This window comes from Callorhinus ursinus, unplaced genomic scaffold (genome assembly GCF_003265705.2).
Source record: "Callorhinus ursinus isolate GAN/ISIS: 27379988/994484 unplaced genomic scaffold, GSC_fseal_2.0 scaffold11, whole genome shotgun sequence".
Classification (NCBI taxonomy): Eukaryota; Metazoa; Chordata; class Mammalia; order Carnivora; family Otariidae; genus Callorhinus; species Callorhinus ursinus.
The window spans coordinates 40,570,023-40,631,845 of NW_027397073.1; the positions used below are offsets into that span (position 1 = coordinate 40,570,023).

The window sequence follows — 61,823 nt, forward strand, 5'->3', positions numbered from 1 at the left end:
TTCACACTCTGAACCGAAAACAAAAATAATCTTTTTTAAAAGATGAGGTTTTCTCCAATAACATTAATCCTAGCCCTGTCCTAACTGCCCAGTTTGCTGCCTTTTCCTGGATTTTCAAATTGTGAAGATGGGAGCAACTTCCTTGGGGACTTGATTATATCCTTTTATTCATTTAGACATTTATTGGAATTTATTAAAATAAAAGGAGTGTACTTTCACTACAAGATTGGATAATGAAAATAAAAAGTTCTTAAACAACAAGTAGACATCCGTATAAATTGGATAGGCTAAAGTTTAAATTGCTAAGGGGAGCGGGTGAGATGTCCTTAGAGATTTGATTTGATTTGATTTGATTTGATTTGATTTATTTCATTTCATTTCATTTATTATCAGATTATGCTGGAAATTCTTCCACTTTATTTCCTCCCTTCCTGCCAATTCTCTGTCCAAAAATGCAGACATGAAATGACAAGAGGAAGAGAGTCACCTCTGCAGTCCTCAGAACATCTAGAAATGCCCCAAATTTGCTACTTTTTTCCTAAATGTCCGTAGTATCCACAGATTGGACAACCGGTGTTTTCTTGTTAGGATTTCATTGATTCCTGTTTTAGAGTAGTATTCTGTCAGCTTCCTATTAAGGTAAGGCCAGTGATTCTCACTCTTGGTAGCACATTAAAATCACCCGGAAGTTTTGTGGTGTTTTGTTTGTTTGTTTTGTTTCATTTTAAGAATGTGCCTGAGCTCCAATCCCAGAGGTTCTGATTTAATTGGTCTGAGGTGGTGCCCAGACATCAGTGTATATATATATATATATATATAACTCTCCAACTGATTGAAGTGTGTAGCCGAAGTTGGAAATCCCTCATCTGGGCTGTGTTTCTTATCCTGGCTACTCATCCAAATTACCTGGGGCACTTGTTAAAAATACAGATTCCTAGGCCACTCCCTCAAGAACCTGATTCTGTAAGTCTGAAGTGGACCAAGGGAATCTGCACCTTAATAAGCACCCTAACTGCTTCTGATTACTAGCCAAGTTTGAGAAACACTGGAGATGTCCAATAAAAATGCAAAACAAGCTAGACTGGTCTGTTTTTTGCTTTATGACAAAATTTCCTCAAACTCATCTTAACTACAGCCTCTCATTGAAAAAAAATTCCTTTCAAAATATTTTACTTCTTTCTGTGTGTGTATGTGTTTGTGTATGTGTATTTGGTTTAGCTATCCATCAACGCTTTTCAGAGCATTCAAGAACCAACTTGCAATATTTATTTTATACATACACATTCACACATGCACGCAACATATAAAAACAACAAACTAAATAGTGGTAAAATACTTGTGTATATATAATCACTCTGAACACCAAAAACACTTTTCTAAGTGATATTTTTCTTTGGGGAGCATTTCTTTCTCTACAATCAGAGCCTTCTTTCCTTCCCAGTTCTGAATCATCATGTTCTATGCAAACAAACTGGAGATTCTTAATTGACATTCGTAGAGTCTGACAACACTGGGTCTAGGACGCATATAATCAAGCACATTTTCCTTCAATTTTCAAATCTTCCACACCAGAACACCTTATGCTCATCCTCATTTTAGAGATAATACCACTAATTGGGGGTGGGAAGGGAGTCCCATTCTGCTGACCAGTCTTTCCAAGTGGCTCTGCCCAGTAAGACTGTCTACAAAGCTGCTTTGTTAGACAGGTATCTTTCAACCAGGGATCAGATTGCAACTCCCAAGTCCAAGTGGGTGGAGTAGGGATGGAAGAACTCCTGTATTTTCATAGTTCAAATATTATATACAACATTTTAATTTACAGTATCTGCTATGTACATTTGTATTTCTCAAATCAGCATGGGGTTCTAGAAATACATATTTCACCTAGAAAGATCACTTTGCAACTTGTGTTCAGTAAATATCAAGTTGTTGCTACAGACACAGGAGGATTTCCACATTTAACAAACAAAGAAAACAAACACAAATGAATAAAACAGCATCATCAACAATAAGAAGAAAAAATACATTTTGAGACAATAATAAATGAGGTTTTCTTTCTTTCTTCCTTCTTTCCTTCCTTTCTCTTCTTCATTGTATTCTTTCCTTTTCACTTATGGATATTTTTAACTTAGATCTTCAAACCCTCTGCAGTTAGATTTTTTTAATCAGGCTTAATACTTTTATTTTGCTTTAATTCCTCTTTGAGAAAATGAAATGTATTGATATATTGTCTTTTCTTTTTCCTTTTCTTTTTTTAAATTTACAATTGGAAATAGAATGAGATTGTCCAGGTCTAAAAACAAAACAAAACATACAAATAGACAATCAATGCTTTACTTGTTGGTTGTTTAACAATGAACTCTCCAGAAAAAAAAAAAAATTAAATTAAAAAGAAAACCCCTCTGATTTAAAACACGTGATGATTGCCGTGTGTATATATAGCCACCATCGGCTGATTTCAAGCTACCAACATATGCCTCTTAGAGTGGATGTTAGAAGGGATATACACTGTTGGCTCTAGAGAACCTGGACACACAGCTTTAGCACAACCCTGGCAGGAACTTTACTGGCATTTGTTCACTTGATATCCATTATAACCTGATGAATTAAAAGAAGAAACACGTAATTTAAAATCAGAACAATTGGGTCTGAGTCTTGGTCTGGCTACTTTTTGGCCATGTGAACTTGGGTAAGTAACTTCATTCTCTCTGATCCAGAGTTGCTAGAAATAATGTATTTAAATCTTGCTTTTTAATTATCTGCTTTAGAGGATTTTCTACTTCTTAGCATGTTTCAAATTTATTATAAGTCATGTTGCTAGTATGCACCCTTGATAGGATGTAATGAAAATGGCACTTTACCCCAATCTAATCATGAGAAAAACATCAGACAAATCCAAACAGGGCATGCAATACCAGCTCTCCTTAAAACTGTCAAGGTCATCAAAAACAAGGACAGTCTGAGAGACTGTTACAGTCAAGAGGGACTTAAAACATAATGATCAGATGTAATGTGTTATCCTTGATGGGATACTGGAACAGAAAATACACATTAGCTTAAAACCAAGGAAATCTGAATGAGGTATAAACTTTAGTTTATAATAATGTATCAGTCATGGGGCGCCTGGGTGGTTCAGTCTGTTGAGCGTTCAACTCTTGGTTTCAGCTCGGGTTGTGAGATCGAGCCTGGCTTTGGGCTCTGCACTCAGTGGAAACCTGCTTGAAGATTCTCTCCCTCTGCCCATCTGCCAACTTGCACACTCTCCCCCTCTAAAAGAAATAAATCTGAAAAAAATAATAATGTATCAGTCTTTGTTCATTGATAATAACAAATGTACCATACTAATGATATTAATAACTAATGATATTGATAATTATTGATATCGTATTAATAACAGGAAAATAAGTGCAAAGTATATGGGAACTCTCTGTACTCTCTTTGCAATTTTACTGCAAATCTGAAACTGTTCTAAAGTATAAAAACAAGAACAGAAAAACCAAGTGTAAAATTTCCCCTCTGTGATCATTGAAAACAAATATTATATACTATCACCACTGTCCTCTTCTGTTGGATGAAAATGTCCCATTTCCTTAACCATTCTTTACATGAGACCACTTGAAATTTTGTCTCTGTCTAGAAATTTCTGACCATTTCCTGAATAAGCATGGTTTTTTCATGCTTTTTTGGTTTTGATTATATAATTTTCTGGAGATTGTCTTTCCTCTGGACCCTTCTTTCTGGATAACGCCTGTTCTTTTAAGAGCCACTAAAAAGTGACTCCTCCCTTGCAACACACCAAATCGAGTAATCTTCCCTTCCTTATCTGCCATGCTGAATGACTTTCTTCTCTGTACTCATGATATTTGTTCATAGCTGTATTTCATCATGCTCTGTTGTAACATTTTTCTGTTTCTCTTATTCCACTGGGAGTAGAGGCCATGCCTGTCTGCTGAAAACCTAGGAAAGCACCAAGGAGGATAGGAGGGGCCTGATGAGTATCGGTTCATAAAGTTGGAAAGGTGGTCCTACTTGGATTAGTTTTTCCTTCTTTTTAAGATTTTATTTATTTATTTATTTGACAGAGAGAGAGAGAGAGAGAGAGAGAGGGAGCACAAGTAGGCAGAACAGCAGGCAGAGGGAGAGGGAGAAGCAGGCTCCCTGCAGAGCAGAGAGCCCAACACAGGACTCGATCCCAGGACCCTGGGATCATGACCTGAGCCAAAGGCAGATGCTTAACCGACTGAGGCGCCCAGGTGCCCCTAGCTTTCCCTTCTAATCCATTTTTTTTAAAGATTTTATTTATTTATTTAATTGACAGAGAGAGAGAGAGAGAGAGACAATGTGAGGGGGAACACAAGTAGGGGGAGTGGGAGAGGGAGAAGCAGGCTTCCTGCTGAGCAGGGAGCCCGATGTGGGACTCGATCCCAGGACCCTGGGATCATGACCTGAGCTGAAGGCAGACGCTTAACCAACTGAGCCACCCAGGCGCCCCTTTTCTAATCCATTTTGATCAGTTCTCCTGCTCTTCTCTCTTTTCAGGTGTTCTCCATCCTCCTTCTACTTACCGAATCCCTATCTACCTTTCATGTCTCCATTTATGGGATATACTCATCTCCCTCTGAACCTCAGTTTCATTTATAGTTAGCAAAACACCATTAATTTGCCTCTCCTCACTTTAATGTACTTTTAGTTTGTCTGAACTCAGGACCCTTGTCTTATGCTATGCTTGTATTCCTGAAAGGTCACCTTACTAGGCTAATTTAGCTAACTAGTATGTGCTGATGGTTTGGTTTTCTGATTATCCTATTTTTCACTGAATGCCCTTCTTCTAAATGCTGGGAACACTTCAATTCTGTACCAGTACTTAGCATGTGATTATATATTTGTTGTTCCATTTTCTCTTTGACAAATATACATTTTGTCTGCTTAGCGACATTGTAGGCATTTTTAGGGCATAATTGTTCTTCCCTATTAGCCACATAACAGATACTTAATAAATAGTGGACTTATTCTAGACTCATACTGACAACCTGCTAAATATTGAGTCCAAATCCAAACTCTATGAATGGAATCTGGGAGTTCCTAAACTCTACATTTTCTAGACTAACTTTTCCTGAATTATTCCATGGCAGGGGAATCATCTGTTACCAATTGATTGCAGAAGCATTTATAATGCAATAATAATTTGAGCCCAGTGGGCTAATTGAGGCTAATTCTTAGAGGGAGTGTGCTTTAAAGGGTGTAGTTTCTTTTGTTTAATATTACTCACTCTTAATCCATTTACACTAAGGAAACCACAGTTAACAGAAATCTAAAATATAGAAGTGTATTTTTAATGTAGGTTAATCTAAAAATATTCATGGACTACTACTGTCTCTTTCTCCATCTGTAACTATTTATATATTCTACACTAAATCTGTAAGGTAAAAGTTCTTATATACTTTATTAATGAAAATAGAAATGTAGTTGTCCAAGCAAAGATTTCTTTCCATTCTATAATTTGTCTATTTGTTTTATGATACAACTAATAATATTAAGGATTTTCCCAATATATGCCATTTCTTTTTTTTTTATATGCCATTTCTTTTAACTGAAATTCACTAAGAGGTTTACAGAATTTAAAATCTGAATGATATGCTATCATAAAACACCTAACATCCAATTCTAGAAATTATAATTGTGAAAAAAAAAACCCTTATCTTTTAGCCTGATTTTTCTATTTTTCACTAATTTACTGCTCAAATCAGTAAGCCAGGTATATGGACAGACGCTTAACTTATAGGCAATAGACCTAGATCTGACTGTGTCCAAGATCAATGGTGTAACCTTGGGCACATTCTTTTTCTCTTAGTTTTCTCAGCTGGAAATGAAGGATTAAGTGAACTAATGCATACAAAGGGTTCTAAGGGTTCTATAAACTTATATGATATTTTAATACGTTAAAGAAGATACTTAGCTTAAATTATAAAATTTGAAGATAAAGAGTAAAATCTGGATAATAACCTTAGGAGCTCCATTCTTCATAGTCTTTAGCATCAGGGACCTAGAAAATCAATTGAACAGAGTCTTCTGTCCTTTTTGGTGAAGGCAGTTTTACTTTCTATCAGACTTTCTTTTTTTTTTAAGATTTTATTAATTTATTTGACAGAGAGAGAGACAGCGAGAGAGGGAACACAAGCAGGGGAAGTGGGAGAGGGAGAAGCAGGCTGCCCACTGAGCAGGGAGCCCCATGCGGGGCTCGATCCTGGGATCCCCGGATCATGACCTGAGCCAAAGGCAGACAGACGCTTAAAGACTGAGCCACCCAGGCGCCCCATCTATCAGACTTTCACAGGTAGGTCAGGACACATAAGGTGCACAGCTCAAAGGAATTTTTCCAGGTTGATTTATAATATTTTAATCAGCTCTGAAATGAACAACTGTTTTATTATGCTTTCTTTTGTTTTAGCCATGCAGAGTGTTTTGATCATGTTGCAAATCTTGAGCGCTCTCTCCTTTGTGTCATTGTTAATTGTCCTATTGATATGGAATACTGTTCTGTCTTTCCTTTTTTATTGATAAATTCCTACACCTCCTTCAAGACTCATTTCAAATGCCATGTTTCTGGAAAGATCTCCCTGCCCCTTCTGCTCTAGGTTGGTTAATTATGACTCCTTTGTGCCCCATCAGATAGTGAGCTTATTGTAGCCATGTCACTTTGCACTTTTCTTTGAGCAAATCCTGATCTAGTGTGTGGTACATAATAGCCACTCAATACAGCCAGTTGAATCAATCATTCTCTCCTCTTCTATCTTTTCTCATGTCTTATCTTTTTTTCTTTACTCTTGGTCTTTCCAACTCTAATTCATTTTTAATAGTTTTGTCAACATATTATTTTAAAATTTATATTTTCTATAATTTTTTTTTACTATTACTGTCTTTAAATTTGTGCCATGGAATTTAAAAATCCTAGATGTTGTGGTTTTGTTTTGATACATTGAGATGTATGCAATTATTTCATTTAAAAAAGACTAGAATTATAGAATGCTTTACATTCCATTTTTAGGTAGTACAACTCAACCATTCCATCACACTATATTCATTTTCTAGTATCTATTTTCTAGTATAATATGTAAATAGGGCATTTGTCAGGCTATTCATGGGCCAATGTAAGTTGCAGCCTGCTTCTCCTCTGTGACCTGGTTCCTCCTAGGATTCTCTTCCTAGACTTAGGTTCTCTCTCTCTCTTTCTCTCTCCATATATAATATATGATGTATGATATAATATATGAATTTAAAGATTTAAATTATAAATATATATAAAATCTTACAACATCAGAAAAAATTAAAACCATTCACAACATGACTATTCCTCTCAATCCCAGGCAGAAGAAGAAAAAGGAAAGAAAAAAAGAAAATCATCAGAAGTTATTCACTGATTCCACTTCCTGGACTGGCCCAATCTCCTGTTTTCAGTTGCTCATGATATGAATCTCTTTACCCCCCTCTCATTAAGATCAATATCCACCATCCTCACCAGACTAGAATAACCCACAGGACATAGTGGTGCATCAACACATTCTCTAGAAGTCAAATTATTTGGTGTAAAATAACACCACCAGGGCTTCAGCAAAACATACCATAATTGTGCTTTCCTTTCAGAATAGTGGTAAAATAGCAAGACAGCCTAACAGACTCAGCTAAGTTGAGGTAACACCGAGCATTTTCACTGTACCTGGGCCCTCCAACCTGTTTTAGAGAAACACAACGCACGCATGCATGCACATATTCAAAGTAAAGGCAGAAATTCTCAGAAACATTCTAGTTGAAATTCACATAAGGAAACTTTTCCCGAAAGACAGCATGATTTACAAAATGTTTCTCTATCCACACAAGAGAATGTGTTTTGTTCGATCACGCAGAGTACTTTCTGTTTCCCATTCTCATCTTTCTAATTATCTTCTGGAGTAAGAAATAGCAGGGTTTCGTAGCAACCCATGTAAAGACCAGCAGTCTAATTCCTCACCTTCACCTTAGACCCATGAAGTAGCAGAGGACCATTGAGATGACAGTCTGTTCAATTAACCTTAGGTAAGAACCAATTCTTAGGGGCTTTTCATGAAACAGGATACAGAATCTGCTCAATAGGTATTTTTTTTTTGTTATATCCAAAACAAGCTGCAGGAATCTTGGGGAATGTTTTTTTTTTAAGATTTTATTTATTTATTTGACAGAGACACAGTGAGAGAGGGAACACAAGCAGGGGGAGTGGGAGAGGGAGAAGCAGGCTCCCCGCTGAGCAGGGAGCCCGATGTGGGGCTCGATCCCAGGACCTTAGGATCATGACCTGAGCGGAAGGCAGATGCTTAACGGCTGAGCCATCCAGGAGCCCCCCGGGAATGGGTTTTATTTTCAGTTTAATAACAAATAAATTAGAAATGGTTCCTTTGAGTTGGTATCACATTTCCTATAGAAATGACAACACTGGGTGCCTGGGTGGCTAAGTTGGTTAAGCGACTACCTTCAGCTCAGGTCATGATCCTGGAGTCCCAGGATCGAGTCCCACATCGGGCTCCCTGCTCAGCAGGGAGTCTGCTTCTCCCTCTGACCTTTCTCTCTCTCTCAGTCTCTCTCTCAAATAAATAAATAAAATTAAAAAAAAAAGAAATGACAACACTTACATTGCAATCTAGCCAACAAATCAACTTATAAAGCTCTAGGTGAGTTTTGTGATTGTTACTTTAGAAAATAACAATAGTTTCTCAGGGAATATTAGTGTTTGAAAGGACTTATAAGGCAAAAATACTTTTGTACTGTCATCAAATTCAATCACAAATAAATAAAAGGCTAGAAACTAAAAATGTAACAATCTTCTTACTTCAAAGCAGCAGCTCCATTGAAGAGAGTTTCAATCATTAACTTGTTTGGTTTACTTCAAATGTGCCAATTTCCTTATAATTGCCGATTTATGCCAACATATTCAAAGAGCGTGTGTATCATGAAAAAAATGCAATGGCTTAGCAGTTGTGAAAAGGGCTGGACATCATGATCAGACAAATAATTCAGATTAAAATGATAATGTCTTATCAAAATAGGATTTTTTTAAAAAAGATTTTATTTATTTATTTCACAGAGAGATAGCGAGAGCAGGAACACAAGCAGGGGGAGTAGGAGAGGGAGAAGCAGGCTTCCCGCCCAGCAGGGAGCCCGATGTGGGACTCGATCCCAGGACCCCCGGATCATGACCTGAGCCGAAGGCAGACACTTAACAGCTGAGCCTCCCAGGCGCCCCATCAAAATAGGATTTTTAACGAAATGTTATTATTCCATCCTAGCTAGGATCCTTACTGTTTGTGTTCATTGTCAGTGAGAATGTACATCAGTACTCCGTTTTTGGGATATAAGTTGGTTTTATATATCAAGAGCCATTAAATCTCATATCTTTTGACCTAGAACATCTATGTGTAGGACTCTATCTCAAGAAATGATCCTAAATCCAGAAAATGCTTTAGCTTTCAGGATGGCTTTTATAATAATAAAAAATTTGGAAAAACTTAAGTACTCAATCTTAGGGAGTGGTTTAAATCAACTGTAATGTCTTTATTTGAAGGAATTTAATATAGTTATTGATATATCTATATAGGACTTGCCATGATCTGGGACAAATGTTTGTTTTATAAAAATTTTTAAAGGGAAAATGTATGCTACAAAATTAAATTTGTAGCACAGTATAACTGTTTAAAATTCTATAAACAGAAACTAGACTAGAGGGGTGCCTGGGTGGCTCAGTTGGTTAAACTGCTGCCTTCAGCTCAGGTCATTGATCCCAGGGTCCTGGGATCGAGCCCCACATCGGTCTCCCTGCTCATGCAGGAAGCCTGCTTCTCCCTCTGTCTGCTGCTCCCCCTGCTTGTGCTCTCTCCCTCTCTCTCTCTCTTGCTATCTCTCTCTGTGTGTCAAATAAATAAATAAAAATCTTTAAAAGAAAAGATATCCACGATTATAAAAAAAAAAGAAACTAGACTAGAAGATGTACACTGGAAGATTACATTTAGATCATGGGTGAAGTTTTCCTCCCTAATTTTCTATCTTAACAAAGTTTAGGTAGTGAGCATCTATTCTTACCCATAAAAATCAACATTTAATAACATTATTTTTAATATGTAAGATAAATAATTGACAGTAAGATTCCATGTATCATAGAAAAAAACAACACGCTTTCCAAACATTTAACTTTGGAGGCCAGCAAAGAAAATAAAAATTGGAGGAAATTTCAAGAAGTGAATAAAATCTAAAATATTCATTACGTCCATTTCACTATGATTTTAATCCGAACTATATCATATGAAGTACTTTAACTAATTTTCAAAAATGTATAATAGATTTTTAGGTCCATGAGGGCAAAGGTCATGTTTTCTCAGCTTTCTGTCATCAGCACCGTGGGTAGTGCTTAGAGTATAGAAGCTGTTAATAAATGATTTGGTGCATAAATAATATTATTGAAATGACAAATAAAGAAACAGACAGTTTGGAGGATATTTGCCTGCCGAGTGACTATGCCTCCTTTTTCTGTCAATAGCCTACAGTTGTTTTGGGCAATGACCTCTCTGCCACTTTTTGCCCATGTGATCTGGCCTGCCCCTTGACTTTAAACTTATGGACAAAATTTGGCCAGTGGAGTTGTGTTTTGCCCAAACTATTGGAAGCAAGATACGTTCTTTCAACTAAGGATTACCAAACTGGTAGAATATAATCTTAGTGCTTCTGCTGCCCATCTTTGCCTCAACACTGAGGAAACTGAATGACAATGAAACCAACACAAAGGAAGATCTGGAGAGAACCAACAGCTTGTTAAGATCATTTGATCACTTGGCCCGGGCTATGCCTGAATCCAAGATATCCCTGGACTTTCCAATTACATGACCTAACAAATCCCTTTATCCCCAACTATTTTGTTTTGTTCTGTTTTGTTTCTCTTAAACCAGTTTGAATGAGGTGTGAGTGCCGAATAGAGTTCTAAATCACACAGAGACATTATGCTGATCTTCCTTTTCATAGGTTGGCCAACAGTTTTGATAATGCGAAGCAGTCGTTTTTAAGGTAAAATTAATCCATACTCTATGCAAGCAACCTCAAGAAAACATTGCTAATAATTATCAGTACTTATGAATTACTTTTAATTTTCAATAACCTTTTACCCAGATAAAAGATTATGAGTCCAGTGGAATTGAAGGGGCTTTCCACTGTGGTACATTGAACTCATGGGACCCAATGTGTCTTTTATAGCTAAGACTTTTTTTTCTTTGTTCATACACTTCTACCTTCCCACATTAAGATCACACACCCTCATTTACCCCTATAGTTTCTGTTATCTTTGGTCGTGTATATTTAACACAAAGTGCCTTGTTATGGGTTCATCAATGTATACAGACTCCTAAAATAAATTGGGTCACCTGACAGAATAACTCTATCAGTGTGTGGCTATTTTGAGGTCTTGAATTTATTCATCAATAACACTTTCAACAAGTCGGTTGTGCATAAACATTTCTTATGAAATTTGTTACTGTATTTCCATAAGACACATTCTTGGAAATTCACAAGAAGGCATTATTTTCTCAACATGTCTTAAACTAAAAACTAAAGAACTATAAAGGCCATGTGGGTCTTTAGATTTAAATCTTTCTCTGTATGACCATAAATCTGTGGTGAAAAACAGGTTATGTAATACTGACATATTTAAATATTTTTTTCCTTCTACAGGACTCTGCATTTAGAATGTAATCCTTGTCTCTTAATTTCTCTCTGAATTGCTAAGATATTTAACATTTGCTATAGTGTCTTCTTTTACCCTATATTTTGAACTAGAAAGAAAACTACATTTGTACTTTCCTCCAGAAACTTGTACCTTTTTAAAATTTTAATAAGATGCCTGTCTTCCTTTTTTTTTTTTGGTATATGGGGCTTATCTTCTACCAGAGGTAAGAGTCCTGATATGGACCCTTAAATATGTGTTCAATGAATACATCTGTTTGTGTATCTTTAGATAGCTTTTACATAAGAGACCTTGGATTTACAATAACTTTGTGTTTGTTTTACTTAAGTGCAGTCTCTTTAACTTTTTATTGCACACTTAGGCAATTATATGGTATAAAACATTAGCACTTGCTATGAGCCAGACACTGTTCAAAGTGTTTTCTATGTATTATCACATTTATCCTCATAATAATCTATAAATTAGCAGCTATTATTATCCCCATTTTATAGATGAAGAGTCTGAGGTGCAGAAGAGTTAAGTAACTTGCCTAATGTCATATTGCTAGTAAGGAGTAAAGCCAGGAGTTGAAGCCCCAGGTCATCTAGCTACAGAGTCTAAACTCTTAATCTGAAGAATCTAAGCTTCTAACCACTGTACTATACCATCAATCATTCAGTTATGCTGGTAATTTAGACATAGATTAAAACAAAATGCAACTAACATACACATAAAAATGAAAATAAAATAGAGCTTTTTCTGAATAATCTATAGTACTATAAACATATTTAGATACCTATATTTAAATATACACCTAGATAATCAGGCAGAAACATACACAGACAGAATTACACTTGGATCTGCACATATACATCAGGTAATTATTCCTATTTCTATATTTCCATTCTTTTCTTTTCTCCCAAAGTATCAAATATGAAGATATCCAATTAAAGTGACTTTATTTTCTGAGCAGTCAAATTCCAATGCAGACACAGAATATATTTATCAGTAGTATACCTTTGTATACCTTTGGCAATAAAATACTACAGGATATATTTAGTTCTTGTTCCCTGGTCTTTTATTTTCCAAATCTTCCCAGCCTCTATGTGCAAAGAAGCAGTTATATTTACTATTTTCATATTTACATGCAGGAAAGGAATTGCTCCCACTGTCAAATAACCAAAAGAAAATCTTTCATCCTTCCTTTCTCAGCAGCATGGGCATTGGGCTGTGCCTTTACTTTTCAGTTAAACACAAGGTAGAAATGTCAGTAGCAAGAGCAGGAAGAGTAATTTCATGTATAAAAATTCGTCATGTCAATGGTTTAACAACCATTTTACTTGACAATAGAATGACTCTCACAAAAGAGGCCAGGTGCTCACAGTATTCCAGAGTGATGGGCCGCTATTAAGAGGTGTTAGGTTATAACTGCTTCTGAATACATTTTACTAGTCCCAACCTGGCTTATTCAGCAAGGCTGAGTTCTTACAGGCCTGATCACTTTCTTTCTTTCTTTTTTTCAAGGATTTTATTTATTTATTTGTCAGAGAGAGAGCACACACACAAGCAGGGGGAGCATCAGGCAGAAGCAGAGAGAGAAGCAGGCTCCCCGCTGAGCAGGGAGCTCAATGTGGGACTCGATCCCTGGACCCTGGAATCATGACCTGAGCTGAAGGAAGAGGCTTAACTGACTGAGCCACCCAGGCGTCCCACACCTGATTACTTTCTGCTCCTTTTCAACATATGGGTCTATATTTATCATTGAAATAGCATGAGAGTGAAAAAGTAGCATTTTAGTGGCAGTCAGGCCTGGTTCCGATGTTGACTTCTCCATCGTCTGTGGATCAGTTGGCAAAGGATGATCACCTACTTTCTCATGGTTTCATCATCTACAAGGAGCCCTCGCTGGGCTGTTTGGGAGGATTCACTGAAACGCCTGCCATGGTTCCTGATTTTTAGCAGTGGCTCAGGAAATACGAACTTTAGTTCCTTCTCTATAGGCCAAATGAAACATTGCCATTTGAAAATATTTACCCTCCTTTCCTAACATCCATCACTGTGATGGGTGCCATCGATACTGAACTCACTGAGTCGCGACAGGAGAAATGATGCTTTAGTCCTCCTTGCAAGGGTCATTAGTGTTTAAAAAAACTAAACTGGATGGAATATGGTACTTTTAGGCTAGGATAGCCTGCATGCGATGCACCAGTAATTAGGATGAATGGAGTGATTTGAAAGAGAGTTGGTCTCAGATCCTAGCTGCTCTCAAATAATGATACTCAAGGAAAAAAACATATTGCCTCACAAGTAACAAAAAAGAAAGCCATTCAAAAATTACATCCCAGCTGTTTCTTTATTCTCTTTTATGAGGTCCGTATACACTGTGCTAAATTCTTTGTGACACCTAGAAGACCAAACCATAGTGGCCAGCCGATGACAGGGAGTAGGCAGAGCGAGGTCCCCGCTGTAACCGGAGCGCCAGGTCTCCCTGGGAGCTGCAGAGCCGTGGGTAGGCAGACAACACCTAAACCCTTAGATGGGGAGATAACTTCCCATGGCTGTGACTGCACATGCATATGGCCCCTGATTTGCCAAAACGACAGCTGAGGTGGCATCACTTCCTTGTAGGGAGTGTGTGCACCATTTCTGTTTGTACCCAGGGGCAAGACAGGTTAATAAGGCCAAGAAGGAGGGGAGGACGTAGGAGTGGGTAATAACTGGAGAGCATCAACCTGGGGGGGAAAAGAAGGAGGGGCGAGGATGGAGGGTGTTCCCTCTTGCTTCTGCCTATGTGTCAAGTGGCAGGAGAAATTTTGAAAGCTGTGAGGAGGAGCTAGTGACTGGGTTTTGGGGTGTTTCGTACCCCACCCTCCCCACTTGTAGGAAAACCTCTGCACATTCAGAGGTAATTGAATTGGAAGGAGGAGGACTGACCTGGAAATAGGAGGAAAGCAATTCTCCTGCTCTTCCTTCTGTCTTTTATCGCTTGCCTCCTGACTCTCCTCCAAACCCAGCTCAGCTGCGCCAAGGTGGCCGCAGCATACCCCACGCACGTGCCAGCCATTGGGGAATCTGCTAAAGCCACCCTGTGCATCCCAAGCTGCCCTATTATCCAGCCACCATCCCTGACCATTGGGACCACTTCTGATGGCTGTGGCCTCGGCTGCCCCAGGGAGCATCTTCTGTAAGCAGCTCCTTTTCTGTCTCCTGGTGAGTAACAACCAAAGGATTAGGGAACTCAAGCATGTCACTACGTGCTTCCTCCCTCCAGTTTAGGCTTGAAAGGCAGTAGGGGTGGCAGTGGAAGGCAGAGAAGATGGACTGGGAGAACAAAAACAGAGCTGAGGAAAAGTCAAGGAAGGGTTGAGAGACCTGTGACCTGGGATGGCAGGTGTTTTGTTTATTCTTCACGCGCCCACTGCCAGGACATTAATGTTTTTCAAGGGAATCCCCTGTTCAGTCTTGCTCTGGTGTTTTCCTAAGGAGTAGTGGAATGACTTCATTCCTCGGGCATTTGGCCCAAAGGTTCTGAGGTTTGCTTTTGCTAGGAGTCATTAAATAAGCTGTCGATATTTTACAGTTTAGTTCCACTGAGCTGCAAGAAGAGGAAAAGGAGCCTGGGTGAAGTTGCAAATTATCCAGGACTTTCATTTTACCCACCAGGAGCTAAGAGACAAGCAGAACTCCTAGTTTGAGCAAAGGGTTTAACTTGAGAAAAACAATAAAGAAAAATGTGACCGTCACTGAAAAAATTCCATTAAGTTGACTTCCACTTAGGTTTTTCAGAGTTTTGTACATGTGTACTCAGGTGCTATTTTTCTTTGGTAGGAATGAGGGAGAGGGCATTTGTCCAATATCTCCACCTGGCATTTTCTGAGCTGGGAATTTCCTTTTTTTTCTCTCCATTTTGGCAAAATCCTTTAGCTTCAAGTTATATTTTTAGAATTTAAAGATTTAACTGTATGGGGGTAAACAATTTCTCCATATAAATATATGATGCAGGGTTGATGGTCAAATTCTCATTCTGTAACTTCCTGGGGTAGGGGGGACAACAACAACTTCAGAGACCACCTTAAATTAGTATTAGGTAAAATGCAGTGAAAGATTTCTGAGGGATTCGTCCAGATTTCTTTTGCTTCTGGTCTCTGCTGTGTCCAGTATCCTTTGGTTCATCCCTTGCCCATCCACCCTTAACCCCCATAATAGCTAAAAGGTTGTCTGACCCCAGCTCCCTCTAAGTCATTAAGCTGCGAATTTAACTTGAAGACTGGAACAGTACTTCTGCAGACCTCCATTGGCTATGCCTACAGAGGCAGAAGCAAAGAAGTGGGGGTCCTAGGGCGGGAAGGAAACAAGATTGGTGTGGAAGTGGGAATGTGGCTACATCCTATGAGAATCATGTGTGTGTATATATAGGTTAGATATATGTATATACACACGCATATATATACATACAGATGTGTGCATACATATATATATTTTGTCAATTAAAAAATACTCTTTCCATGTCATATATTTAGATCATTACTAATAGGATTCTTTATGTTCAGAAAGTTCTTGGGCTATAATTTAGTTTATTCCTTGGCATTAAGAATGAGTATATTAAAAAAGTCAAATAAGAACGTCTTATGTTTTAAAAAAGTGGTTATTTAAACCAAATACAATTCCAACAAATTCATTCTGCAACTATCTGTTAAACACCTACTATGTGCTGAGCACAGAGTTTCTGACAGAGAACAAGAGAGGTGTGGTTTTTCCCCTTCAGTAGCTCACAAGGTAATGGAACTGAGGCCTGGAAACAGAAAGAACATTGCATGGCCATATGATTAGCCTTATGCTACATTCCGGGAAGGGGAATGTGGGGGTGTTGTGAAAACATATAACAGGGAGGCTAAAAAATAAAATAAAATAAATACAATTAATTAATTAAAGTGAATACAAATTGACTTTTTAAATTCCAGTTTTTTTGTATTATCTGCATAACAGTTTTTGTAAAATTACAAACTATTTAAATAGGCTGATATAATACGGCAAGTGGAATTGAATTGAGTTGGAAATGAACTACACACTCTGGGTATGGACGATAATGCCCTCCTCTTTCTTTCTCCCAAATAATATGTCCCATAACTCTAAAATACATCCTCAGAAAAATTAATCATAAAATTGACTTGTTTCTGGGAAATCTAGCTCTGCTCTATCTTATATTTAAATAATCAAAAGGCAGTCATTTTGATAAACAGAAGAGGAAGCAAATAAATACAAAAGGCCAAGAAAAAGAAGCAAACTATGTTTTGAAACTGTCGATACTTTTAAGCTAATAACTTTTTTCCCCCAGACAGTTTATCTTCTTTCCTTTAACTACTTAGCTTTCTAAAACAATAGCTGTGTCTTGAATTTAGTTACCAATCTTTACCCAGTTGAAGGCTACTCCCTATGTTTTGATTTATATTTCTTTTTAGACCAGTTTTTTGATTCGAGATCATTCAGACTTTCAAGTTTACGCCAAACCAGTCCCAGGAGTGACCTGAGATGAGTGAAGATTTGTGGGTGTTGTTCTTTGCGAGGTTAAAAAAAAATCCTCATGGTTTCTAGCCTTAATCAACTATAACTTCAAATTGTGTGGGGTTATTGGAAATGATGATTTGTGTACAAATATGTGATCATTAAATTCCAAAGTTAAGTACTTTCTTCATGCTAAGAAATCAGGGTGACATTTATGGATTGGCCTTAGAGATGACAGTCTTTATATAAAATCAATTGTTTGTAACCCATTTTTTTTTTAATGGTACAATAGGATTTGGGTTCTAAGAACTACTGTTCATTTTAATTTTCATTAATACTAAATGACTGTGGTGCCCCTAAAGCCACTTCCTTTGCTTTTCCCTTTTAAAATGAATATGGGGGGGGTGCCTGGGTGGTGTAATCTGTTGAGAATTGCACTCTTGGTTTCGGCCAGGGTCCTGATCTCAGGCTCATGGAATTGGGCATCAGGCTCAGAGTCTGCTTGAGACTGTCTCTCTCTCTCCTTCTGTCCTTCCGCACCCCCCACCTTCTCTCTCTCTAGAATAAAATAAATAAATCTTTAAAATAAAATGAATATGAAAAATATTGAAGGACCAGAAGATAAATTTGTTTCTGAAATTGACATTATTTTTATCAATAAGACAAAATTGTAATGTGAAAGTTTGTGATCAAATATAATTCCTGATTTCTTCTTCTTCTTTTTTTTTTTTGAGGTTTTAATATTATCTTGCGATGCTTGTCAGAACATTTCTCTTCAAGTTCCTTCTCATCTTCAGGCCGAAACACTTGTAGGCAAAGGTGAGAAACGGCATTAAGAATTTCATAGTTTTAACTGCTACATTTAGCTTCAGGCTGCTCTTGTAAAGTTTGGGATAAAGCCATGTAATAGCTACTTGGCATTAAAATTCAACATAAAATGAAAGATGGACTACTTGTTTTTTGGTAGTGGTTAGAAACAATTAAAGTACCAAGTTAGTTGTATACTCTTCTTGCCAGAAAAATTAGCAAACATCAAAGGGCTAAATTAGCTTAGTTCAGACTAATGAAGGCATGAAAACCAGAGGCATATTTTTATCCATATCAACTAATCTGCTGCCAAAATTCCAAAGCCAATGCTCTTTAATTGATTAGATATAAAACAGATGTGTTAAAATTTAAATGTCCCTAAATAATATTCGTGGTTGAGGTTGACTATAATGAACAAGTACCCCCCCAAGAATTTATGTGATCTGTTACAGAGAATAGCTTGTGGGGAAAGTCAAATAAAATTTCAACAAGTCTTACTATCACAGCCATCCCTCAAGCATAGGCTGGTCGCTCTGAGTCCAAAGGTCACATTCCTTTTATCAGGTTTTTCTTTGGCCTTAAGTTTAGACCTTGAATACAGAAGTGGTATCCTTTCCAAGACAGACATCATTTTGCCCAGTGCTTTGAAGTTTTAAATTAATCCATTGCCTTATATCTTCTAAAAACACTTAAGAGATAATACAACCTATACTCTATAGACACATAGCAAATGTGCTAAATATGTTAAATATGAATCTGTAAGTGAAATATTTTGATAACAACCCCATTATATATATTAAGTATTACTCAGGTATAGGCCAATTTTCTTACTTTTTGCAAGATAGTTTTAGTTATCAAAGATTGTTGCTGACATGTTTCCAAATCTACTGATACCATACAGTTATATACTACATATAAAATGATAAATTTGTATGTATATGTACAAACCCATAAGTAAGAGTTAAAGTGGAAACAATAAATCCAGGGACACTAAGAAAATATTTTATATCTCTTCACAAATTGATTTATGATGAAAATAATGGAAACTATGACTCCATTTATTTAATTATTTAATTTCCATGGCCCCTCAATTTTATAATAGCAGGTACTCAACAAGCTCCAAGCATAACCTCCCTCTTTTTGCTTCTCACGGACTTACTGTCAGTTGTCATTCCTGTAAAACCTGTTCTATTCCTGTTTTATTTTACAAATTACTGCGAATGTCTTCCCTGCAGTGAATCTGAAGGAATGCTTCCCTTCGGCCCGCCTAATCCTGTCAAGCGATCCCGACTTCAGGATTCTAGAGGATGGTTCCATTTACACAACACATGACCTCATTTTGTCTTCTGAAAGGAAGAGCTTTTCCATTTTTCCTTCAGACAGCCAGAGCCAAGAACAGAAAAAGATAGAAATCGTACTGGACGTGGGAGGAAAGAAGGTATACAGTCTGCTTATGAGAGTCCATCATTTCATGTGTTTCCTTCCCCCCTAAAATCATTGTTCCTGAACACTCAACTTGTTTATTTATTCCACTTCTAATTAACCTATGCAAAGACTAGACTGTTTCAAGAAATGGTAGAGCTATCTACAAAATGGTGTAAAAATGAACAGCTCTGCAGCCTATCAGATTTCAGATAGTGGTTGGAGGTGAGGCAATTAGCACAACCAACCTGAAGAACAGGCAGGGGTGAGTCTAAAAACTCAGTGAAAACTGGTTCAGGTTGGAGGTGTGGCACTCCACCCTGAGTGGCTTTCTCCCAAGTGACTGTGGGTTTCAGTCGCTTTAAAGAGATTGTCTACAGCTTACTCCCATCTTAATAGAAAATGCCACGAGGTCCCTCTCTTCAGAGAATGAAGTATAGCCAGCCCACAGGACTGGTTGGAATGTTCTGGCTCTAGGCTCATTTTCTTGCAATGAGTGCTAGTGATCAAGGAGTGGGAAGGGAGAGGTTACTGAAATTCACAGAAATCTCACTGTAAGCAAATTCTGCACCATGAAATACGTCTTGTGGAATAATTTATTAATAAGTAATTTAATTTATGAGAGACTTCCCCAGCTAAATTCCTTCTGATTATAAGAATTCTTCACCAAATTTAGAATATGCTTGCATTTTAATATGCATTACACATATTACAAATTTAGGAGAAGGCTTATAAAACATTATTTCATACTGTAGAGTTCCCACATCACATAAAATAAAATATACTTGAACGAATGCTGACCTCTGTCTTTGCATTGTTATACAAATGCTTTGCACTGTAGCACGTGTTTTAACAAATATTGGTTATGCCACGCCTAGTGAAATAAAAATCAGTTTTTAGATATTTGTTAACAGATTATCTCAGTTTAGGGGGTTTATACTTCTCAAGATGGCATCTTTCAGCAACGCCCTACAAAATTCTGGTTGATTAACTGGTTAAATCGAATGAAACTTGTTCTTACGTGTGCATGTATGTATCTTAATAAAAAACAGAAATGGTTTGGGTATTACCTGTGGTATCATTAGGTACAGCATTTCCTTATTTTTTTCATGTTGATGTACATGTGAAAATCACAGTTCCTGGCGAGAGGCAGGGCTGTATTTCTTCATCTCTCACCACATGCAGGCTCCCAAGAAGAGGCACACCAGAGACACAGTTCTCAAACGCAGCAAGAGACGATGGGCCCCTATTCCCTGTTCACTAATGGAGAACTCACTAGGTCCGTTTCCACAACATGTTCAGCAGGTACATTTTACCTCATTTGACTTTATATAGTAGAGGTTTTGCTTGTTTACTTTTAAAACTTTCCATTTGAATGGAATCAGGCCTTTAACTTGTTGTACTAATAAGGATCATCCATTCACCAGGACTAGAAAAAAAAAAAAAATCAGTGTATTTGGTCACTTGCCTCCAGAAATCATATTCAACATTTAGAAACAAGTTTAAGATTTTGAGTTTCTGATGCTCTTAAATCTATATCTAGATTTTCCTGAATACTCTACCAGACTTCAGCATTCTTGGACAGAGGACATGCCTACAGATTTTGCATAATTCAATTGTCCCCTTAATTAACACTTATCCTCACAAAAAAGACCAGTATTTTTGTTTACCAAAAAGGTGATGTCACTGCCGGCTAGCTGAAGCGCAAAAATACGCCAGCTTTGAAATTAATGAATTAATTGTGGGTGGAAGGTTGCATTATTTTTACTTTTTTTAATCAGAAAAGTTTCCATTCCAAATCACTCAAAACCACTGAAATTGTTATTATGCTTTATATAGGAATAAGCATTAAGTGACTAGGAATTGTGAAGGTATGTTCAACTCCAAGATTTTCCAGAAATATGCAGAGAATTCAGAAGAATTTGGGATCAAATAGATGATCCAGTTTGTGGCTTTGCACACTGTAGAATGTGAATAAGAATGTGAAAAATATGGGGAATGATGGGAAGATAAGCAGGGGCCAGAAAGAATGGGTGAATAGGAAGGAGAGCAAGTGAAAAAAATTAAAGCATCACGACAAATTAGGTTGAAGGTATTTATCATAGTATATTTGTTCTTTTACTAAACTGTCACTTAATGTTATAGGTCCAGTCTGATGCTGCACAGAACTACACCATCTTTTATTCCATAAGTGGACCAGGAGTGGACAAAGAACCCTTCAATTTGTTCTTCATAGATAAGGACACAGGGGATATCTTTTGTACACGAAGCATAGACCGTGAGCAATATGAACAGTTTCCAGTAAGATCATTGGATTATTCAGAATTATCTTTTTTTAGTTATGGTTTTTATATTTTCAATGCTGCTTATTTACATATTAGAAGCATTATTTGATTTAACATTTTAAATATTGTTAATGTATAATGTAAACTTCAAATTTCTATTAGTGCAGTTAATGAAGAAAGATAACGGGTAGCATAAGGGAAGAAAAGGGGAGAAAAGCTATGTAAAATACAATGACAAATTTTAAAGGCCAGGCTTTGATCTGTAGAACCCTGGGACAATAGCAGTGAATTTTGTTGAGTTTGTAGTTCCCGATAATAACAGGTTTCAACTATTCTCAACCTGACTGTACATTACAAATCACACGAGAACTTTTTAAAAAATACTGATGCTTGGGTCACTTCCCAGAAATTCTGATTTAATTGTTCTGGGATAGGGCCCCAGCAATCGAAAATTTGAAGTAACCCAACATAATTCTAAACATATCTTAAGATTGAGGTTCACTGCTTTCTCCTCTTGAATAATAGAGTGCTTCTTTTCTTTTCTTCTCTCTGCCTGTCCTCCAGCCATGAGAACCTTGGATATCATTTTATTTCTTTAGTATTCCAGAATAAGTTTATCAGTTCCTCTTACTCTATCTAATTTGACCCAAAGAAAAATTCTAGCTCTTCCGAAAATTAAATCCTTTCTTTTTTCTGTTTCAAACTTCACATAACTCCTTAGTGTTCTGAGGTCTAACCTGACATACAGGAGAAATTCACAGTGAGTTTCGGGGACACAGTGAGTTAAATTGTTTAAGCGCTTGGATTCTTGAATTAAAAATCTCTTCATTAAAGGAGTCCATAAAAGGAAAAATTATCTCATACTTGGGCAGTCCAGAAAGTAACATCTTAGCAGATATCCGAAAGATAAGCAGGAACTAGTAGCCACACAAAGGCAGCCATGAAAGAAGTGAATGATCACAGCGGGGGGGGGGGGGGGGGGGGGGGGGGGGGGGGTGAAGACCCTGTCCTAAGGGTGTCAAAGCACTGGATAAGGTGATAAAATTTTTAGAACAGCATAATGTCCCACTTTAGAGATTTCATAATTAAATTAAATGGTTGGTTTAGAATGACACATTTTCTTTATAATTTTATGCTCCCACCCAAATTCTCTAAACAAACATACCTTATGCATAATAATACTAAATTATTACTTTAAGAAACAGCTTACATAGACTCTAATAAGAGAAGTATGCTAAGCATTATTGCAAACATTTTGATCTATCAAGAAACCAAATAAAAAGTTGGTACATATATATATGTATATATATATATATACACACACACATACCTATATATATATATATATAGGTATGTGTGTGTAAATATGTAAATTCTCTGCTCCCCCTTTTTAAAAAGATTTTATTTATTTATTTGTTAGAGAGAGAGAGCACAAGCAGAGGGGGCAGCAGGTAGAGGGAGAAGCAGGCTCCCACTGAGCAAGGAGCCCCAATGCAGGTGTCTATCCATGGACCCTGGGAGCATGACTTGAGCTGAAGGTGGATGCTCAATCCACTGAACTACCCAGGCGTCCCTCTGCCTCTTTTAAAGATCCAGTATAAGAAGAAAAGATCTAGCACTAGTAGTCACTCCTGAGAAGAAATAATAAGCTACCTACTCTGTATGCTGCAATGTACATTTCATTTCTTATTTTGCTGATAACATCCTGTTTTTGAGTTTTTGATGTTTCAGCTGCTTCTCACTGGATCATTGTCAGAGAAAAGGAGGAGAGAATAGTTTTATTCCAAAAAAAAAGGGCACATGGGTGTTGCAATCGATTAAGTGACCAACTCTTGGTTTTGGCTCAGTTGTGATCTCAGGGTGGTGATCTCAGGGTCGTGAGACCGTGCCCACCTGGGGCTCTGTGCTCAGCATGGAGTTGGCTTAAGACTCTCTCTCCCTCTCCTCTGGCCTTCACCTTCATGCTCTCTCTCTAAAATAAATAATAAATAAATCTTAAAAAAAAAAATAAGTTACATGGAGTGACAGGCTGGATTATGTTGGTAGAGCATGTGACTCTTGATCTCAGGATTGTGAGTTCAAGCCCGAAGTTGGATGAAGAGATTACTTTTTTTAAAAAGTGACTTTGCTATTTTTAAACATCTTTTGAAGGACAAAAGGAATAAAATAGTTTGGAATTTATGCTTATTGTTGGGCTTCTGGATAATTTTTATTTCAGAATTACCCATGTTTCTCTAGTTCCCATTAACATAGTTAAGATTGAATTGATATTAAGAAACACCACATGCAAATTAGTAAGATTCATAAAGGGAAGTATAACAACCAGATGTAAACATGATGAAACATGGAATCACTTGAGGCAATATAGAATGGAAGCCTTCTCTGTCAACATAGAGGTGCAAACTAAAATAATACATCTTTGCTTTTCTATCAAATCAATTTCACTTACTAGCTTTATATTGGAAAGCTTATTTCTCTGGAAATTAGTAGATCTTCATCATCTGCCACTTTTTCTTAGCCTTAGACGAGTCACAACCTTCAGGAATCTGTTTCCTTCTCTGTCTTACGGGCTACTAATAGTCTTATCTACCTCAGAGCTGTTACAAACATTAAATACTCAAATTAAATATTGGTAAAATCAGTATGTAAACCGTACAGCTCTTTAAAAATGTCCTAGTGGTGGGTCACACAATACACATGCTCTAGGATTTTGTCCTCAAAACAGGATTTTGACGGGATTTCCCAATTTTTTGCATTTATCTAACCTATACAAATGTTATGTATTACTCAATTATTGTTACTTGAAATAATTGGATTTCATTGATTACTGGCACAGGTTGCCATGGGTCTAATTCAATATACATCCTCATTGTGCTCCTGTTCTCTCTCTTGCCCCATGTTAGATTGTTTAATCTTGGCTTGTATTTTTCTGGATGAGTCATACCATTCTTACAGTTTGAGGAGTTTGTCTTAAACCATTAAGTTCATCTAATCTTTCAGGGATGTGTATAAGTCCATTTTATCCAAGCTTTTCAAAGAATAGTTGTATAAGAAGAGGATTTTCTTCAATAATTCCCGGTTATTCTATGAAAGAAAGCAGTTGCATACCTATTTCTCTTTGAGTGTTGAGGAGAATCTGTATCTTTTGTAAATACATAGGGAAAAATTGGTTTCAAGCTAATCCCTTTCCCATCCAACCAGAGCCTTATTATCTTGCAACATGTTTCTTCTTCAGCTGCACAGGTCCACCCATTGTCTTTATATGTACGTTGCTAATCATATTGTGTACCCACTCCACTTTGGTGCCACTGCTTCCCCCACTTCTGCCCAATCTACACGAGACATCTTTCTTTACAAGGTCAAACTCAAGTTCCCACTCCTGTTGGCAACTGTTTGCATCTTCCCAAAGATATAAAAAAAATAAATAAATTTAGCAAATTGCAGTGGGAAAGGGCTAAAAGAGATGAGATTGTTCAAGCTACAGAAGAATTCAAGGGAGAAACAATATATCAAAAATGCACATGAAATTTAAATAATTCTCTTCTAACTCAGCTAAAAATATGACCAATTTTAAAGTATAATATTCTAGGGCGCCTGGGTGGCTCAGTTGGTTAAGCGACTGCCTCCGGCTCAGGTCATGATCCTGGAGTCCCGGGATCGAGTCCCACATCGGGCTCCCTGCTCAGCAGGGAGTCTGCTTCTCCCTCTGACCCTCTTCCCTCTCGTGCTCTCTATTTCTCATTCTCTCTCTCTCAAATAAATAAATAAAATTTAAAAAAAATAAAAAATAAAGTATAATATTCTATATACTTCTTATAGCAATATTCAAGTATATGATTATTGGTTTCAGTATAAAATAATGTGAACTCTACTGTAAAAGCAGTACTATTATTGAGTTTACTTTAATGACTAAATAAGAAAATATTTATAATTAGTTTCTCTATTACAGGAACATAAATGGATTCTCCTAGGGAGCTAGGCTATGCTTTAAACTTTAGCTATATTCCTAGTTTAGATCATCCTCTCTACAATAATGATTTCAGTTTTGATTTATTTTGGAGATACTTAGCTCATTATTAGTAAAAAAAATAATAAAACCAGGTACCTGAAATAGTACCTGAAATAAAATCACCACATCTGAATCCGTGGAATGTGAGATAATGATATTTACTTGTTGTTAAACATCAGGAAACACTATTATTTCAAACTCTAAATGATTGTATGGTGAGAACCAGATGATCTTAATTTCTGATGAAGAGAAACACTAGCAAGAAATTGTGTAAATTATAGCAGGATGGGTTTAGGTTAGATAGGGAGATAATTTAATGCCAATGTGATGAAGTAGAAGAATTCATTACGAGTGATTCTATGGAGGATGTTTATGATAATTTTTTACAAAGGGCCGATTTAAAGGGTAGTTTGTCATTCTAAAAAGGAAAGATGGATGAAATTGAATGTGAAAAGCTACTTATTGAAGAATTACCTCCTTGTGCCCTGTGTTAGGTGCTTCGGCATACAAATATCAGTATGTCTCAGGCTCCATCCCTGAGGACAATTGTCAACTTATAGAGACATAAAACAATTCCATTTTCTGTCGCTAAAAATCTCAAAATAGCAGCAGTTTAAAGAAAGAAAAATTCATACAAAATCTGAGGGGAAAGGAAAAGATTGATAGGAAGGCTGATAGGTGTGACATCCTGATAGGCCGGTGGTGATGAAAACCACCATGCTGCTGATGGGGACGGTGAACCAGAATACCCCTGTATTTCCCCTCGGAGTTCAGAATTTATTGAGAAATAAGAGCTAGTGATCAGACTGATGGAAATCAAAGTATGAGTTTTATTACTGAAAAAGTCTACCTGGGGATTGTTTGGGGAAAAGTAAATAAGGAAACAGAAAGAACATGGTCATTTCAATACCTTCCATCCCAGAGAGTGGAGTGGAAGTTTCTTCCCCTCCAGATGAACTGTGAAGATGAAATGTTGCCTTTTAACACAATAGTGGGGATTTTGTGGTTACTCTGGTAGATGATACATAGATCACTAAAGAATCTGATTAAGTAATATCATGATCAAAATTGTGTTATGTGGAAATGAATCTGAGTCTTGAGTGCTGCAGAAATTGGAGAAGGTCAATTAAGACAATTGCAGGAAAATTGGTGGGATAACATGTAGGATACATTTGGGGTCTCTTGAGAATGATGGCATTAAGAATAAAAAAGAGATAATGAGTGGCAGAGACACAGAAATGCCAGAATCTCTAGAACTTGGCAACTGACAAATAAGGCTAGAAAGACAGGGAGGAGGTAGATACCTGGAATTTTAACCCTGGTTCATTTTGGAAGATGGTTACAGTAGGAAAATCAGGAAGAATTAATATCGGTGAAGAACTAAATTAATACAGAATTCACCTTGGGCTTGTTTAGTTGGTGCTGTCAGTAAAAGAAAATCTGTTTAACTCAACAACTATTTATTGAACACTTATTATGCATAAGCCACATAAGAAGAGGGCAGAAATAAATTGATGTTCTTTGAAAGGAAAGGACATTAAATTCTGGCCTTTGAAACCAAGATATATCATTTTGAGATGGGATTTGGAACGTGTATATGATTTTATTGGCACTTTTATTACACAAGAAATATGTTTATGATAGAAAAACGAGAACATGCAGGTAAATAGAGTAAAGAATTTATAACTGAATCACTGAAGATAGTTGATATCTGTTTATACATATATGCAAATCCATAAATAAATGGAATCCTATTTTTTATAAACTTTAATAAAATACTTGTTATTAGCATAACTGGGGGAAATTTACATACATTCTAACAAGCAGAAGGCACGCAGTTAATTCTTGGAGAACAGAGTAGCCTCATTTAGCTGGGGTGCATGGTCCTTGGTGGGCGAATCACGTGGATGCTACAGGAGGATTGAAGGCATATGGCAGCATCCACTGTGCTGGTGTGTTTTCCATCACCCAGGTTCTTAGTTACATATTCATTTGTGGATGACTTTTTAAACATTATGTCTTTCCCCAACCGCTAGGCTTAATTTTGTGCCTAATTGGTCATTTACGAACAAGCTGACAGTGCTTGTCTACCTTTCAGCTATATGCCTACGCCACGACAGCAGACGGTTATGCCCCAGAGTACCCACTCCCCTTGCTGTTCAGAGTTGAAGATGATAACGATAATGCTCCGTATTTTGAAAACAAAGTGACTGTCTTTAGTGTGCCTGAAAATTGTCGAACTGGTAAGTCCACATCGCAGGAGAACACTAGATTTTTGCTTTGATTCAATTCCTCAGTAATGTTTTAAACACAATTATGCAAAAACACTTAACAATGCTTGAATGTCAAGGCTATTCGATATAAAACTTTGTAATCTTCGAAGAGCATATACTCTTCAAAGGCAAACCTTTCTGTGCTCATCTGTGCTGCGCACAGGCACCAGGCAACTAATACATGAAGTTACCAACTTCGTTAGATTAGTCCATGATGCATATGAGTGTGTCACAGAAACGCTATTCGTATTTTCTATTTTGCCCATGTACATAGGTGTCACAGATGCATTTATAAAGCAATAAATAATCTGAGTCTTTAAAAAGTTTCAATACATTTTCAAGGACCCAGAAGTATATCATCTCGTGGAAATGTTTATCTGACTTTTAACAGTATATACATCCATTTCCTTGGCAAATTGGTTTGATGTTATAGGCAGCCAAGATTGCGACCTAGGCACATCAGTGGGCATAAGACTGTCCAGTTTCTTTTAAAAATAAAAACGTTACAAGAAATGCCTCCTCCATTCTCTTGTCATTAGGTTTGTATGCATGTTTAACACTGTTCTTTCATAGTTAGGGGTTTGCTAAAGCAACATTTCTCATACTTGGATCCCTGGGCTGTAAAGCTTGTCCAATGATACTCGGACTGCTATACAATGTCTGTCTTACATATACTAATGAGTACTTGCATGTATTAACAATTCAGCACATTTATTACAATATCAAGGTATAAAATCTTTGTTATCCTATTCAAAGCTGTGCTATTCGTCTCACTAACATTATCAAGTTTGCCTATAAAAGAACCAAGACCTTGCAGACAAGGTCCCATCCAAAAATGGTCTGTGAACTGGGGTGGTGGGTTGGGGAGAAGGATTTGAGAACCACTCTTACCAAGGGTAGTGTGCATCTTCCCGGACATGTGGCATATAAATCCTGTTATTCAAAATACCCACATCATTGAAATTTCCAAGTGAGGGGAGCTTGGAGTTTGGGAGAGCATTTAAGACACTGCACTTGTTTGTAAAATCAATATACTTGTCATTTTGGGGAGAATAGGCCTTGTTTGTTTGTAATTCAATTATATGGCTCTTTTAAGTTGTTGACAATATGGGATTTATCTGAACAGGAACTTCGGTGGGACAAGTGACTGCCGTAGACCTCGATGAACCTGACACTCTCCATACTCGTCTGAAGTATAAAATCTTACAGCAAATCCCAGATCATCCAAAGCATTTCTCCATACATCCAGACACAGGTGTCATCACCACAACTACACCTTTGCTGGATAGAGAAGTAATGAACTGATTAACTAATTTTACAGTCACTAAACTATATTCAAACTGATAATGAACTCCCAGAGGAGTCTGACCACCTCTCCAAGCTTGCTTCCACACAGGCTGTGCTTAGGGCTTCTCTGGATACTTCCTTTGTGTCTACAAAGATTTGGGGAAGGTACAAGGAATTAGATAAGTTCTCACTTAAGATCATTGACCTGATGTGATGTGTGGATGTGAAATAGCTTTAAATTTTGAAATTTTGTTAGACATATCAGGTTTCTATTGGACTGACTAGCCAATCTCTTGTTCTGTATTTATATTTGAGGTGGCCTTTTCTTTTTTTTTGTAAAAAAATAAAAAAAGAATGTAAAATAATCAGAGCCTACACATGGCTATGAGAATTGCAAGTTATAGGAAATAGAAGTGTTCGTCAATGTACCTTTTTCTTTCTTTTTTTTTTTTCAGCATTGTGATACATACAAGTTAGTAATGGAAGTGCGAGACATGGGGGGCCAACCTTTTGGTTTATTTAATACAGGAACAATTACTATTTCACTTGAGGATGAAAATGACAATCCACCATATTTTACCGAAACTTCTGTGAGTATATCTTTGTACTCATTTACCTAGGTTCATTTACTTTTTCAAAAAAAACACACAACGAATTCGGTAGTTCTGTGAGATTACATATTTTGGTTTTAAGAGCTACCACTGACAGATAACATGTAAAAAATATGATTTCTGTAAAAATAATTGAAGAACCAGTTATTTCTAAATGCTAAGGAAAAAAAAAACTAATCTCTTGGCTATCTAAGGGCTTCTTTGTCCTTGATGTTGTTCATGTATTCACCATTTTCTTGGATGCCAAGGTCTGTTATTGGATGCCTTGGATTTAAATTTATTTTATAGAGTGCAGGAAAGGATGCCTTGGATTTAAATTTATTTTAAAGAGTGCAGGAAAGGATGCCTTGGATTTAAATTTATTTTATAGAGTGCAGGAAAAGAGGCCCCCCCCCCCTCTCTGGTATCCTTTGCACTTCAGCTTCCTAAGATGCAAAAGAGATTAGCTTTATATCTTCTGCTTTGCTGGGGCATCAGTAAGTACAGTGTGGTCCTCCCATTATCTATATGCAGATCCTCCCAGCATCATGTATGAGTGAACTTTCCCTTAGGAAGTACACAAAACAAGAAATATATATAGGATGATACTTCCAGGAAATGGCTCTTCTTTCCTGAACTTTTAGTAAGTGATCATTTTTTTCATTAATCTATATGAGAGTACAAGTTAAAGAAGAGAAAACCTTCAGTGATAGGCACATCCATACAATGTTTTATATGAATCCCTACAATTTGTAAGGATATGTTTATCCCATAGTTTATTTGAGAAAATGAATATTCAGTTAAATAATTTGCTTATGATCTCATACATATAGACCATGTAAGAGGAAAAACTGGGATTAGAATCAAGATCTGTTATACTCCAAAGGCTATGAGGTTATCATCCTTCTTTGAATTCATTTTACATTTCTAGAAGATTCTGGTTTACTACTTTTTTTAATCTTTTAATATAATATGCTTCTGTAGCTGTATTTCTTTTTTGGAGGGAAGAGGAAAAAATGTGATTTAATTTCTCAAAAAGGGAAAAACTTTTTCCTTAAAATGTTTGCTAAGGAATCAGAAGTAAATTAAAAACAAAAATTGGCATAATAACAAGTCATCCAGTAATAATAAGAAATCAATGTAGGTTATAATTATCTATAAATGTTGAAGGCTTAATATGTTAATATAAAAGGGGCCATAGGCTATAAATATTGAGGAGATTCAGAATAGAGACAAATCTGAGGGCTTGAGTGATCTCAGAGAAGTTTAGAAGTTAAGACATGAGTCAGTCTTTGAAGAATGGATAAGATTTGAGAAAGCAGTTTAGTGAAGAAAGAAGTAATCTATGCATGAAATTTGTAAATTCTTTCCAATTTATGATTGCATGTTCCCATATAACTTTATTTTCTTTTTCTTTAAATGTAGAAAATCATGTTGTTAAAGCTATGAATTTATCATAACAAGAGGCAATTGTTTTAGTATTTTACAGAAGTAGAAGAAAACAGAATTGACGTCGAGATTTTACGAATGGCAGTACATGACCAGGACTTGCCAAACACTCCTCACTCAAAGGCTGTCTACAAGATCCTACAAGGAAATGAAAATGGAAACTTCAAAATTAGCACAGACCCCAATACAAATGAAGCAGTCTTGTGTGTTGTCAAGGTAAACAACAACAAAACGATCAAGCAATACTTTAAAAAATACTGATGTACACTTGAGCATTGATATTTACATATCTATATACTACATACTATCTAGCTCTCTAGTAATTCTTGTATGTATATGACTAGAGAATTGCAATGCAATGCTGAAATGATTTACATTTGTTTACTTAAATGTTTTATTATTATTATTTTACCCTCATTTTTTTTCTTAGAAGATGGGCATTGCAGGCACAAAACACATTGTTCTCTGTACATGGGGAAAACCAAGGCAAAGAAATATTGTATTAGTAATCAAATATTAGTCTTAGAAGGAGTCTTAGACACCCACTTGTCCCTTATTTTATAGAACACAAGACAGAGAAAAATGGAAGAACCACTACTGGAAATCAAACCTCTAGATTTTTCAATTGCCTTCATGCTCATATTATACTTTTACTTCTCTATGAGGTATAAGACAGACTATTTATTAAATATTCAGCAGCTATTCCCATTAATCCTCCTATATTTGAGGTAGCCAGTGCTTTGGGATTTTAAACATTCAGTCGCAATTGCTAGTACCCAGAATGATAAACTGCATCTGATTCCTTTCTCCCTTCCAAGTACTAACCAGGCCTGAACCTGCTTAGCTTCTGAGATCAGACAAGATCAGGCGTATTCAAGGTGGTATGGCTGTAGGCACACCTAGTTCCTTTCAGTGTCCTTCTACCCATTGCCCTTACTAACCTCTGACATACTTTCCCTGATTAATTTCTTAGGGACAGTGTACTTTCTTAGAGGCTACATGCACAAGTTGTACTTTCCTCCTAAGATTTTTAAGAAAATGCCCTTTATTATATTGCTTATTCTTTCTCTCACTCACTCTCTTTTTCTTTTTCTTACTGGGGTTTTTTGTTTGTTTTGGGGGGTTCTAGATTTCTTTCCCTTGCTTTCCTTTTTTTGTTATCTTGACAGATTTCAGTCTCTTAATTGTTTAACCATTGTTTCAAGATTCTTTCTTATTCAGTTCAGGACTGAGCACTTTGATTAGGAGCTATACAACCTTAAATATAATCATTTAAAAAAAACCCTAAATATAATATAAGATGCTACTAGATAGTATCACTATAATTTTTATGCATACATTCAGAGTAACTGCTCCATCATAACCAAATCTCATGTCCCAGTGGTCTAATTATTTTATATACTTCTTCTTATACTCTTTATATACTTCTGTTGTCTTAGTTATCACTGTTATCCCATTTGATAAATTTGGATTTATTCAAACACTTATTCTGTATTTCTATTAATATTTAAACTTGTAATGAAAAAAACTGAAGGCGGGACCTTCCCGAAGAAAAGTGACAAGAAAAATTGGTTAAATCGTCAACAGTTTTGCATTTGATAGTGCTTATCATTACAGGAAGTCAACTATTAGTCTTTAACTACATTAGCACCTGCTTTTGGTAACATTTTATACACAAAAATGATATTCCTTTTTGTGCTAAAACTTGGAATCGTAATTATAAGTCTTCTATATATAGTGTTACAAATTGACTGATTAAAGTATGTTTATTCAACAGCCATTGAACTATGAAGTCAATCACCAGGTTGTTTTGCAAATTGGTGTACTTAATGAAGCACAATTCACTAAAGCAGCAAATTCAAAAACTCCTACTATGTGCACCACAACTGTCACTGTTAAAATTAAAGACAGTGATGAGGGTCCTGAATGCCAACCTCCAGTAAAAGTTATTCAGAGTAGAGATGGCCTCCAACCTGGACTAGAATTGCAGGGATACAAAGCGTTGGATCCAGAAACACGCAGTGGTGAAGGCTTAAGGTAAGGTATTTTTCAAAATGACATATTTTGAGATTATGTCCACTCTTTGGTTTGAGCATTTACACTTGATTTCTAAAAATTAGGTATAAGAAGATAGGAGATGAAGATAACTGGTTTGAAATTAATGAACACACCGGTGACCTGAGAACTATAAAAGTGCTAGACAGAGAATCGAAATTTGTAAAAAACGACCAATACAATGTCTCCGTGGTTGCAATGGATACAGGTGAGCGCAATTTTCTAGAAATAGAGGATATATTTTTAAGGAAATCTTGGAGTGAACTTTGTTTACTTTCATATCAGAAGTTCATGCAAAACAGATTTGCATTGATTGCTCAATGTATTGGAGACCACCCAATGTCAGCTCCAGTTCACCAGTAATGCAAAACTAGGAAGTGAGGAATGGCCGAAGACATGGTGGCATCCTCCAGGATCTCCGTTTTTTTTTTTTTAGGAGTACATATTTGGATTATTATGGTTTGAACTTGTTGAAAGGGTTTAGCCCTCCTAAAACAGTTGGGTTCAAGGTACGTCTGTTCTGAGCCTCTCTTAATGGGCTTATCCTATTTCCTAAGAAATGGTCAAAAGATGACTCAAGACTTTTGTGGTGGTTTGCAATCCTTCTCCAAGGTTAATCCTAGAAATTATCTTGTGAAGAAATGTCCTTCAAATGTCATAAAGTAGTAATTTCCAAATCCTTTTGAATGTGCACTTCTTGCAGCCATTTTTGAATGTGGACCATTACAATGGGCTACAGTGTATGCCTGACAGCTTTGTTTGTTTTGTAATGCAAGTGCCTGCCTGACTTAAGCTTTGATTGCTAAGGCTTCAGCTTCAAAGATGGCTATCTGGAATAAACATTGCCAAGCAGACTAGAAAATGATCCAGATCAAGTCACAATAGCCGTACCATCCCAAGCTCCTTTGTTTTAGAGACTTGCTTGATTTCAGTAACTGACCCCTGGGGCCACTGGTTTTTTTCACTTCCAAGCTCTTTAAATTTCTACTCTTATGTCTTAAATTCACCAGTAAAGAGTGAGCTCGAGAAACCCTCAGCCCCCACTCTTGACCCCAATAAAAGCAGTATCCCAGGCTTGTTTTTTTTCTCCCTGCCCCGCACAACCTCGCTGTGTGGCCCCGGGAGTGCCATGTAATTTCCAGGATATGTAAGTAATAAACCTTTTCCCCCCCAAAGTTTCCTGATGGTTGGGACACCGTGCAATCATATAAGAACCACAAGGGCCAGTCTAGCCACAAAATTGTTTATCTACAGGCTGAGAGCGACACACAGCAACCTCCTTATATTTACTAGTATGTTTGTATACATGTGCTACTAGGCTAATGTATGCACCATAAAAATGCACAAACAAGCACTTGTAAAGTACTATTTCCATGTGCCAAAAATATCTAGTTTTCAAAATCTAAAAGAAAAACTAAATGACCTTCCCTTCCTCTTGATACCTCTCACACAGACTTTTAATGTAGTTCTTTCAATATAGGTAGGAAAAAAAACTACTAAAGAATGGAGAAAACATTAGCTGAGATATATAGTTAATGTTGTGGCCACTCTAAAACCCTGGATGATTTGCTACTCCTGTATAAGCAGAAGTGAAAGCTGAATGGTTTAAAAGCACAATTATGATGTCAAAGAAGGATTTACATTTACTCATTTATTTCACAAATGTTGATAGTCTAGTAAGTTCCCAGTACTCGGCAAATCACCATGGAAACTAGAATTCAGAAGACAAGGCCAAATTCTCATATGATATGAAAGAAAGGATTACTATATTCTCCTAAGAGGTTCTTGGTATGACCACTTTCCCCATAAAAGATTGTATGGCTATCATAAGAAGTAGAAATTAGTTAAGAGCTGCCCCGATTAAAGGATAAAGGCGAGTTTCACATAAATGAGGAAGCTTAGCTAGCGATAGGAAAATGAAATACTATTTGAAGAGAAGGAAAATACAGAGAATAGAAATATAAGAAATTAACTTTGTCTTTTGTTGCTAAAAATACAAGGAAATGAAATGCCAAATCTATAAGAATCTATGCCCCAGGCTCATGGATAACCTAGGTGTGCTCACGAAGAAGTAAAGACATGGATGTTATAGACATTTTAATGTAAGACCACATGGTGACATCAATGCTTTTGTGTAGTTGAACTTTAATCCATTAATATATACTTCCAAGGACCAAATATATAAGTATTTACTTATGTTTCCACATGAACGTTTAGTTTTGGTGCTCATAAATATTTCAAGATTATGACCTAGACTTTCTTCTAGCTTTCTTCTAATCCAATTTCTTTACTTCTGTTTCTTCTGTCAGTCTTCTTTGTCAAGCAGACTGGTTTCCCTGCTGTCACTCTAGAAAGCACTGTTTTATTTATTTTTATTTTTATTTTTAAGATTTTATTTATTCATTTGAGACAGAGATACTGAGAGAGAGAGAGCGAGAGAAAGCATGAGCAGGGAGAGAGGCAGAGGGAGAGGGAGAAGCAGGCTCCGTGCTGAGCCAGGAACCCGATGTGGGGCTCGATCCCAGGACCCCAGGATCACGACCTGAGGCGAAGGCAGACGCTTAACCATCTGAGCCACCCAGGCGCCCCTAGAAAGCACTGTTTTATGCACCTTCTGCCTAGTACAGCACTGCCCCTCCTGTTTGAAATTCAGGTCCCTTAACTTCTTCAAATGAATGACAGTGACATCTTCTATGACTGTTTCCACTCGTCTGTGTTTAGTTCTTCTCTTAATACCTCTTAAGTCTCCCTTCCCTGGGTATGATATAGTAATTATCACAAGTAATGTATCTTTTCTATAAAAGGGTGTTTCATTGCTTCTCATTTATATCACGTTCCTCTAAGGAATTCTGTTAATTAACTCACATCTTTGTTAGTTTGCTGATTTTGAAGTTGTTACTTGTATTCAAATTTATCTACAAATTTCTGGCAGTATCAAAATGTTTATATCCTATTGCAGATTTCTTATTAGAAGAGCTGTATCTCTCTTTTATTTCTAGATATTGTGAAATTTGTTCAGATAGAATAATTTTTAAAGAGGTATATAAAATAGTGGCCTTTTATGAAGTAACTTAAAAATAACTTTTAATAAATTAATTTTGTAGTTATTCAACAGAAAATCAGCACTGAAATATACTCCAAGATATGACTTAAGTGTTATTTCAATTAGCAATAATCGTGCCTTGGATAAACCTCATTGGCTACGAGACTGCCACTGCGCAAAGCTTAAGTGTTATTTCAAATTAAAAATGGATTATATTTGCATATGATTTATAGTGGTCTTTATGATAAATGCTGAATTTATCTAATGCTCCAAATTTAGACCAGCACTCAAAGCAAAAAAATGAGAAACCGTATCAATTATTTTTCTGTTTATTTCAATTTTGAAAGGTTACCATTTATTGTAGTTTATTATCTTCTCACAAATGGTAAAATTTAGACCTGTTTTTTGAACTTCATTATCTCTTAAACACAAATATTGGGCAATATTTTCATTAAAGATATTGAGACTTATGGTGTAAAGCATTAGGCCAGTAACAGTGGCCATCTGGAGATGAGTAATAGCTCCTAGGCCAAAAACATATTTATTGAATTAGGGAGGGGGTGCAAACTTATTTTTATGGTTTATTCAACTAAGTCTTTTGTAAAGTATAAAATAGTAATTGCATTATGTTCAAGGTGTTAGTATGAAGTTGTAAGTTACCCAAGAAATGCAAGGCAGATCATTCGGCTCTCAAGATAAACATGACTTAGCTCTTAGGACGAACAGGTTCACAGTCCAGTGTGTGAGACGGTGATGAGCAAAGTGTTCTGAGAAATCAAAGGAGAATATTGCTGCCATTGTCCATAGATGTCACGGCAAGTTTCAAGAGGAGTTATCTGGTGGATTCTTGAAGGATAACAAAGTATTACCAGGCAAAGCGAAAGAGAAAAGTAGTCCCAGCTGTGGCAACAAAATGTACCAAAGCAGACAGCAAAAAGTGCACCTAGTGGGTTTGATGAGAGGTTTTACAAAGTTCGAGCAAAGAATAGGTGAGGAAATGAGTCAGAAGAGGAAGTCAAAGGAAGTGACTGATGACCAAATGTGAAGTCTTTGTATATTCAAGATGGATATATGCTCTTCACAAAGAGATCTGTAAGAAATTTATTTTCAAGTGGCTATTCTGTAATGACATTGCTCATAATCTCATGCTTTTTCATTTATAAAGCACCTCAAGATAACATCTGATAGAGCCATCAATCTTCAGGGAAGAGTGACATGTCACTATTTTGTATTTGTAGCAATGGTATTTGTGATCCAAAAGTGTGTGAAAATCAAGTTCAGACAGCCACTAGAAAGCAGATGTCAGCTGTGTATCACAGAGATGTTGAAAATCAGTTTTTAAGCAAAGAAATATCCTATTTTTTATTTTTCTTAGATGGCAGATCTTGCACAGGAACATTAGTAGTTCTTTTGGAAGATTATAATGATCATCCACCACAAATTGATAAAGAAGTGACAATTTGTCAGCATGCTAAGGATTATGCTGTTCTGGAACCTGTAGATGCTGATGGACCCGAGAATGGTCCACCTTTTCAATTCTTTCTGGATAATTCTGCCAACAAACTTTGGAATTTAGAAACAAAAAATGGTATGTAATTATGCTTAATCTTCTAATCAGTGGGAACTTAAGATGGCTGATGGTTTTGACATTCACCTTAGTTCATTATGATGTACATTCATTTTAGGAAATTTTTTTATTGAACCCCCCAAAAGGATAGTACCTTGTTTTTTTTAAAAAGCTCTTGTTAGCATTTAATGAATCTCCCTCCCCATGGCTTCAAGCTACCAGGACACAGACCTACCCCACACCCTGCCACCACACACACACACACACACACACACACACACACACACACACTCTTCTCCTCCACTCTTCCACTGAAGAATCTGACCTTCAAGATGGCAGGCTGTTTGGGGAGCTTTCCTTCTCCAAAACTTCGCAGTAGCTGGGGTGCAGCACATCAGTGATAGGAGCAGCTTCAGTTTTGTTTTGGGCAGCATTTACCCGTGCCTGCTCACTGCCCTAGGTCCACAATTTGTCAAGGTCGACAGTTGGGCAAAAGCTCTGGTTCCTCTTTAAGTGGTAATGCCTCATACTAACTTTTCCAAAGTGACCTAGGTGATACTGGTCAAAGTTGATCCGGCGGTGACTCATGCATGCCACCAGCATCACCCCCGCCTCCTGGGCGCTTCCCGTGTTAGCCCATGCGGCTGTGGCCGTGGCTCACGTGGCCCCCGAAGTTTCTGGGTTTTCCTCAGTCTGGACGGCATGTTGGCAGCCCAGACAAAAGAGCAATACCTTACCTTTTAAAAGCAATGGATAATATATTTATGTTTAGACTCTTGTTCCAAATATCTTTTAAGAAAACACATCAATCCATTTTAGTATAGTATTTGAGTAATGTTAAGTATAGATTAGTCTAATGTAAGTGTAGAGCAATATTTTTTTTTTTAAAGATTTTATTTATTTATTCATGAGAGACAGAGGGAGACAGAGGGGGAGAGAGAGAGAGAGAAGCAGAGGGAGAAGCAGGCTCCCAAGGAGCAGGGAGCCCGATGTGGGACTTGATCCCAGGACCCTGGGATCATGACCTGAGCCAAAGGCAGATGCTTAACCATCTGAGCCACCCAGGCGCCCCAGTGTAGAGCAATATTAATTCATTTTCCTGGTTTTTCAGGAAATCAAAATCATTTTTAAAAAATAAAAATGAGGGGCACCTGGGTGGCTCAGTAGGTTAAGCATCTGTTGGACTTTTGATTTCAGTTCAGGTCATGATCTCAGGGTTGTGAGATTGAGCCCTGTTTTGGGCTCCATCCTGGTCATGGAGTTGCCTTAGGATTCTCTCTGCCCCTCCTCTTTCTCCGTCTCTCCCTCTCAAAAAAGAAAGAAAGAAAGAAAAAAGAACCACTAGAGTTTTTCCTTTAAGCTAAATTCTGCACCTTCAACTCCCCACCCTACCCCAAGCATACCAAGTAGGAATAATATTGTGATTGAAAGGTCATATCAATATACATTCTGTCTTTTTTTTTCTCTAGGTAAAACTGCCATTCTTCGTCAGCGGCAAATTCTTGATTATAACGAATATAATGTGCCTATCACAATAAAAGATAGACATGGTTTAAATGCAAGACACATGTTAATGGTGAGAGTATGTGACTGTACAACCCCATCTGACTGTAAAATGAATTCAAAAAATGTGAGAGATGTTAAGCCAAACGTAATACTTGGAAGATGGGCTATTCTTGCCATGGTGTTGGGTTCTGCATTGCTGTTATGTAAGTATAATTATCTAGAATGTGTTAGTTGAAGGCTTATTTAATATTTAAAATATATATATGGTAGTTCTTTATTTAATGACCTTTATAGTCTTTGGTAAATGTGCCCTTTAAATGTGTCCTTTTAAAACTCTTGTGTGTACTATGTGACTGAGGGTTTCAATTCACAGAAGAAACATATCAGTAAGAGCAGATTAAATTTAAACTAATTTTCGGAGGTGTACCCTTAGTTCTTCCATTAGAAGGTGTGAGACACTGGATAGATCATTTCCTCTTCTTTGAGCTCATTTTTCCACAAGTATAATAAAGAGGTTGGTTAAGATTCCTTCCCATACAAAACATAGTCTTTTAACCACCAAGTTTATGCACAGGAAGAATTAGTGAAGAGTACTTACAAAATTCACATAGTTTATGCTCACTGTTATTAATGAACGGATTTAACATACATTTTTTTTAAAGATTTTATTTATTTATTTGACAGAGACAGACAGAGAGAGAGGGAACACAAGTTGGGGGAGTGGGAGAGGGAGAGGCCGGCTTCCCACCGAGCAGGGAGCCCGATGGCGGGGCTTGATGGTGGGGCTCGATGGCGGGGCTCGATGGTGGGGCTCGATCCCAGGACCCTGGGATCATAACCTGAGCCGAAGGCAGCTGCTTAACCAACTGAGCCACCCAGATGCCCTGATTTAACATACATCTTAAGAAGACTCCAATGAAGCATGACTGGCTGGCTCAGTCAAAAGAGCACACAACTCTTGATTTCAGAGTTGTGAGTTTGAACCCCACGTTGGGTGTAGAGTTACTTAAAAATAAATAAATAAACTTAAAAAAGAAGGAAAATTGGAATTCTAAAAAAAAAAAAAGACTCCTGTTAGTGGAAAATGGTCATATGGTGAGCCACTGAGGAAAACATTACATGCAAAGGATGTTAAGATTTTGCGTTCTGCAAACTTTTTTTCAAGATGCAAAAGTGATGGAAATCATTGCCCACACTTCTTTCATCTCTCCTTCCCACTCACCTTTCTTTTTCAATAATTTATTTGACTACAGAACCTATTTGCATTTACAGACTTTCCCCATAGTCTTTACTGTGTCCTAATGCATTGATTTGAGTTTCAGGTAAAACTGGACGTTCCCCTTAGCACGGTGATTACACTTTCAAAACTGGGCACAGATTTTATGTAACTGCCTTTCATGTTTGTATTTATGCCTAATGCCCTTTGAGTGTGTGTTCTACATGTATGGATTTGAGTTATCAATAATACTAGCTTAAATTTCAATCAAAGGGAGTTACTATTTCAGTGTGGAGGAAATAAGAGAAACATTTAAGTTAATTCTGGGCTTGGGAGGACACCTATTAATAAACTATGCTCACTTCATCCTTCTTACTTTTAATTGATCTTTTTCTCATTTAGCCTAGTAACATAATCTCAATAAGACAGAGATGGTCTATATACTAATACATTTGTTAATATTCTGTTTTAAATTTCATGACCCAAAGGGATCTTAATTTATAGAACAAATTCTTTAAAGTTCTGTGAAGAAACTTTTAAAATATCATGATTTAAATGATATACACCAACATGAAAAAATGCTATTTTACTTAAATACTTTTTTATTTTTTAGGTATTCTGTTTACTTGTTTCTGTGTTACTGCTAAGAGAACAGTAAAGAAATGTTTTCCAGATGTAGCCCAGCAAAATTTAATTGTGTCAAACACTGAAGGACCCGGAGAAGAAGTGATGGTAAATTAGATTTCACTTTCGTACGAATTGTGTGGTGATCCAATGATAACAGCTGATTATTATATAATAATAGTAATAATAATAACAACTAATGTTTATTGAGCACTTACTATGCCAAGCAGAACTCTACCTGCTCTGCATGCATTAACTTTTTTTTTTTAAGATTTTATCTATTTATATGAGAGAGAGAGCAAAACAGAGAGAGCACAGGTGGTGGGGAGGGGCAGAGGGAGAAGGAGAAGCAGATTCCCTGCTGAGCAGGGACCCCAACGTGGGGCTCGATGCAGGGCTCGATCCCAGGACCCTGAGATCATGACCTGAGCCAAAGGCAGACGTTTTATCAACTGAGCCACCAGACATCCCTGGGTTAACTCATTAAACTTCATAATTCTATTGTATTAGTTTCATAGGACTGCAAAAAATCACAAACTGGTAGTTCCTTGACTTAGGGCAGCATAAATCAGATCTTCATATGGCATTCTTCTCCCTGTGTGCATGTCTGTGTCCAAATTTCACCTTACCCACCCTGAGTGTGGCCTTATCTTAATTTAACTAAATACATATGTAATGACCTATTTTCAAACAAGATCACATTCTAAGGCATTGAGGGTTAGGGCTTCAACATAATGAATTTTGATGGGAAAGAAATGAAAGGAAATTGTTAGTTTCAATTTGATTCACTCATTTTATAACTCTACCTTTATTTTTAGGAAGCAAATATTAGACTCCCCACACAGACATCCAACATTTGTGACACAAGCATGTCTGTTGGCACTCTTGGTGGCCAAGGAGTCAAAACACAGCAAAGCTTTGAGATGGTCAAAGGTGGCTACACTTTGGATTCCAGCAAAGGAGGTGGACATCAGACCTTGGAATCTGTCAAGGGAGCAGGACAGGGAGTAATGGAGCCTGGCAGATACACATATACCGACTGGCACAGCTTCACCCAACCTCGGCTTGGCGAGGTGAGTGCCAATGTCTTCGAGTTCTTATTCCATGAAAGTTAAAAATGATTTATAAATCAGGATTTCCCAAAAGTTTTACTCCTCAGGCATGTGGAACTCATCACCTTTTGAGTCTTTAATTATCATAGATATAGATTTCAGGCCCAAGCCCAAAGGGAAAAATGATCTTTCCAAGTTTAATTTTTAAAATAAGGTTTACAAAACTGCACAGCTATCTAGGAATGGCATATGTATACATGTTTAGGAAGTGTAAGAAGACTGGTAGCTTCTTCTGTAAAAATTACCAGGAAAATCACCTGGAATGAAAGATTTGTATAGAGTGATGCATGGATCATAATTTATAAACATTTTTTAGTGTACTGAATCCTCTGTGTAGTTATGAAGGCCTGGCTATCAACATTAACCAGACAGACTGTTCAGATTTTATTTTGGGTTTTAGTTCCTTGTTTTAGGTTCAGATTAATCAATATTGGTTATTATTAGCCAGTTGAATATATTACATTATTGTCACTATATAACTGTATATAAACAGAAGCCTATATTGGTTCCCCCAAATATGTAAAGAAGCTGAAAAGATACATTGGAACTATACAGATCTTATGTTCAAATGGGAAATTGTAGGTTAGCTTTGTAATATATGTGTATTTTTAATTTTCATAAATGTGTTCACTAGGAGCATTTATATATCTGCTATATTTTCAGAATGAATATAATACAGACCAATCATGTGCATTTTTTATATGTAGGAATCCATTAGAGGACACACTCTGATTAAAAATTAAACAGTAAAAGGTAAATCAAAGACATTATTTTTATGCTAATATGTTTAGGTGTCTTTAAAAAAATAATAAAATGTGCTCTTTTTTGATACAGAAGGTGTATCTGTGTGGACAAGACGAGGAGCATAAACGTTCTGAAGACTACGTGCGTTCGTATAACTATGAAGGAAAAGGGTCTATGGCCGGCTCTGTAGGCTGCTGCAGTGATCGGCAGGAAGAAGAAGGGCTTGAGTTTCTAGATCATCTGGAACCCAAATTTAGGACGCTAGCAAAGACATGTGTAAAGAAATAAATGTGTTTTAACAGAGAAACATCTACAAATGCATATGTAGGAATTTACTGAATGTAAAATGATAGCAGCATCTGCTAATATGTTTGTTTATTGGAAGTAAACTTTGAGTCATGTATAGGTAAGGGTACTATAAATACAAAGCTCCCCTAAATTCTCCTCGTCTGATATAACTTCCTATTCGCTAGAAAGAAAAGTTTCATGTGTTAATTTTCTTTTATATGCATGTATATATTGCCCTTTCCAGGACTCTACCAATGTGCGTTCTTGCATCTTCTGTTTGAAAACTTACATTACTCTCTATGCTATGAAAGTGTGTGGTGGGAGAGCTGGGTATTGTCGAGGCTAATGAAAAATGAATTTTAATTTGATATGAAAATTAAATATTTTCTTCAAAATTCTGGGGAGATTGCTCTTAGAAATATTCTTAGAAATATCGTCTTTGGTGCCAGAGAATTGATTCTTCTACCTGAGTGGCTATGTATTGAAGGACTTTTAAGTATTCTTTGGTGCAGTCTTCAATTTGGTAAATAAGTATTCATTTCTCACTGCACTTTTCACACTGCAGAGGTGCTCCCAGCACTGTTTGCTTTCAGGAGCCTTCAGCGCTCGGTCCTTGGATCTCTGCCCATATGGATGCATAATCAGGTTCCAGCTTCTATGTTTGTTGGAAAGGCATGGACCAGAACAAGCCCACAATAATGTGAGCCACAGAGATTTTGTAAGGATCGAATGGGAGGATTTCCAAGAAAGAATTGTAACCTTGATGCCCATGGTTGACTTAGACTCACAAATATGTTTCGTTTGCCCACCAGGATGTACTATTACCTTTTTAAAATATAAATACCTTGGCAAAAACATGCACTGTCTTAGTTTGACAGAGGCCCACCATCTTCAAGCATTTGTGAAACCAGCCTGGCAAGCATTAGACTTGCAATCCTGATCCACGGTGCTTAGCCTTTAAAATATGCTAAAAATGGAATGAGCAACCATATTGGAATTGAATACTCTGCCTACCTTGGTAATTACTTTAAGAAAATGGAAAGTCAAAAATAACAAATTTCTAGCATGTAAATGTTAAAACATGGAAATCTATGAAAGCAACACTTAACCAAACAATTGTTGAATGATGGATAAATGAATGAACATATGAGTTAATAAATTATTTTGAATGTATAACATTTAAATAGGATATTATATTGTATTAAAATAGAAAGAAGCTATATATTTAATATTTTAATAGTCTTTTGTGCCAAACTCTCTAAATTTATAGACAATAACAGTATATATCACATAGAAATTTCTCATTCAGACCAAATAACTCTTTCATTTTCTTTATTAGCTAGTAAACTATTGAAAAGAGTGGTTGATTTTTCCAAATTTTGTAATTATTCTTCTTATTCTCAATTACAGCTTCTGATTAAAGCTGTTTCTTGATGTGAAATTGGATATTAGAACAGAATACAAAAGTAGTTTTAATAAATAAATATTTTATTTTATAGGATGTCCACAATGTATGATTTTTATAGCAATTGTGAGTAAAATAATTTTGGGGCATTAATGCAATTTCTGTTGTCTGAGGTATACATTACTCTGACAATGGTACCTGTTTAGAAATCTTTAAGTATAATATTAAAAATTTGGAAATAAATCATGCCATGTTATATTCTCGAATGTAGATGCAGAACATTTTCTGAGCAATTAAAAACCATTAGCTGAACATTAACTTACATGTTTGTTTATGTTTTCATTTCTTATATTCACTTAAATAGGAAAGAGAAATTTTATATCTGAACATAAAGTACAACTAAAGGCTTAAGGTTAGCAAAATAAGACACTCTAAAAGTATTACAAGAATTGTTAGAAAGTATGGAAAATGGATTTGTATTAAGCAGTTTTGGCTATTTTAAATATTTTCAAATATTATTACAATTTATCTTGCAAAGGAACTATGATTTGTCTTTTATTTAGGAAATCCACGTTCTCTGTTTACACTCAAAATTAAATGTTGTTTGTATGACTGATAAGATTTATGAAACTCCACTGGCCTGTTTACCAATTTAGTTTGTTAATAAAGCATTTTATATTTTTATGGATTATTTCATATAAGTTAATCATCAATTGTCAATAAATAAGTCATTATGAATTGTTCTTCTGTAATTAAATCTATAGTTAGGGAAAATATACAATTAAGCTTTTCTTATCTTGATTCAGATCTCAAAAGTATTTCATGTTGAAAAAAATCCCATGGGCACACTAAGATAGATGAAAATTGATACAATTATTATAAATTAGCTTTGTTAAATACCTCTTTAACTTTACTGAGCTTTCAATTCTCATGTTTATTAAAAATATTTTATAAAAGTTGTTATCTATGCTTATGTTTACTTTTAAAAAATGGAATATGCTGTTATTTGGAAATTGTTCACAATAGATGTTTTAGAGTTGAGGATTTTTATTATCATAGAAAAGAAAAGCAAACTCCATTTTGTGGTGTCTTAGCTTTAAAAGCCCTGTACCAGTTGAAAATCCTCAATTAGATTAGGGTAACAAAACAAAACAGATTATGTATATTTCTGCATGTCTCTGGTCTCTTATCTGCTTTTCTAATAAATCTGAAGGAACACTGCATTTGTCTTTCTACTTACACAGGGAAAAGAAAGAGCAGAACGCGTTACTAAGAATGGATAGACCCTTGTATATTTTGTATGGTTCAGGAAAATTAAGTGAGCATAATTTTTAAAAACTCTTTGAAAGGATAGTGTTGCATGAAAAAAATAATAAAAATCACAGTCTCAAATCCTTATCACTAACAATAAAATAACCACATTCAAATATACGAATAAACTATATTAAGAAGCATCATAGAAACAAATATGTTAAGTACATTCATAACACATTTTGTAAAGATTGATCGAATTATTTTAAAGTCTTCAGTGTTGAAGAACAAAAATTTAACTGAATAGATTTGAAGATGTAATTGGCTTTACTCAAGGACTCACGAATCTACCAGCATCCCCTCTAGTAAACAGACAGGCTCTCTGAGGAGAGGAGCGGTGCAAAAATGAAAGGTTTTTATAGCAGAAGGAGGGGGTGAGGGGAGAAAGTCATTAGCAAAAGAAAAGAAAGGATTGTTTTGGACCAGGCATTATTATGCAGATTATCTCACTGATGCTGATCAGGAAATTTCAGATTGACTTTTGAAAGGTCACACTTCTGGGAGAGTCTGAAACTACAATTAAATCATGGATTGCTGTCCTGGGGGCAAATGACTCCATTTTGGGCCTGTTGTTTCTTTCCCAACACTATTTAAAGTAACTTTTTTGATTGATAAGAATAAAATGCCCTTTGATAAAGCCAATCTACGGTTAGAAGTTGTTTGTTTCCAAACTGTAGAGAAAAACAATTAGAAATGAGTGTAGACTTCCTCTATATTTGGCCCAACATTTTTTTTTTTTTTTTTAAGATTTAGTTATTGGGGCGCCTGGGTGGCTCAGTCGTTAAGCGTCTGCCTTTGGCTCAGGTCGTGATCCCAGGGTCCTGGGATCCAGCCCCGCATCAGGCTCCCTACTCAGCGGGAAGCCTGCTTCTCCCTCTCCCACTCCCTCTGCTTGTGTTTCCTCTCTCTCTGTCAAAAAAAAATGAATAAAATCTTAAAAAAAAAAAAGATTTAGTTATTTATTTGCGAGAGTGCGTGCTAGCAAGCGCATGCATGAGCAGGGGGAAGGGCAGAGGGAAAGGGAGAGAATCCTCAAGCACACTCTGCTTGCCGTGCAGAGCCCCACATGAGACTTGATCCCAGGACCCTGAGACAACATTTTTAACATTTAGTTGTCGGTGTGCAATAATTAATACCTGTAATTTTGGAGTGTTCTTATTTGCCTATGTTTAGGGACCTTTAAATGCTATAACATGGAATTATTAATGTTAAAAAGAAACTTCAAGGCTTCCTTTGAGATAGCTGAGGTTTTACCTAGAATTCATACTAAAAATTCCTGTAGCATTATTTTCTGCCAGAACTCTGTAATCCAAAGTGGAAATGAAAGAATTCCCTTGCTTTGGCTTTGCCTCTCCTCATGTATTTAGAAAGCTGAGGGGACGCCTGGGTGGCTCAGTTGGTTAAGCGACTGCCTTCGGCTCAGGTCGTGATCCTGGAGTCCCGGGATCGAGTCCCGCATCGGGCTCCCTGCTCGGCAGGGAGCCTGCTTCTCCCTCTGACCCTCTTCTCTCTCGTGCTCTCTATCTCTCATTCTCTCTCTCTCAAATAAATAAATAAAATCTTTGAAAAAAAATTGAGGAATTAAGGGTAGATGACATTTATATAGCTTATTTATATATAATTTAAAATCCAAATTCACAAAGACATTTCATCCATAGTAGGTATTCTACAAGATGGATATGTTACTGTCTATACCCTCTATATTTCTCACCTGTCTGAGATCTATGCTGAAATTCTACCAAGTGGTTCTTGAAATGTGATTGCTGGACCAGCAGCATCAACATCACAAAGGAACCTATTAGAAAGGCTAATTTTGAGGTCCCTCCCCCAGATCCATTAGATAGGAAACAGGGAGGGTGAGACCCTCTTGGCATTGCTAAGGTATCAAATTTACCTCAGTACTAGCTCTTGGCTACTCTGCGTTGTTTACACTACCTGAGAGCTTGGGAGGAAAGTGGATTCAGACTCACCCCCAGACCTACTGAATCAGAACCTGCATTTCAACAAGATCCCCAGGAGATCTACCCACACAGGAAACTTTGATTAGCCTCTTGTAGTTGATCCTTTGAGAGGAACCTGCAAAAACTAATATGTGAACAACACAATGAGCCAATGAGAGTAGGTGACACAAGTAGCCTCAGGCAGCAGGTTTGTGGCTACCATCCGGGAGGAAAATTGCCCCAGTTCACCTTGTGGCCTAAATTCAAGCCAGCTTGCCTCTCACCACCCAAAAGCTGACCCTCCCACTCTGTGTTCTGTACCTGGATAATTGACTGTGAACTTTATACCTAAGAGTGCCTTGCATTGGAGAGTATACAATGACACATAAGGTAACCAAATTTAGGTAGATGACATGTTCATTGTCACTTTACTTAGTAAATTTATTTTGCTAACCCACAATTTTAAAAAATCACATTTTGATAGTAATTATTTTTGATCAAGCTTATCCAATTAATCTACCAAATCATGTTTAAAAATCAACCTGAATAATCCTGATAGTTTAAGCAAGACACAGTTTCCTGATTTCATTTTGGCAAATAGGTGTCTTGATGTATTCTTTCTGACTGAGCCAATTTATCCCCACGTACATTTCTAACGTTTCATTTTTCTGGGCGTGGCTGACTTTGAGTATTATAGGTGTGGCTGAGAACCTGTCAGAACCAGTGGTGATATATTAAGTAACGGAAGTCTGTCATGATTATTTCTTTTAATTTCAGACTGGGTAGAAGAAAGTTAAGACAAATTTTCAGAGTTGTTTTAATTTTATATAGTACATTATCAATATTAACTATATATAGTACCCTAGAAATATAGAATATAATTATTAAATATGTCAAATATTAACTAGTAATATTAAATACTAATTTGATATTGATGCTTTTATTAAATATATTTGAAGTTAAACATTAAGAAGATTGTTGACACAAACACATGGCCCTTGGTATTTTGTGAGGGTGATGGCAGAGACTGCTGGCTGTCTACATACTATCTCCTAACTTAGTTCTTCATTAGAGATGGAGCTCTGATTTCATTCGGGTTGGCTACGTGCCTCACTGAGAGACCACTATTTCCCAACCCCCTTGAACCAAGTGTCACATGCCCTAAATTCTGGCCAGTGAGAAGTGAAATGCTGTGTATAAGATTTCTGAGTAGGTGTCTTAAAGGTGTCTTAAAGGAGCTGATTCAGCTGGAAGAATTTTTTTTCTTCTCCCAATTTTTTTTTTTTTTTTTTACGTAAGTTCTACACCAAACGTTGGGCTTGAACTCACAACCCCAAGATCTACTGACTGAGCCTTCCAGGTACACTTCCTTCCCCCAATTGTATTTCATGATGTCTAGAACACAGATGTGATGCCCTGTGCTCAAGCAATCCTGTTGTGAACTTCAGAATGGAAGCCACATTTGTTGAGAATGGAGGAGCATAAAGATAGAAGGAGGCTGGATCCCTGATAACTTTGTGGAGCCTCCAAATATGCCCTGGATTTCCTACCTCTAGACTTGTTTACTCGAGTGAAAAATCTTTGTGGGTTTAAGCAATGAAATTTTAGGTTTTGCATTAAATGTAGCTGAATCTTATTTGATATAGGGAGAGAACAGAGACTGAATGGAAATAATTGACTTACCTAAACATGATTCAATAAACTTGGGAACTCATTTTCTTTTGGCTAAGATTTTAAAAATGGATAGACCTGAAGACATTTCAGTGTTTTCTTTCCTTTTTCTTTCTTTTTTGACAGAGAGAGCATGCTCACAAGTGGGGGGAGGGGCAGAGGAAGAATAGGAGAGAGAAAATCTCAAGTCGACTCCAAGCTGAATGCAGAGCCTGAGCAGGACTCGATCTCAGCACCAGGAGATCATGACCTGAGCCGAAATAGAAGTCTGTCACTTAACCAACTAAAGCCGCCCAGATGCCCCAAGACATACATTTTTATTTTTTATTTTTTTAAGTTTTTATTTATTTATTTGATGGACAGTAAGTGAGAGAGAGGGAGAGAGAGAGAGAGCATGAGTAGGGGGAAGGGGTGGAGGGAGAAGCAAACTCTCCACCGAGCAAGGAGCCTGATGTGGGGCTCGATTCCAGGACCCTTAGATCAGGACCCGAGCCGGAAGAAGATGCTTAACCACCCAGGCACCCCAAGACACACATCTTTAAATGTTGCATACTACTTCTACCACTTCATCCTCTGTTCCTCTGAACAGTGTGATCAAACTGATATGTTCCCTTAAGTCTGAAAGAGTCAGTATTTTGTTCCACTCTAATAGCCTGAGGCATACTCTCATTTTTCAATTAATTAATATATAGGTAAATAAAATTTATTTTCCTATTTAGCCAATGAATTTCTATCATAATCTGAAACTGTTCTTATGCCAACTCAAATAGACTTGAAAATGAGTAAAGCTGTGTTTGACAAACACAGGAAATTACAGAGGTTTCAGCATGTGACAAAGAAGACAATGTTATGGTTTTGGTGTATGACAAATGGTGATTCCATATGCTAATAAACTCAGTTGGATTTCTGCTTTTTTACATTAGTGGCTATATAAAAATGCATTTTAAAAATTACCTCAGTGAATTGGCTAGGACTTGCCTTAGAGCATTTGGTAACAGAAATAAAGTGGCTTAGACAATGTAAAAGCTTATTTTCACTAATGTAAAACAAGCTCAAAATCTTGGACTTGTATGGATGCTGGTTTTTTGGTTTTTGTTTTGTTTTGTTTTTTTACTGTTTTTAAAAACATTTATTTTAGAATTGCCATGAAGGGGAAGTTTTACAGATTTGAATCCATTAAGTCTAAACATTTCTCCAGGGGAAGAGATATCCAAAACTAAGGCATAAAACAAATAAGTAAATCAGGAAAAAAAATAAGCATTTGTGAGAGACAATACATTACCATTAATAATATACTAATGAATTTCATAAATTGATATGAAAATAGTAAATTACTAAGTAAAATGGGCAAAAAATATAAACAGATCTTTCACAGAAGAAAGGACAGTTAAATTTCAAAATGAAAATATTCTAATCTCACCGATAGATTTAAAGCAATGAAAAATTAAACATCTGTTTACTACTATGTTTCTTTCATTCAAATTAAATGATTTTTAAAGTACGTATGTTCAGGAAAAATTATGGAGAAATAGAATCTCTCATAAATTACATCTGCAGGCTAAGGTGTAGCCGTCAAATGTTTTGAAAAAAAATTATGAATACGTTGCTATATTCAAATCAAGACATTTTACCCAAAATGTAAATTTGTGACTTCTTTTGAAAAATTGACAGTTCTAGTCATATTCCCAAAGTCTACCAGTTGGCTGGAAGTGCAAAGTGTCATTCAGTGCCCTCTGCCAAAGCCAGCGCCCTCTGAAGCTTGCCCTTCATGTCTCAGACAGGAAGGCTTCAATTATCATTTATTAGGACATTTGTACTCTTTCTTTCCTTCCTTCCTTCCTTCTTTCCTTCCTTCCTTCCTTCCTTCTTTCTTTTTAAACATGGAATGCTTCATGAATCTGCGCATCATCCTTGCAGAGTAGCCATGCTACTCTTCTCTGTATTGTTCCAGTTTTCGCACGTCTGCTGCTGAAGCCAGCACTGTACTATTATTTTCTGAAGGTAGGTTTAAGAGGAGAAAAGAAACGGGTTTTCTGTACTTTTATTTTTTCAAAACAATTTCAGAATAACTTAAAAGGGCTGCTTTTTTCAACCAACGTGACTTCTTTATCTTGATTTCTTTCCTGACCCCTGCAGGCATTGACGTTTGTAGCTACTTGCGCTACATGAGTTTCAATATAAAATGAATTATGTTGCCATTTGGCATACAATATACTTGACTTCTTCCCTGTGTTCATTGCTTATTGTTTTACACCCGCATTGGAGTGTAAGCTCCATCAGAATGGTGCACAGCACATAAAGGGAACTCAATAAATATTTTTTGAAGGAATTTATTGAGTACCTACCATGCACAAGCATTCCAGAACGCTCTTTTCACAAATATTATCTCATTGAAAATATTAACAACATACTTCCAATTTAAGCATTATTGTTCCTATATACTAATAAGAAAACTGATGCAGATAGAGGTTAGCTGACTCAAATAAGCTCAGACTGCTAGGTTTCCAGAGAGCCAGGATTTAAACGCAAGCCTGAACAATGATTGTATCCTGAACATTCCTCTTCAAATGGCCTTATATCTGTAATACAATGGAAAAAAATGTATAGGACTTCTTAATCCTAAAAGAAAAGTATGCATCCTGTGTATCTAGGTTGCTTATTCAAGACCTTCTACGCCATAAATTTCAATCCTCAGCTGGTAAATTTCCTTGGGAAGGAGGATGACAAAACACAGTCTTTCTTACATCAGAGCAATCCTCTCCACACCAGAATCTATGGGTTAAGTAGATGAATTGTTTCCATTTGGAGTTGTCCTACTTATGTATATATTGATAACAATCAAGTTTGCATCTCCAGATTGGATGTCTCTTGAATTCCACACCCATATTCTTCACTAATTCTTTCCAGCTTTATGGTTCACAGAAATAGCAAACTCAGTATCTTCAAAAGTGAATACTTAATGCCTTCACAAATAAGCACTTCGCTGCTGTCCTTATCTTTGTTACTAACAGTAACATCCACTCATTGTCCAAATGTATATCAAATCCAGAATTCTGCAATTATCTGGGCATGGAAGAATAGAAAATTAATGCACTCCCAGAGGAGACAGATTTATAAATCAAGTAATTACAACACTTGGGTCAGATAACAAATAACAGAGGCACATGTCAAAGCCTGTATGCGCACAGAAGACTTGGAAGTGCTTTTCCCTACACAGGGAAGTGAGGGAAGGCTCCATGAGCACTGTGGAAGGAGGCATTCTAGTAGAAGTGGAAGTAAGCATTCCCAAACCAAACTAAGCCCAAAACAGGCAACTAAAAGCAAAAGAAAACAAGCAAAAAACAAGAATGACTGGAGTTCCAAAAAACACAATTTGAAAAACCACTATCATGGAGGATGGATTGGAAGGCTCTTAGAGCTGGAAGACCAATGAAGATGGTCCAGTTGAGTGATGTGGAATCAGATATAGCGATTAACCCGGAGACAGATGGATGTGAGCGTGAGTGTCTAGGATGACTCCCTGGTTTCTTTCTTGAGTAAGTGGGAGGATCATGAAACCATTAACTACAAGGAAGAGAAAAGCAAAGTTTTGTTATGGAAAGACAATGGCTTTGGTTTGAGACATTTTTTTTTAAAGATTTTTTTTATTTATTCATGAGACACAGAGAGAGAGAGAGAGAGAGAGAGGCAGAGGGAGAAGCAGGCCCCTCAAGGAGCAGAGAGCCCGATGGGGGACTCGATTCCAGGACTCTGGGATAATGACCTTAGCTGAAGGCAGACGCTTAACCATCTGAGCCACCCAGGCGCCCTGGTTTGAGACATTTTAAACTTTAAGTATTTTTTTTTTAATTTTATTTATTTATTTGACAGAGAGAGACATAGTGAGAGCAGGAACACAAGCAGGGGGAGTGGGAGAGGGAGAAGCAGGGAGCGGGCAGCCCGATGTGGGACTCGATCCCAGGACCCTGGGATCATGACCTGAGCCAAAGGCAGACGCTCAACGACTGAGCCACCCAGGTGTCCCTAAACTTTAAGTATCTGTGGGAGTTCCAGTGAGTTATGTCCTGTCTCAAAGTTGCAAAGGACATGATTGATGCTCCCCGCCCCCACCTCCCACTCTTTATTACTTAACATCCAGGTTATCCCTCCCCAAATATTGGAAGTTCATTTAGGCAGGGACCCCATTTTAAATTGCTTTTTATCTAAGTAACTCATGGTATAAATACCTTTTTTTCTTGTATGAATATTCAAAGCATCTTCTCTTTCCTCTGCTCAGCAAGGACTGCCCAGGCATTTCCCCCTTACACCTCTTTTCTCCCTCCCTTCCAGCATCCCTTCATCCCTACCCTAAACTCTAGGATTTGTCGTGAAAATGAAGCCAACCAGCCATATGCTAGTGAGGACTACTATTAAGTGAAGTAAGATGAATGTAAGAAAAAAGGACGTGAATTGTATCTCAATAAATTTGTTATAAAAAAAGAAAGGAGAAAAAGAGGAGATGAGAAAAAAGAAGAGCTCAGAGAATGAGGAGGTAGTTAAATTTATGTGGTGATAGTTGTTGAGAAATAGAAAGAAGGAAAAAGTCAAATTCACATTTTCAGGAAGCAGCATTACACTGAATACAGGACATCTGGAAGGAAGAAAAGATTGTAAAGATGGTTGCAGGGTATTAAAAATACCTCTTGAGAGTGCTAGAAAAGACTGGAAGTACTTGAACGGTTGGTGTTTGACTGTGTTTCCTGGAAGGCCCTTGGGCTGAGACTGGGACTGGCGGGGGCGGACAGGCGCGCCGGCACAGTCACTGGTCAGGCAAACGTCAGGGGAATGATGGCATTGGTGTTTGGTTTTGCTCTTAAATTTATTGAGGTATAATTGACAAATAAAATTTATATATACAAAGCGTACAATGTGATTTACTATACATAATAATTTATGAAATGATTATCAGAATCACGTTAATCAGCCAATCCATCAATTCTCATAGTTACCTTGTTTGGTTTGTGTGTATGGTAAGAACGCTTTGGGGTCTACCTACCTGCTTAGCAAATTGCAAGTATGTGAGATCTCCAAAGCTTATTCATTTCATAACTGAAGCCTTGTACATTTTGACTGGCATTTTCGTCTCCCCCCTTACCTCTCGGCCCCTGATAATCACACTTCAATCTTCATCAGGTTATCTATCTGTATCTGTAGGCCTATCTATCTCTCTCTCTATCCAATATGGACTAGCTGGCTTCCCCGAAATTGATTAGATGAAAAACCCAACCATAGCTAAATACATGAATCCCTGCAATTACTTTCTCTGGAGCAAGCTCCATAGAATTGTGTATATGGAATACATCTTTGTTGCAAGCCAATGCTTGTAATTAAGAATCCTGGGACTTTTTATTTTTGGTTTCAGCCTCATGTTTATGACCACTGTTTATTAATGTTTTCTCATATGCTTTCTACAACTGGAAATTACATAAATCTCTCATGCCTTATTATTAGTTGTTTTGAAGGATCACAGCCTCTATATGGGGTGACTTCTCAGATGCCCAAGTATAAATTTCAGGTTTGCTTATAGCCAGTATTTTACCTATGTGTATCTCAGAGTAACATCATAATTTGTTAATAGTTAGTCTATGGATTACAGGTAGTTTGGTAGTTTGATAGTGTGTATATATATATATATATATATATATATATATACATTTGTTCAACACATGTTTACCAAGGGCCCACGTTGTGGCAGGCACAAGTTGTAGCCACTGAAAGTGGAGAGGAATATAAGACCTCATGAAAATGACATTCTAATAGACAGAGATAGACCAAGAAAGCAAAATAAGTAAAATATGAGAGACAGATAGATGGTAGGATGGAGTAGTATATGGAAGACCAAAACTCCCACCAAGACCAACCAAGAAACCTGGATAAAATACAAAAATTTATCTGTTTTGAGATATCAGAAAGTTGCAGAATCAACAAGAGCAAGAGAAGCTGATCTTCCAGAGAAGGACAGCACCAGAGAAAGCCGAGTTTATCCCCTGTAAGATAACTTCACTTTTTCCCAAAGGAGCATTTGAAGCTGCTGGACATGGGCTAGCAGCTAAGAACCCAGGCTTGGCTAAAGCAGAAGGCCACTGCCTGGGAGGAGAGAAACGGGGAGCTTTTGGCAATTTCTCAGGGCTAGGGTGACAAAGACACTTGACAGATTGCACCTACCTCCGGCTCTCCCTCTGAGACATTTGCTGGGTTCTAAACCTTCATGGGGTGGGAAGCTAATAAAAGCAGAACCCTCAAAAAAAAAAAAAAAAAAAGCAAAACCATCCAATAAACAGAAAGCTATTTCCACAGTCTCATAGCTCAGGAGACAAACACCTGCTCAGGGAAGGAGTCACAGTGAACCCACCAGGCTCTTAGTTAAAATCCACAGGAAGTAATCAGAGGTTTGAAGTTTCAATTAGGGTGGACAGGGAAGGCCCCAAAGAGAAGGCAGCAAAGGATCAAAAGCTGAAGGAGGTGAGAGAGCCATCTGAGGGAGGAGTGTTGAGTGCAGAAGTGAAAGCCTGAGGAGGAGTATGCCCAGCACGTTCAAGGAACAGCCGAGGGCCCCAACCCCAGCAGAGCACGTGATCGGGGAGTAAGAGTTGGAGTCTGAGAGACACACAGTGGATTGTGTCAGAGCCCGTGGACCACTGGACAAACTCTGGATTTGATCTAAATGAGATAACAAGCCTCAAAGGGATTTTTTGTTTTTAATCTTTTAACTTTGGAATCTTTCTAGAGGAGTTTGGGTAGAGAAATGTCATGATCGGACCTATTTATTACCACGGACAGTCTGTCTGCTGGATTGAAAAGAGACTGAAGTGAGGCATATTGGAAGCAGAAAGACCAGTTAGGAGGTTTTTCAAATAACCCAGGTGGGAGACAATAGTGATCTGGACAAGAATGGACATGGTGGGAAGGGGGAGATGCTGGGTATATTTTAAAGGTAGAGTTCATAGAATTTACTGACAGAATGAAATTCTGGCATAAGAGAAAAAGAGGAAGTCTGCAAGACGTTTTGAAGGAAATAATTGGGAAGGATGGAATCACCCACCATTCATTGAAAGGGGAGAGACTGTGGGCATCGTCAATGGGGAAGATCAGGAACTCAGAATTGGAAAGATTAACTCTGCAGTGCCTTCTGGACAACTAAGCTAAAATGTCACGTGGACAGTTAAAGCCTGGAGTTTAAGGGAAAGGTGGCAGATAGAGCTTTCGGTTTACCAATCATCAGCATGGAGATGGTGTTTCAAGTCAGAAGCCTGGGTGAGACCAACAAGGGAGTGAGCAGGGATAGAACCAGAAGAAAGGTCTAATCACAGAATCCTGGGCATTTGACTAGTTAGAGGTCATGGCGGGGAAAGGGAATCAATCGGTGAGGCGCAGAAGGAAAAAGAGAAACCAAGTGAAGAATGTGCAAACTCTGCAATTAAGACAGTAATGTGAAGCTGAAAAATGACTCGTATAGAAATCTGAAAGTCCCCCCAACCTTTGTAAAAACACTTTTGGTGAAGCAGTAGGCGAGAAAATCTGATTGGAAAGAGCTCAAGAGATAATGAGGAAGAAATTGAAGACAGTCAATACAAAACATCTTTTCCTAGAATTGTTTTTGGTAAAGAAGAGCCGAGAAATGGGGTGTGATCGGCTGGACAGAGAGATGGGACTTAGAAAGGCAGAGACTCCTGCTGTTTTTGTTTTTGTTTTTTTTTAGGTTTAGTTGATCTGCTACAAAGGAGGATAGTGATGGATTAAATTGATGCTGGCGGAGACAAGGAGCAGAACTACCAGAGTAATGCCCTTGGGTAGGGGGGAGGAGAGGAGAATGGATGCACCAAGGGAGAAGGTGACCTTAGCTGCCAACAGAGGTGGGTCATCCATAGCACAGAAGAAAAGGCCACGTGGATGGAACAGATGCAGGCAGGTGATAGGTGTGGGGAAGCTTGTAGAAGTTCTTCACAGTTTCTTTTTTCTCTGTGAAATGGAAAGCTAAGTCAGAATGGAAAGTGAGAATTGAGGGGGGTATACAGGAGGTTTGAGCAGAGAAAAGGAGGTTTTTAAGTAGTTATTTTTTTTAAGATTTTATTTATTTGAGAGAGAGTGAGAGAGCACAAGCAGGGGGAGGGGCAGGAGGAGAGGGAGAAGAAGGCTCCCCACTGAGCAGGGGCCTGGGGTGGGGCTCCATCCCAGGACCCTGGGATCATGACTGGAGCCAAAGGAAAGCAGATGTGTAACTGACTGAGCCACCCAAGCACCCCAGAAAAGGAGATTTTGGGGAAAAAATGCCAAGGAGAATGGGGGGTGGTTGGGTGGACTAGGCAGATAGGGTAAGGCAGCGGGCAGCATTAACTCCAACTTAAGACACTGATCATGACCTTAAAGTGAAACTCCTGAACTTGGGTATGAGTTCATCTTCAGCCACATTCAGAGTATGTGAGTATGCAGTAGCTGGGAAGCTAGAGAGTTATAGATTTAATTGGGGAGTAACTTTGACCAGAGAGAATCATCTGATTTTGTCAGTTCAACGGGTGTAAAAGGATATTTTACGATTTTATTTTTTATTTATTTTTTTTTAAGATTTTTTTTTATTTATTTGAGGGAGAGAGAATGAGAGATAGAGAGCACGAGAGGGAAGAGGGTCAGAGGGAGAAGCAGACTCCCCGCCGAGCAGGGAGCCCGATGTGGGACTCGATCCCGGGACTCCAGGATCATGACCTGAGCCGAAGGCAGTCGCTTAACCAACTGAGCCACCCAGGCGCCCTATTTTACGATTTTAACATTTAGTTTCCTAATTTTTAAAAATATACTTTGTAGGCTTTGAGATTCCTCTATTGTAAAATACCTGGTCGTGCTCTGCCCATTTTTTTTCTATTGAGGTTTCTGTCACGTTCCCGTTGATGTGTGGGAGTTCCTTGCATGTTCTGGATATCATTCCCTTGTCTGTGTTAGTCATAACTAATGTCTTTCCCAATCTATCATTTGCATCTTACCTTTATTCATGGTGTCCTTTGTTGAATTGAAAGCCTAACTTTAATGTAATCAAATATATCTTATTTTATTATTATTCTCATGTGATACATGCTTTTGGGGTATCATTTCAAAAATCTTTCTCTACCTCTGGGTCACATATTCTCCCACATCATCTTCCGTGGACTTTATGTCTTGTCATCCCAGGAAAGTTTAAACCATCGGGAGGCCACTTTTTATGTGGTATTTAGTAGGGAATCAGTTTTGTTTTTCTCCAATAATGATTCAGTTTTCCTAATGCCACCACGAAATAATTTCTCCTCTTCTCAATGGTGTGTGTTGTCCCCATTTTATCAGATATTAAGTTCCCACTTATGCACTGGTCTCTTTCTGACTTCTAAATTAAAATTTATTAGCATATTTATCTGTTTTTGTGTCAAAAAAAACACACCAGAAATTCTTGATAGGCCCATCTCACATTTTAACAAATATGCTAATACATGTCCATCATGCATGAGATCAGATTAAGAACTCTCATCCTGCTAAATGTGACCCAAGACATCACTTTAATAGGCCAATAAATATTAAAAATAGAGAAAGGAAAACAAAGAATTACTGTTCAAAAAAGTCCTTAGGCATTACTCATTTATTCATTCATTTACTTGCTCATTCAACAAATACTTACTAGGTGTCTATGGGCGGGGATTCATCATGGATAGAGCTGGAGATGCAAGGTTGAGTCGGCAAAAGCAAGTCGCTGAAGTCATGAAACCCTCCCATCTTTGATGAGAAACAAACATTAGTCAAATAATTACTCAAAACAAATTTAACGTTGTCATTGTGACAAGTACTCTAAACAAGAGGAGCTGTTTCATGAGGAAGGCTTGACTTCATAGAGAGAATTTGACCTGGTAGAGGAGAAAATAAAAGGTAATATTTGTAGGGGGGGTGGGAGGTAACCAGGCTGGAGAGATGGAAGAAAGTTCCAGGTAGAGGAAAGAGCATGGGCAAAGTACTTATGGTAGAAAGGGCCTGAGTGCAAAGGTCTGAAAAAAACACAGATGAGTTTGTGTCAATATTTAGGAGTCAGAGTAGAAGGAGCTGGCCACGGAGAATGCATGGACACAGTCAGCAAGGGAAGAAGAAAGGACATGTTGCTGTCAAAGGAGCCAAGAGCGAGTAGGCTCTAGGCTCGGCTATCTCACGGAACAGTGCATTTCTTGTCTCTAGGTCCTTTTAAGAAGTGGGTAACATTTCATAATCCATGAACAGATTTAACACATGATGTTTATATCGGTGATTTTTTCAACATTATAGAACGCTGTTTATACATCATTTTGTACTTAACTTGAGACCAATCTTCTCTTTTGTTTTACAAAGGAGTCAGCAGGATGTATATCTCAATGGAGCATGTTTCTTGTCCTACCCAGTTATCTTATTTTCCCCTGTGTGTTACCCTTGAGCATGGGCCCTGTCTTGTTCACCACAGCATTCCTAATGCTGAGAACAATGCCCGAGACATAGCAGGTTCTCAATAAATACTTGTCAAATGAGTTAATTAGTAAGGCCAACAAGTGAACATTTTGTAGTTTTATATTTTTGTATATTTGTTCATAGCACTCCTAGGGGCCATATATCAATGGCATCTATCAAAGGTGAAGCAGGTGTCATGGACCGTCTCTGGTCATGTTCAACATGATTGCCTCAAAATTCTTTCATTGGCTTGTTTTTATTGAGGGTTTATTAAGTCAAAAGTACTGTAATAGGAATTGATTTGTGATTTGTTTCACACTTTATCCCTTATTTAGTTCAAAAATATACTTAGAAATGTCATGGAAATTGAGTTTGATTAGTACACTATGCTTTCTTGAGGCCAATTTTGAAAAGAGAACATCAAAGAAATATGGACAGCATTAAAAAAATTTTATTTATTGGACAATAAACAATATTAAAAAAGTTTCTCTCATCATATAAAAGGATTCTTTTTAAGAAAAAAAGGTCTAAATTTTCAGAAAGTGCACAACTAGTACAAACTGTGGCATCTCACCTTAATGTAGCACACTTGATCCATTTGGGTCAGAGAAGGTCTGGGGGTCACGTTGAGGGGAAGGGGGTTGAAGGATTTGCGTGTGGTGAGTGCTTTAACCCTGGGGTTCAGCCCTAGATGAGTGTCTGAGGTGGATACTGGAAGAACAGGAACCAGGGAGCTGTGGTAGAGATGAGGTTGAGTGGGGGTAGCAGTGCGTTGTAGGGATATGGTAGCACAGGAGGGATACACAAACTAATTAGCACTTAGGGAGCACTTAGAACATCTTAAGTGTTTCATTTGCTTCTGGGTTCCATTTTGTGCCCTACACCATCCCAAGATAGATTTGCCCTGAGGGTCACCTGTGCATGTGGACCCACCTCCCTTCGGTAGTGGGAGGACTGGCAGAAATCATACAGCTCAGGTACTCTATGTACACTTCAGTGAGTAACTGAGATTTTTTTTTTGGTCGCCATTAACATGCTTGCTTTCTGGTTTCTGAAATTAGAAAACTGTGAAGCTAGGCACCATAGATGTGCCCCTCTGGACCTGGGGTTGCTGTTTGTTCATCTCTTTAAGGACAACTCTGATTCTGATTTTCCATGTGGAAACATCCATTTCCAGCTAACCTTTTCCAAAAATCAGCCACAAGAAGTCTAAGTAGTTTAATTTTAGAAGTGGAAGTTACCATAGACAGCATTCAGTATTACTTTAATTATCTTACTTAACTGCGACTTCTTTAAGTTGTTCCTGACTTTTGGTCTGGTGCACGCTTTGCTATAGCACACTGGAAAACCAGTTCAGTCAGCAGAGTCATCTTCACAGCCAAAAGACATTCTTCTTCTTCTTCTTTTTTTTTAAGATTATTAATTTATTTATTTGAGAGAGAGAATGGGAGTGCACAGGTGGGGGGGGGGGGGGGGGGCACAAGTAGGACGACCCCGCCGTGGGGCGAGGGGGTAGTAAAAA

At 37.3% G+C, this 61,823-nt stretch overlaps 1 protein-coding gene, 1 non-coding gene and 1 pseudogene across 2 annotated transcripts; 1 reads left to right on the forward strand and 2 right to left on the reverse strand.

Annotated features, from left to right (window-relative positions):
* The first annotated feature begins 19,368 nt into the window (after positions 1–19,368).
* Positions 19,369–45,752, forward strand: DSC1 (desmocollin 1). Its single transcript, XM_025886842.2, has 14 exons — positions 19,369–19,478; positions 20,648–20,767; positions 21,608–21,763; positions 27,855–27,999; positions 29,156–29,322; positions 29,772–29,906; positions 31,386–31,571; positions 33,133–33,392; positions 33,476–33,618; positions 37,829–38,041; positions 39,490–39,729; positions 41,356–41,474; positions 42,185–42,439; positions 43,313–45,752. The coding sequence occupies exons 2-14, from the start codon at positions 20,726–20,728 to the stop codon at positions 43,508–43,510; spliced, it is 2,259 nt and encodes a 752-aa protein (XP_025742627.2). The 5' UTR covers positions 19,369–19,478; positions 20,648–20,725; the 3' UTR covers positions 43,511–45,752.
* Positions 36,481–36,636, reverse strand: LOC112835395 (U4 spliceosomal RNA; annotated as a pseudogene).
* A 5,959-nt stretch (positions 45,753–51,711) lies between the features above and the next one.
* LOC112835371 (U6 spliceosomal RNA) lies at positions 51,712–51,815 on the reverse strand. The gene has a single exon (XR_003211191.2). It is a non-coding gene; the product is annotated as a U6 spliceosomal RNA (small nuclear RNA).
* Positions 51,816–61,823: the final 10,008 nt, after the last annotated feature.

Excerpts from the sequence above, each read along its gene's own strand:
- DSC1 (XM_025886842.2), top strand. The coding sequence starts at position 20,726 with ATGGAGAACTCACTAGGTCCGTTTCCACAACATGTTCAGCAG. Across the intron at positions 29,323-29,771 it reads CACCTTTGCTGGATAGAGAA|CATTGTGATACATACAAGTT; the intron begins GTAATGAACTGA and ends TTTTTTTTTCAG. Across the intron at positions 31,572-33,132 it reads CAGTCTTGTGTGTTGTCAAG|CCATTGAACTATGAAGTCAA; the intron begins GTAAACAACAAC and ends TTTATTCAACAG.